The 56,097-nt window shown below is 41.7% G+C and overlaps 2 protein-coding genes across 2 annotated transcripts; both read left to right on the forward strand.

The window, feature by feature from the left end:
• Window positions 1-5,119: 5,119 nt before the first annotated feature.
• Window positions 5,120-36,051, forward strand: DDI2 (DNA damage inducible 1 homolog 2; the record flags this gene model as incomplete). Its single annotated transcript, XM_079719957.1, has 9 exons — window positions 5,120-5,263; window positions 14,517-14,646; window positions 17,277-17,513; window positions 19,617-19,743; window positions 22,912-23,039; window positions 26,779-26,907; window positions 31,932-32,035; window positions 34,606-34,795; window positions 36,023-36,051. The coding sequence occupies exons 1-9, from the start codon at window positions 5,126-5,128 to the stop codon at window positions 36,049-36,051; spliced, it is 1,212 nt and encodes a 403-aa protein (XP_079576083.1). The 5' UTR covers window positions 5,120-5,125.
• Window positions 36,052-39,508: 3,457 nt separating this feature from the next.
• On the forward strand, window positions 39,509-41,371 carry RSC1A1 (regulator of solute carriers 1; the record flags this gene model as incomplete). The annotated part of the gene is made up of 1 exon (XM_079697948.1): window positions 39,509-41,371. The coding sequence occupies one exon, from the start codon at window positions 39,509-39,511 to the stop codon at window positions 41,369-41,371; it is 1,863 nt and encodes a 620-aa protein (XP_079554074.1).
• Between the last annotated feature and the right edge of the window lie 14,726 nt (window positions 41,372-56,097).

Consider the following 56,097-nt stretch of genomic DNA (forward strand, 5'->3'; position numbering starts at 1 on the left):
ATTCCCCAACAAATTCCCTGAAGCTGAGAAATCTGCAGCTGATGATTTATACCCTGTTAAAATGCAAATACCCTAAGAGAGATCATATTGAGTTTCTGCTGTCACTAGTACCTTAGTGTGAATTAGTGCAAATCCTTTCTTGAGAGCAAGTTTTGAAAAGGCAAGTGAAGAAAGTAGGAGCACATGAGAAATAAGAGGAACAGGTGGAGAGAAAGTTCAGAAGCCAAGGAAGGAGCATAAAGTTGAGCTTGCCAAGGACAAACTTCGGCTTATTTTGTAGTTTTGCCCAGGGCTGACTCTAATAATCAAAGTATATATTGATCTCTAGCTCCAAACTTCTGAGTAGGCGAATCATGGCGCTTGAAATTACAGCCATATTTACCTGAAATGTTTTGATAGCCCAATGAGTACAGGGTGCACCTGAAATGAGGAAGAGTTGACCTAGAATGTAGTGGGACTGAAACGCTATCAGATTTTAGGAAAGATAAGCAGGAAAAGAAGGAGGCATTGCATTATACATATGCACATGATCCCAGCCTAAGAAATAGGAAACCGAAAGAGTTTTTGTGTTAAGGTAAAATGAGAGAAATGGAGCATCATCTGCTATCAGTTGACATGCCAGGAAAAATAAGGAGAGATAGGCCTCTTTAAGCAACCAGGAGCTGATGAGGAAGTAAAGTTTTAAAGAGCAATATATATCAATACCTGCTTTAAAAAAAAAAAAAAGGCAACCTCACCAGACACCAAATTTGTCAGCACCTTGATCTTGGACTTCCCAACCTCCAGAGCTATGAGAATTAAATGGTTACTGTTAAGCGCTGCCCCCACCGCCCGCAAAAAAAAAAAGCAGGCACAAATATCAAACAGATACTTACAGTATTTGGGAGATTTAATTCCTATTGTGTGGAATTTTAAAAATCAACTAGGGTAGATATCTTTACTGATTTGCTCTTTTTAATAGAGAAGAATTAGGCAAGAATCTCAAAGTAGACAGCAACTTTGCTGGTGGTGACCAAATGGTGAGGAAAGTCAGGGTTTTGGAGGCCAGCAAGATTTCCCCACATTTAAAGTGCAGGCAGAGCATTTGTGTTCTAGTCAAACTGATGTTTTCACTCTTCAAGTTTCTTCCAGTTTGGAGAATCTGCCACTCACTAGCTGAGCGAACTTGGGTAAGTTAATTAAAATCCCCACACCTGTTTCCTTATCTATGAAATGGGAATGAATACTAATAGTTCCTATCTCTGAGGGCTTTTAGAAGGATAAAATGAGGTCTCACATTCAGCAGTGTAAAATAATGCTTAAGACTGTGGATTTGAGTTTTATTTATTTATTTATTGGCCATGCCCTGCCACTTGCGAGATCTTAGTTCCCCAAACAGGGGTCGAACCCGCCCCCCCGGCAGTAGAAGCATGGAGTCCTAACCACTGGACTGCCAGGGAAATCCCTAGACTCAAGCCAGATTGCCTGACTGGAATTCAAGCTGCCATTTGTGTGTCCTTGGGCAAGTGACTGACCCCTCTCTATGCTTCAGTTTCTTCATCTGTAAAATGGAGATAATACCTCACAGGATTGTTGTGAGGATTAAATGACTCAACACGCATAACATTCATGGAGGAGTGCCTGGCAAGAAGTGAGCATTGCAAACGTTAGCAATCATTTGCAAGGTTCTTGACAAACAGCAATGATCATGGAACTTCTTGGTAGCCCTGCTTGTCTAGGCCTTGTCCAACCCACCCCATCCTGACTTAGAATTAAGGACCAGAGATGTCTGAAGCTATTTGTGGTCACAAGTAATAGAGATGCAAAGTCCATCTCATAGAGTGATGAGAGAGAAGTGAGAGGAGCTACTGTGAGCCAGATCACAGGAGGCAACTGATCAGAGTCCAAAAGGAGTGAGGCCCAAGAGGAAAGGGTCTGATTGGTAAAAAGCTGCGGGCTTAGTTAGGATTCTTTTGGTTGCAAATTTTGAAAACCATAGGTCAAAATGGTTCAAGGAAAAATGTATCCACTCAAATGCCCATCAGCCACAGAATGGATGAATTATGGTGTATTTCCCAAACAAAATACAATGAGAATGTACAAGTTATAATTACATACAATGATATGGACAAAACCCACTTAATGTCGAGTGAAAGAAGGCAGACACAAGACTACATGCTGTGTGAGTCCCCTTATATGTGGTAGAAAAACAATCAAAATGAATCTATGCTGTTAAATGTCAGGATACTGGTTACACTTGGAGGGGTTTGGGGAGGGAGAGTTAGTGATTAGAAGGAAGGCTATGGGACGTCCCTCGTGGTCCAGTGGTTAAGACTTTGCGCTTCCAATGCAGGGGGCCCGGCTTTGATCCCTGGTCAGGGAACTAGATCTTGCATGCTGCAACTAAAAGATCCTGCATGCCGTAACTAAAGATCTCGCACACGGCATCGAAGATCCCACGTGCCACAACTAAGACCCAGCACGGTCAAATAAATATATATTTTTTAAAGATTACTATTAATTATAGAAAGAAGGATAAGGGGGGCTTTTGAGGTACTGATAATGTTCTGAACAGGGGTGTTCAGTTTGTGAAAACTCACCATATACACTCAAAATGCATGCACTTTTTGTGTATTATGCTGCAATAAAAAGTTCTCTCTTTTTTTTTAGGAGTTTATTGGCTGTGCCTATATTCAGTGAAACAATTATTGTTCTTTGTAACAAACCACCCCAAAATTAGTCACGTAAAATAACCATTTCATTACGCTGACAGATTCTGTGGGTCAGGGAATCAAAAAGAATACAGTGGAGGCAGCTCCATGATGTCTGGGGCCTCAGCTGGGAAGACTCAAATGCTGGAGATGATTCAACAGCTAGGGTTGAAATCAACTGGAAGTGTCTTCATTCATGTTCTAGGAGGGTTTTCCTGGTAATTGGCTTTGATCTCAGCTAGGTTGTTGCCTGAACCATCTATACATGTTATCTCCATGTAGTCTCACTGCCTGGGCTAGTTTGGGCTTCCTCACAGCATGGCTGCTGGGTTCCAAGAGCAAGTGTTCCAAGAGAATCAGGCAGAAGCTATATTGACTTTTATGAACTAGCCTCAGAAGTCACACAGTGACACTTATGCCAAAGTCCATCTGCCATAATTCAAATGGAGGGACATATACCCCATCTCTTAATGGGAGGAATGTCATGATTACATTATAGGATGAACATATAAGATGGAAGATATTGCCGTGGCCATCTTTGGAAAATAAAATCTGTCACATCTGGGCACCAATAGAAAAAAATGTAACACAAAAGTCTGTCAGTTCATGATTCCAACTTCAGCTGAATCCTTGATACCATCTGGCAATTCTACATCATTTCTCTACTCAATTGCTTCAGCTTACAATGGTTATTTCAAACCTTCTCTGCTGTAGTAGGCGCTAGGTATGTCTCACCTAAAACCTGTTACAACCCCTCCCCCACCCCACCCCCACAACCACACCCCACTCATACCTTTTAAAGAGGTGAGAAAAGCTAAACATTCACTTTTCCTGGCCTTTTCTTGCATCTGTGTGACACAGTTCTGGCCAGATGTAAGCAGAAACCTACTGAGGGACTCCTGGGCAACCTCTTGCTTGAATAAGAAAATGATGCATGGGGTGGAGGCAACCAGCTATACCATGACCCTCAGGGAAAGGCCAAAAGATTTGCCAAAACACTGTCCCTTGTATCATTGAGTCACTGAACCAATGCTGCTGTCTACCTCCAGGCTTCCTGTCCTGTAAGAAAAATAAACCCTCACTTGCGTGTGTAAGCCATTGATAGGCTTTCTGTACCTGATAACAACCACTCTTCTCCACCCCGCCCCCTCCCTCCACCTTCTGTCTTTATGCTCCACAGAAAACCTTCCCTCTTCCTTTACAGAGATACATCTGCAGCTGGTCTTTCGCTTACTTTCTTGCCACCAAACCTACCTACACTTACCTGCATCCATAGCCAGACTGACCCCTCCTTCCCTCCTGTTATAATAGAAGAGCGTGTCCCTACTCCGTGGATGGGGGAGTGGGGGGTAAATGGGGAGATGCCAATCCTGTATCCATTGTATCTTCCTCTTTCCCTTTTGGTTTTCTGACTCATCCTCATGTTTTGGGCTTCTATTTCTCATCAGCTATGTGGCCTTAAACAGGCCATTACAGTAGCACATATTTTATCGAGTGGATTCTAAGCTGTGCCCAATAAAAAGCACTGCAATAGGTGCTGGGGTTTGCCAGGGCTAGGAAAGAAGCAGTCCAAGTAGAGGGAAAACTATTTACGAGGCAGGGAAATGGAGCTTAGGAGGAACTGAAAGTCACAATGTGGCAGGGAGGGCAGAGTGCAGACAGGGCTCAGGAGGCAGGGCTGAAGAGCAAGGCAGGGGCCAGTGAGCAGGGGTTCGTGATTTTGGTTTTAACCCTAAACCATCAGAACAAGAAGAAAAGTAAGCTGTCTGAGCCTCAATTTCTACTTTGGAAAATATGTCTGAGAACAATCTGCTAGGTTCTCAGTCTCCCGTATCAGCCTGAGAGTTCGTTAAGGGCAAAGACCTGTATTTTTACGCATTTTTGTACCCACGTGGCTATTTGCCAACACACGCTCAATAAATGCCTGTCGAATGAATAAATGAGATTTTGGAGTCCTCCACCGATGTCACTTACTAAATCAAGCAATTAACACTTATTTCTTTCTCTTCGTTCGCTCCCCTTTCCTCGCCCTTCCTCCCTCTCCCGCCCCAAGAGCCCTGCAATCCTCTCTAGCTTCCCGCCTCCCCTTCCCAGCTCCGCCCCTCCGCTGCGCCGCGAAGGCGGAGCGGGTCAGGCGGGCTTTACGGCATCGGCGTTGCGGCGGGGCGGGGCGCCGGGCGGCTGGCGCGCTTGGCGGCAGTGGTGGGAGGCAGGCCGGCAGGCAGGCAGACGAAGTTGCAGGCGGGTGGTGGCGGCTGTACTTGCTGCTGAGGGTGGGAGGGAGTGAGTCACTGAGCGTGTGTGAGGGAGGGAAGGAGCGAACGGGCGGGCGAGCGAGCAGCCCGCGCCGTCCGCCTGCAGCACCAGCCAGGCCCCGCCGCCGCCGCCGCCCCGCGCCGAGGCCGGGCCGAGCCGAGCTGGGTCGGGCCCGGGCCATGCTGCTCACCGTGTACTGTGTGCGGAGGGACCTCTCCGAGGTGACCTTTTCCCTCCAGGTCGACGCCGACTTCGAGCTGCACAACTTCCGCGCGCTGTGTGAGCTCGAGTCCGGCATCCCCGCAGCCGAGAGCCAGGTACGCTGAGCGGCGAGTGGGGCCTCCCTCCGGAGCTAGCCCTCCCGCCTCGGGGCCTCACGCACTCCTTTTGCTGCTCGTGAGGAATTGGGGGGTGGAGGGGAAGCAGGATGGCCATTCCCAGCCCACCCCCGCATCCGGAAGGGAGCTGGAATCGGTGGCTGCCCCCATACGCCCCAAGCGTGGGGTGGGGTGCTGGGGGAGAGAGAGGAGAACCTGACCGCAGACGCACCCACTGCAGCCTGAGGAGCGCGTGGACTGTCGGGCGGCCCGCCCCACCTTGTGGCTCTTTGACCCCTTCTCTAATTTCATATGAGTTTGGGGTGTCGGCGTAGACCTAAGAAGAAGCCGTAGGTTTGCAAGAGTTCATACATTCTGCTTCCCCAGCCAGAAACACCAGTTTGGATCACTGTGGTAGATGGATGTTCATCTGCTTTTTTGGAGAGGGCTCCTGCCTAAGTAAACGTAATTTACCTTTAAGTGTAGAGATTTGCGCTCGAAGTGAAGGGAAAAGTTTGAGACCTTGCACCACCTTGTTTTGAAGCCTTTGGAAATGCTCTTTTCCCTACCACATGCGTTTCTGGTTAAATTATTATTTTTTTAAAGTAATTATTAGTTCAACCGAAACTATTTCTCTGGTTTCTTCCCTGGTAGTAGGCCAAGATCCCTCTTTCTTTCAGGTCACAATTCAGAGTTTGGGTGAGTTCAAAGCTCAGTGCTTGATGAGGATATTTGCTTAAAAATGGCCTCAGTGTGATTTGGTTGTTTCCTTTCCCTTACCCTGCTGGAAAGAAATTAAGCTGCTCTTACATTTTAAGTAAGCAAAGTAATGTATTCTCAAAATGCTCTGATGCTGCCACCAGACAGATTTGGTGGCAATAACTCTGTGGCCTTCACACTGAAACATCTAAATCCTGACTTGATAAGTGGGCCTCGGAGGGCATAGTCTAAACATTAAGAAAATTATAGAAGTCGTCCAAGGCCCCAGAAGGTAAATCTTGATTTCCTACTGCAGTTATGAAATAGTTCCAAAAACTATTGCCTCACTACAGCTTGTTCTGCCCCGTGCTATGGTAAACAAGTGTGTCAATATTTTGTTCAGAAGTGAGTATGATTCCTTTACACTTTGAACTTTAGAACCTTGGCATAAGCTGAATATCAAGAAAGAATTTATTGGGGGGCACAAGGTGTCACTCAAATAGGCATTCTGGCAAAAGGGATTTCTTGGAACTTCTATAAAAAAAAAGAATCCACGAAAGAATCACGTATCCCTCAGGAACCAGTTCCTGTCAATGAATCCCTCAGGTAGAGAGTTAGAAAAGAACAGTTTAAGTAGGGAGGGAACATCAACTCAGATTTTTGAAGGTGGCTTTTTCAATTGTTTCTCTTCCCTCTGGCTGTTCTTTTACCCTGGTTATAATCACCAGCTGGTAGGGGAAATAAAAAATTAAAATGTAAGTTGACTTTGTTGGGCTTGGGAGAAGACAAAGATTGTGATTTCTGTATTCCTGCACTTTTTGAGATGGCTGTAGCCAAAAGAGAGTGTCAGATTGAAAGACGATTAATTGTATGGTAGGGCAGGCACTGTCCCGCAAGTGCGGAAGGTTAGCACTACCTTACTAATTGAACGGTTAGGCTAGCTCCAAATTCTTTCTTATTCATTAGGTCAGTGTTTTGGCATTTACTTCCTTCCCAAGCCAAATTAGCATATGGAAACCTGGGCTCCAACTAGTGTTAAGCCTGTATTACATAGCCGGTAAACAGCTCCTGTTTTTCAAGTTTGTTCTGTTCGCTCCATTGTAACCTAACACAGTGTCTATTTTAGGATGTCTGGTGGTCCGTTGTCTTTCAGTTGCTTGCCCATCAAGCAGGAACAGGATCTACCCTAGACACTTGAGTCATTTCCTTTCACCAAATCATAATAGTAAATACCATTGTAGTTTTTATGCACAAATATATCATTTTCACTTACTTGGGGCCTACCCCCAACCCCTCCTTTACCTCCCAGGGTTCTCCCATATTACTCATCTTCCTCTCCGAGTTCTCCTGGTCTCTTTACCTTTACTCCTCTTACTTCCCTTCTCTGTTGTCATTCCTTCACCTCCATTTCTGACTCCCATTTCTAACGGGAATTTTTTTTTTTCTTGTTTCTGGCTATTCTCTCCTGTTACTGTGTGTCCAGACCACTGGTCTGCAAACTTTTTCGGTCACGTATCCCTCTGGGTAAAATGTTTTGGAGCATGCATCTTTTTGATGTATATAATAAATAATATATATGAACTAATGGCATATGCATAATATAAATGCATGTATATTACATGTATATAATAGCTGTAAACATCAATTATATACATGAAGTAATACCTTAGGTCATTATTAACAGGCACAGGATAGAATTTAAGGAAGGATGAACCAAAAGGGAAATGCAAATTCTAATTATTTTCTGTTTTCTTCCTACATCCTTAAAGAACTGTGTCGCATGTCTGCCCCACATTAAGGATCACTGGTTTATAATTCAGTCTTTCAACATCAGCATCGACTGTGCATAAGGATATGCTTGGAAAGGGTGTTAATTTTTAACAGCTCTAGTCTGATTATAGTAGTTATAATGCAGTGAAAACAAATTTAGAATAGGAACAATCTCCACTTGCACATGTGATTGAAGCTGGGCATGTTCCATCTCTTAACACAAGTGTGGGTTTGGAAGCCAGGCATGGCTCTGTTTGATGCTTTGATGCAGACTTGGCTAGAGGAACTTCAAACAATTATTAAGAACTTAGCTTCACTTGAAATTAATATCTTTGCATTTTTGAAAGATTGTTATAATTTACCCCTGTAGGTGGCACGTGGTTAAAAAAAAAAAAAAGTGTGCAGACTGTATAAGAACTCTCAAACGAAGGCATATTTAAATACCAAATAATAGCAGTAACTGTATGATCCTGGAAATGCAGCTCTGCACACAGCATGATCTGTGGTTTGTAAAACACTATTTTGTTTATTTTTATTTATTTATTTGCATATTTATTTTATTTTTGGCTGCATTGGGTCTTCGTTGCTGCACACAGGCCTTCTCTAGTTGGTGGTGAGCGGGGGCTACTCTTTGTTGCGGTGCGTGGGCTTCTCATTGCAGTCGCTTCTCTTGTTGAGCACAGGCTCTAGGCGCTCGGGCTTCAGTAGGTGTGGCACGGGGGCTCAGTAGTTGTGGCGCACGGGCTTAGTTGCTCTGCAGCATGTGGGATCTTCCTGGACCAGGGTTCAAACCTGTGTCCTCTGCATTGGCAGGCAGATTCTTAACCACTGCGCCACCAGGGAAGTCCCTGTAAAGCACGATTTTATTTATTGTTACTATTTTTAAATACATTTATTTATTTATTTTTGATTGTGTTGGGTCTTCGTTGCAGTGTGTGGGCTTCTCATTGCGGTGGCCTCTCTTGTTGTGGAGCACGGGCTCTAGGCGCGTGGGCTTCAGTAGTTGTGGCACATGGGCTCAGTAGTTGTGGCTCACGGGCTTATTTGCTCCACGTCATGTGAGATCTTCCTAGACCAGGGCTCGAACCTGTGTCCCCTGCATTGGCAGGCGGATTCTCAACCACTGTGCTAACAGAGAAGCCCAAAACACTATTATAAACCAGTAGAAACAGAATTTCTATTGTAGCTGGTCTTGGCATGTTTATTTTCACAAGTAATTTTCATGTATTTCTTTTCTGATAAATACCACATATTCATTATAGAAAACTTGTAACATAGAAAAGGAGAAAAGAACACCATTACTTATTACCTTATAACTCAGAGATAACTGCAGTTTACTTTTTAATGTATTTTTTTCTAAGCTTTTTTCTTCTTATATAGTTAAAATATATCTTTAAAACATATGGCCTGAACTGTAATAAACAATTTCATATCTTTCTTCAGTCAACACTGCATTGTCAGCATTTTCCCATAACATTTCAAATTCTTGCAATTTATCATTTTAATGGCCACATAATATACCATCATACAGATGTACTGCAATTTATTTAACAGCTTTCCTTTTGCTTTTTTTTTTTTTTTTAAGAAGGAAAGGAGGGCTTCCCTGGTGGCGCAGTGGTTAAGAATCCGCCTGCCAATGCAGTGGACACGGGTTCGAGCCCTGGTCCAGAAAGATCCCACATGCCATGGAGCAACTAAGCCCGTGTGCCACAACTACTAAGCCTGCACTCTATAGAGCTCGCGAGCCACAACTCCTGAAGCCCAGGCGCCTAGAGCCCATGCTCTGCAACAAGAGAAGCCACCGCAATGAGAAGCCTGTGCACCACAACGAAGAGTAGCCCCCACTCACTGCAACTAGAGAAAGCCCGCACGCAGCAACAAAGACCCAACACAGCCAAAAATAAATAAATAAATAAATTTTTAAAAAATACCTTTAAAAAAAAGAAGGGAGGGAGGGAGGGAGACAAGAGATTTTGTGATGGTCTACCATTTATTTATTTATTTGTTTATTTAAAATTTGGCTGCGTTGGGTCTTCGTTGCTGCACGTGGGCTTTCTCTAGTTGGGGCGAGCGGGGGCTACTCTTCGTTGGTGTGCGGGCTTCTCGTTGCGGTGGCTTCTCTTGTTGTGGAGCACGGGCTCTAGGCACGTGGGCTTCAGTAGCTGTGGCACGTGGGCTCAGTAGTTGTGGCTTGGAGGCTTTAGAGCGCAGGCTCAGTAGTTGTAGCGCACGGGCTTAGTTGCTCCACGGTATGTGGGATCTTCCCAGACCAGGGCTTGAACCTATGTCCCCTGCATTGGCAGGTGGATTCTTAACCACTTTGCCTCCAGGGAAGTCCCTTGCTGGGCATTTGAATTGAATTGGGGACATTTGGAGGCAGTTATGAGTAACATGTCCATGGATACCTATATACTTAAGGCTTTTTTTTAAAAGAGGAATCTAGGATGTCCCTCAGGTTTCTGTTTTTTTGTTTTTAATTTTTATTTATTTATATTTATTTTTGGCTGTTTTGGGTCTTCGTTTCTGTGCGAGGGCTTTCTCTAGTTGCGGCGAGCGGGGGCCACTCTTCATCACGGTGCGCAGGCCTCTCACTGTCACGGCCTCTCTTGTTGCGGAGCACAAGCTCCAGATAAGCAGGCTCAGTAGTTGTGGCTCATGGGCCTAGTTGCTCCGTGGCATGTGGGATCTTCCCAGACCAGGGCTCGAACCTGTGTCCCCTGCATTGGCAGGCAGATTCTCAACCACTGCGCCACCAGGGAAGCCCTATACTTAAGGCTTTGTCTCCATTTCTGATTACTTCCTCAGGATAAAGTCTTAGATATGGAATTGCCAGGTCTTTTGGGAGGCTTTTAGTGACTATTGTCAAGTTATCTTCCAGAAGGGTTGTAAAAGTCAAGCTGACTATTACATGGGATGGTATGTGTAGATCACTTGGCATATAGTGGGCTTTTAATTAATGGTAGATACTATTATGAAGCCATTCAAATGTGATTCCAAGGGTTTCGTGGCCAGTTTATGATCCTTAATGCTAGAAATGTACTGTTATGATATGTGTTGATTGATTGAAATCTCTCATTCAGAGACCAGGAAGCATTTGACATCATGCCTAAAGGCTTTGGAGTTATATTAATTAGTGTATTGTTAAGTATTGGTTAAGATGAGAATTCAGTCTCTAGGGTGCCTTCTCTGGAGAAGTACTAGCAGTTGTGCCAGTTTTGGAGATTAAGACTTGTAGCAGGGCTTCCCTGGTGGCGCAGTGGTTGAGAGTCCGCCTGCCAATGCAGGGGACACGGGTTCGTGCCCCGGTCCAGGAAGATCCCACATGCCGCGGAGCGGCTGGGCCCGTGAGCCATGGCCGCTGAGCCTGCGCGTCCGGAGCCTGTGCTCCGCAACGGGAGAGGCCACAACAGTGAGAGGCCCGCGTACCTCAAAAAAAAAAAAAAAGACTTGTAGCTGTATAAATTTTCCTGTTGTATGTTCTTATAACTGGCAAAACTTGAATTTTGAGCCTTATAACCTTTGAGCTGGATATTATGAATGGTAGAAAGTATCACCAATGCCATAAACAAAACTCATTTTGTTTTGACTGGTAGAAATTTGAAACCATTGGTCTACTAGATACTCATATTAAGTTGGAAAATCATTCAGATTTATTCTGGAACTTAAGCTGCAGAATAATTGTCTTAGATTCTTAAGCCTATTTTAACAACAACAAAAAAAAAACAGTTCTTTGTGGCATTTATAATTTCAACTAAGCTACTGTTCATCTCATCTATGTCCTTGGACTAGAATGGTATAAACCTGCTGCTTTGTCAGTATGAAGAATGTTTGATCCTTACCCACATTCTCCAGTCTAGTATTTTTAGGAGATTGGGGCAGATAGCAATCTTCCATACTTCATGTTACATGTTGGATGGTACTGACTACCTGGATCTTACATTTTTGTTGTTAGATCAGGCCGCCTTCTTTTTAAAAAATTATGTTGTCTGCTGAGGAAAAACTGTTTAGCTGAACAGTGATGGAATGATGTATGGCATCTGTAAAATGGGAATCCAAAGAGTGAGGGGTTGGTAGTGCTCCTTTCTTCATGTTCAGGGCACGGGATACATTGAGCAGTGGACAGTGTTTGATCCCCCTGGTGAGTAGAGGCCCTTAGTAGTGATAGGTGGCTTAATAGCTCTTGTAAAGGTCACGCAGCTAATTCACCATGCCACTTTGGACTTATATTTGGGAAAGCTGTATGTGGTACTAGGAAAGAGTATGGGCTGTAAAGTCAGGCAGATGTGGTTCCAATCCCAGTTCTCTTCTCAATAGCTATGGAGCCTCAGGTCACCTAATGGTCATTTGTTTCCCTGTATATAAAATGGGACAATTAATATCTACCTCATAAATTGATTATGAGACTTAAACGAGAGGATATGGGGATTAGGTGGAAGACTGTGAGAACCTAGTAAGATGCTGGCTCCCAGTAGGAGCTCACTCAGGAGTAGCCATCTGCCATTTTAATATGGCTTTCTATGTAGCATTTCCAGCCTGAAGAAAATTCAGTGATCTTGTGGATAGGAGCATTCTGATTCTTCTGAGTTTGATTTCTCGTTGTAGACAAGTAAATGTTCTCTTATAAGTACAGTTAGAATACGTTGACTGATCGTGTGTCTCTAAATATACTGATAGTTGAATTTCTGACCCTGGAAAATTAAGGAGTAGGCCTTAGGCCACTGGTACTTTCATTATGGTTGCTTCACAGAGTTGAAGCCCCCTTGTAGGAGCTGCCTCTATGGCATTTCTCTTGCATGCCTCTTTCTTACTGCACACCTCAACCCTTGACACTTGTCACTTCAGATTTGTGGTGGTTTTTAAAGCAATCCCAGAAGTTCTGATATGACTCAGGTTGTATTGCAAACCATCTATGTTGATTCTGGTGTACTTTTACTATGAGATATATGCTTAAATAAGGGAGAGTGAATGGGTCGATAGAATGACAGTTGCAATCTATTGTAACATATTTTAACTTTGCAGGTGAGGGTAAGAACTAACAATACTTTTCCTAGTCCTGTATAGAACTTAAAAAATATAATTCAGCCTATAAATTCTGCAGATCATTTTTTTGTTCAACCCCAGAAGTATTTGATTTTGGAGGGAACTAAATTGAGTTTCCTGTTCTATTTCTCATGTCATTGCAAATTCTGAGAGCAGATATGACAGATCTTTTTTTTTTCCCCCCAGTTTAAATCCTGTATTTTTCAGGTTCTGTGTCAGGCAATTTTACTATGAGAGCTATGAGGACACTTGAGGAAACGTTGTAAAATGGTGGTGTAGCAGAAAGACCTGGAAGGGATAGGTATAATGATTATCTAGCCCCAACTGCTTGCTTGACAAATGGGAACTGTGAAGCCTGGACCAGCTGAGTGACGGGGGCCCTGTCAGAGCCAGGACAGACCTCAAGTTCCTCAGTTTGCCAGTGGCCTCGTGGAAAGTGAACTGTTAGGAAGAAAACCTTTCAAAGCCAGAGTTTATTCTGAATGCCCCTCTACAGAGTAGGTCATAATGCAGGTTCGGTTTTGTGTTCCTTCATGGTGAAATCATAGTATGCCCTTTGTCCCTTTTCTTTCCACAGCCCGTTGTTTCATCTATTTTTATGCTCTCAGGCTTTCTTCAGTGTTCGATGGCACATCATAAAAATATTTTCCTTAGTAATACATCCCTGATCCTTTTTTCCATCTGTTTAATTGCTCTCTTTTAAACTTCTTCCACTGTTATCTTCCACTCATAAACATAAGAGTAATAAAAGTTTGGGGAAGGTCACAGAGAAGGAAGAACTCAGGAAGCTTGGTATTTGGGAACCTTTCAGACTTGCCAGCGTGCGAGATCATTTAAAAGTGGACACGGTACAGTCGTGTACTGCAGGGTGACTGGAGTTAACACTGTATCATATATTTGAAAGTTGCTAAGAGTAGATCTTAAGTTCTCATCACAAGAAGAAAAATTTATAACTGTATGGGGTGATGGATGTTAACAAAACATATCATGGTAATCACTTTACAATATATACATATATCAGATCATTATGTTGTACAACTAAAACTAATAGTGTTGTATGTCAGTTATATCTCACTAAAACTTGTGGGTGGGGAGTGAACATATTATTTAATAGTATTGCAGTTATCATCCCCAGAATAAATCATTCCCATTTCCCTCCCTGCTCAATATTAAATCTAAAATTGTCTGCTTCCCATAGATTTATTTGTCCTTTAATTCAGCAAATACTTGGGTATTATTTATCTACCAGGCACCTGTTCTAGGCATTTGGGATATGGTGAAAAAAGTAAAGTCCTTGTCCTCAGAGTAGCTTACATTTTAGTGGGACAGAGAGACCATAAAGAAAAAATATATAATATGGGAGGTGAGGGTGCATTTTAAATATTAGGGAAGGACTCTGAAGAGGTAGTGTTTGATCAGAGACCTTAAAAAAATGAGGGAAAGAACATTCCTCAGGTAGAGAGAACAACAAGTGGAACAGCCTTGAGGGGGAAGTTGCTGGTATTGTTTGAGGAATAGCAATCATGGTATGAGATGAGGTCATGGGGGAGCCAGGGAGCCAAATTGTTTGGGTCTAGTAGTTGACGAGAAGGATTTTTGCTCTTATTCTAGGTATGATGGGAAATCACTGGAGGGTTTTGAGCAGGGAGTGACATTCTCTAATGAAGAGGAAAACTGTAGTCTTTCTGTTTTGTGCCATGTTACTTCTCGGTGCTTTATGCTATTAAATCTTTTCTGGTTGCAGATTGTCTACGCTGAAAGACCTCTCACAGACAACCACAGATCACTGGCTTCTTACGGCTTAAAAGATGGCGACGTTGTGATTTTACGACAGAAGGAGAATGCAGACCCTCGCCCTTCGGTGCAGTTCCCAAGTAAGGCATCTCATAATGGTTTCACAGCCCTGGCAAGCATTAGTAGATAGCATAGTTCAGAGTTTTGGATTTGCCTTGGATTCAGACTGCCAGGGTACAGATCCTGACTCTGCCACTTGCTTGCTGGGTAACTTCGGACAAGTTAGCACTCTAAGTCCATTTCCTCATCTGTAAGATGTGTGCTATAATTAACCACAACTCCTAGGGTTGATGGGAGAATAATGCATGTAAAACCTTCAGCATGTAGCAAGCCGTTAGTAAATATTAGCTTCTGTTGTTATCAGTGATCATTTTATCCTTGAGAAGGACTTGAGAGCCTGCGTATGCCTGTGCCTTCTGGCTGACTTTTGCTGCTTTGTGTCTGGCACTCAGTGATAGGCCTTTGCTGAACATTTTACGGTCAGCCAGGCACTTGCACCCACATTTCAAGTCATCTCATAACTGAAGTAGGAAAGAGATACCTCTTGACAATTTTTAAATAATATCTTCACAGCTAGTAAGTGAAGGCACAGGATTTAAACCTTGCTGCTTTTCCCGTTACACTGAGCCTTATGAACCTTAAGCAGCTGACCACCAAATTCTGGTTCTTTCCCACCATCTTTATTAATCATGTAAAAAGAAACTGTTATTTATCTTAGATGCTACATCTAGAATCTGTGCCTTGGGAGTTAGGAAGTTTCTGTGTCCTTGAAATAGTGTGCAGAATTGTGTGGGCGTCTGTGCATTTGATGGAGAGAGGGTCCCTAGCTTGCTTCTGATACTCAGAGGAGTTTAGGTGTCTGGGTGATGACCGACTCCAGTTTAGAACACAGTGCTTCCATTCAGCCTGAAACTGGAGCTATAAGAGACCATCAAGCCCTGTTACTTTCAGATCCAGATTACATTATTCCCTTGGGGCTACTGTTCAACTTTAGAAAGGGAAGGGGTTCAGATAAGCCAATCAGGAAAGCCTAAATCTTCCTGTGGTTAATTTGGTGAAATTGTTAGTTCTGAGATTCACTGTTTCTTGTTTTTCCTGTGCTGTGCCACAGGGACAAGAGAGTGCACAGGGACAAAAACTTGTAAACAAACAAGTTTTTCAAAATTATTCCGAAGTGAGTGGACTCTCAAGATAAGTATAACAGGGTTGAGATAAAAATTTCTCAACCCGTAAGGAAGACCCACCCATATATGTTTTGCTGGTTGACCTAGATTAACTACCTCACAAAGATCATCTTATTCACTTCACTTTTTCATTGGTTCGAAGTTCATGTCCATGTACAGGTACACACACACACACACACACACACACACACACACACACACACTGCCAGCTGACGTCTGTATGAAGAAAAGTGCCTAGTTGAACCCATGCTAAGAGGCACAAACCTTACTCCTGAGTTTAAGCATTTTCTTTTTCTCTTTGAAGACCAAAAGGCTTCAGGACAGCCCCAGACTTGGAGCAGGTGCAATCATCAGATACATTTTGGGGTTGAAGAAATGTGGATTCACTCAGTCTTAGCCCGTCATTCTGGTTATACCTAGGGTTTTATGTTTTTTCTTTTCTTTTTCCTATTTAAAAATACAACTCTTTTTTTTCAATAACAGCTTTATTGAGATATCATTCACTACCATACAATTCACTCATTTAAAGGGTACAATTCAGTGATTTTTAGTATATTCAGAATTGCCTAACCATCACTATGATCAATTTTAGCACATTTTCATCATCTTTACAAGAAACTCTGTACTCATTAGCAGTCATTCCCCATCTGCCCTTATGCCTCCTAGCCCTAGGCAACCATTAGTCTACTTTCAGTCTCTGTATTTTCCTTTTCTGGACATTTCATAAATGGAATCATACAATATGTGGGTCCTTTGGGTAAGGTTCGCTTATAAATAAGGTTCCCTTTTATTCCCTTATAAATAAATTCCTTTCATTTTAATAAGGTCAGCTCACCCTGGAGTATGGAACCTGGGAGTGTAGCCTGTGAACCTGTTAAATCTTTTGGTGTACTCAGCACTGAGAACCTGTGCACGTTTCTTTTCTTTTTTTGTCTCCTGTGAAATGATTACACCTACTAGCTTCCCAGGGTATGAGAAGAGTTAGCAGTGATGCACAGATGAAAGTGTAAATTCAAAGAACTAATAAGTGTGGCACATACTTGTAGAAGTTAACATCTAACATTTATGCTGTTCACTTGATATGTATGGTATTCTTTACCCAAGGTGTCAGGGCTCTTCGGAGCATATGTGAAAGCAGACTAGGATTTTTCTTAAGAGCCACATCCAGCTTTACGTGGTTATGTTTGAGATTGGCTTTGCTTTTTTAAAGACATAAGTAAGTAAAAACTTATTATCCTGGGATATTTTATAAGCCAAGAATTTGGGATTATTACCATTGTCTTCCTATCCCTCTCTCTAATCCCCAACCCCCTGTTTTTCTATTCTTTCCTACCTGTTCACTCTTGGACTGCAGTCTTTGTATTCAAGGTCAGCGTGAGAAAGAACCAGGGAAAGGGCATTCAGAATGTCTGTGATTACCATCTACTACTATTGCATACCACATATGTGCAAATCTGCTGTTTCCTTCAAATACTTGTTTTTATGGAGTCATTTGAAGTAAACTTCGAATCGATTTTCCCCAACAGACTTACCCCGAATAGACTTCCGTAGCATAGCTGTGCCTGGCACGTCAAACACCCGGCAGCGCCAGCCAACAGGAGCACAGCAGTCCCACTCATCTCCTGGAGAGGTAGCTTCATCTCCTCAGGGCCTGGACAATCCAGCCTTGCTCCGAGACATGTTGCTGGCCAACCCCCATGAGCTGTCCTTGTTGAAGGAACGCAATCCACCCTTGGCAGATGCTCTGCTCAGTGGAGATCTTGGTAAGCTTATGAAATTGGAAGGCTGTCAAGCTGACCTGAGGTGAATAGTTGTATCACAGCAAATGTGGAGAAACTCAAGCAACTGGTGTGTTCAGCCCACTGTGTCACATGTTGTATTGAACATATCAGTTGGTCTGTGAGAGGTAAATTACTGCTGATGTCAAAGGCTGAGTTAGTTGGCAATAGTGACAGAGTTTTAGGACTATGTAGAGTTCTGAAGCAGCTCAACCAGCACCTTCGTTTTCCTTTCCTTCCTTTTTTTTCCCCTAATTACTTTAGCAGTGTATAACCCAGGTACAGATTTTTTTAAATTGAAGTATAATTGATTTACAATGTTGCGTTAGTTTCAGGTGTACAGCATAGTGTGTGTGTGGTTTTTTTTTTTTTTGCAGATAATATCTTGTAATGACCAGGTACTGATATTTTAACCTGTTTAGTTAGAACCTCAGTTTAAGAGAGTACCAGTTAACCAGCTGATGCCAGTTAAAATGATTTAGTTCCAGGAAAACAGGTCCAGTGCCGTCAGCCTGTTTGGCAAAGTGCAACCCCTTTATTCTCATTCATGCTAAATTTAACAGTAGTGCAGTTGTCACCAACAGTTTATTTGGGGCTATATTTTAGCCATTCTTGTATTTAACAGAACATTTGTTTTTAGGCATCTTTATGAATAAAGTTTTCTCTGTACATTTCTCCAGTTTCACTCCTGGGTTTATGAAACCCTACTGATTAAATTTTAAAATATAACAGACACTTAATAACTTATTCCTCAACCATTTTTAAAATGTAGGTAATATTTACCTACAGAGAAATACTTAGATTTTAGGTATACAGTTCATTGAGTTTTGACAAACTAATGTAACCAGCACCCCAATCACAATAGAGAACATTTCTTTCACTCCAGAAAGCTCCATTTTGTTCTCTTCTAGTCAGTTTCCTCCCCTTATAGGCTCCAGTATTCTGATACTTAGAGGTTAGTTTTGCCTAATTTTCATCTTCATGTAAATGGAATCACATAGTATGTCCTCCCTTGTGTCAGGCGTCTTTCAGTGTTTTTTAGATTCATCCATGTTGTGTGTATTAGTTCATATGACCATTATTTTGGTTTCTTTAATGTCTTATGCAGCGTATCTAATTGCCAAAGACCATGATGATGGCACTTTTACATTTATACATTTGAATGTACTCACATTTACGAAATAGCAAATAAAGGTGGTTCTTGTAACATACATCCATCTTATAGCAAGCAATGTTTTCTCTTTGCTAATTTTCCTGCTTAGTATCCATCGGGTAATATAGACAAACAGTAGTTTGCTTATAATTTATCTGCTTTAAGGCAGAGTGTGTTGTAAAGGAAACAAAAGTAGAAGAGGAAAAGAGGGATAGTAGTGCTCTATTTTATTTCTAGGTAATAGGATAATAAAGGCAGTGGGGAGGGGAGGGGTAGCATCATTTATCTGCCACACTGATTTAAATTGAAAAGTCATTCATCTCTGAGATGATGTCTGCAAATACATTATTTCTTTTTTTAATATAAATTTATTTATTTATTTGTTTGTTTCTATTTTTGACTATGTTGGGCCTTTGTTGCTGTGCGCGGGCTTTCTCTAGTTTTGGTGAACGGGGTCTGCTTTTCGTTGTGGTGCACGGGCTTCTTATTGCGGTGGCTTCTCTTGTTGCAGAGAACGGGCTCTAGGCGCGCGGGTGTCATTAGTTGTGGCACATGGACTCAGTAGTTGTGGCCCGTGGGCTCTAGATTACAGGCTCAGTAGTTGTGGTGCACAGGCTTAGCTGCTCCATGGCATGTGGGATCTTCCTGGACCAGGGCTCGAACCCGTGTCCCTTGAATTTGCAGGCAGACTCTTAACCACTGCACCACCAGGGAAGCCCCAGCAAATACATTATTTCTTTACACTAAATTTAGGTGAAGAAGTAATCTTGTCTTCAGAGAATAGAAAGTAAACGTAATTGCTCATTTTAAATGATTTTTAGCCATCCTTTCTGCATCTCTTACAGTTGTATTTTGAGAAATTGTTCAGTGTGGAAAAATACTAATAAAGAACGAAAATACAATGGTTTTTAAGATTTTTCCCACTGTTCTTGCAGAGAAATTTTCTAGGGTCCTGGTGGAGCAGCAGCAGGACCGAGCCCGGAGAGAGCAAGAAAGGATTCGTCTCTTTTCTGCGGACCCTTTTGATCTTGAAGCTCAGGCAAAGATAGAAGAAGATATAAGGTAATGACTCCTTTGCCCAAAGAGCAAGATTTAGAGAATCTAGAGTTCCCAAACTCCAGGTGATCTTGTATTTGTTGGGCATCTGCTTTGAGGTAGATTCCTTATTTTGCATCTGAGGTAGTAGCTTCAGTCTTCTAGTTTATTCTCTCCTCTTCCATTTTCCTTGCATTTTGATTCAACATTACAAAAATACAGCTACCTAACTTAATGACTTTCTAAAATTTTGATAAAGACTCCCTGACTAGCCCACAGCACATTATTAAGGCAACTGCAGGCAGATGACCCCAGGAGTGAGCAGAAGCCCCCAGTTTGGTGAGACTACTAGGCTGGCTACTCAAACTGATTGGACTCTCTTTCCGTAGACATAATGCATGAGCCCTGATTAAATCCAGGGCTTGGACATGACTGAATTAGAGAGAGCTGTACAAAGAGGAACCTTATAGTCCTAAGTCCGTTTTCCTTCCACAGTTCTTGTACTGGCCTCAGCAGATAAACTCACTGCAGGACTGGTTTCCAGCTCCAGATTCTCTAATGCTGTGGTTCTCACCTGGGGCAGCATTAAAGTCATATGAGAAGCTTTTAAAAATGCAGGTGCTCAGGCTTTACTCCCAAATCTGATGAATCAGAATCTTAAGGGGTGGGACTTCCCTGGTGGCACAGTGGTTAAGAATCCGCCTGCCAGTGCAGGGGACGTGGGTTCAAGCCCTGGTCCGGAAAGATCCCGCATGCCGCGGAGCAAATAAGCCCACGCGCCACAACTACTGAAACCCGCACACCTAGAACCTGTGCTCCACAACAAGGGAAGCCACCGCAATGAGAAGCCCTCGCACCGCATTGAAAAGTATCCGCCTCTCGCTGCAACTAGAGAAAGCCCACACACAGCAACGAAGACCCAACACAGCCATAAATAGATAGATAGATAGATAGATAGATAGATAGATAGATAGATAGAAAGAATCTTAAGGGGTGGGGCCTAAGCAGGTACAAGGATGCTAGTGCCAACCTTGGTCCCCTTACTAGTCACAAGCAAGAAGCTGTTCAGTCAGTCCCTTTGAATAAAAGAACAGTTGCTTTCCCCCATCCCAGATTCGGTTTATTGCTAATTGTGAAGGCCTTAGTATAACTAAGAACAATAACTGTAAGGCTACTCCTTTTAGGGGCTGATCATCATCTTTGGTTACTTAAGTGAAGCCTAACTTGGTCATTATATTACACTGTTAACTTGGAAGTCAAATAAAGGGTTTCTTATTTCTCCGAGTACATTTGAAATCAGAGAAATGTAAACACACCAGAATCAGTTGGTAGCCCTAAGCCGTTCACTTGTGTTTTTGTCTGTATATGTTCCTATTATTGTATTGGATACTAATAACTATCTTTGAGAAACATCTCGCTAGTTAAATCTACACAGAGAAATGGGAAGATATTTGTGTTTTCTGAACTAGACCGCATTGCAGCTATAAGTGAGCCTGACATAACTCTCAAGAACAGTTGCATTCAAGCCAGGAAGCGGGAGGGGTGGGCGGGGCAGTGGGGAGGCATCATAGCCAAACCAGGACACCAAGCTATTGGAAGAGAGGTGAAATGAGGCACATCCATAGGGCTCATGTTTCTTCCCAGGGGTGAGGTAGGGGAACTGGGACAATGCATGTGTTCTTTTAAAGGAGAAAACCTTGTGTCTGTAAAGTGACATAGAGCCCAGGATAGCCAAAGTAACTGGTATTATTTCAGATGATTTTTTGCTGAAATGTATCTTGGTTGGAGTCAATGTAAGGTCAGGAGTGCACAACTAATTTTAGGTTATTTTTAAATTTAATAATGTGACCTAGGAGAAAAGCTGTGGAATTGTATAGAATGCCTATAGCAGTTTTATTTGATACGCTACACCAGTGATTACACATGGTACATGTACACTGAGGTATATAGTAGCTTGCATATTTTCCAGGCTAAATTAAACAAGTTTACCTTTGACTTTCTGAAAAATTTAATATTTTATTATAGACTGGCTGATAAAGCCATCAATACAATTGATGGCTAGAATATTATTACAGAAGGGACCGGCGCTACAGTTTAGAATAGAGGTCAGCAAACTTTTTCCATAAGGAGCCAGGTAGTGAATATTTTAGGCTTTGCCGGCCATGCAGTCTCTGTCGGTAGCACTCAGTTCTGCCAGTGCAGTGTGAAAGCAGCTATGTGAACGGTGTGGATGTGTTCCCATAAACAGTGGGCTATGTGAACGGTGTGGATGTGTTCCCATAAACAGTGGGCTGTAGTTTGCCAGCCTCTGGCTTACAGCTGTAATTGACCTCACCTTGGACCCTGTTCTGTAATTGTCTCAGTCTTCAGCAAAGTTGCCTGGTCCCAGCCCTAGTTTAAATTAATGTTTGTAGTGTTTGATAATGTTTTTAGAAGAGTTGGGGAGGAAGACATAAGATGCTGGAGTAAGCTGGAACTCCGTTTTATGTGCTTTTCTCATGTAAGAATTAGAATACATTCAATTTTGAAGAAATGTTTTGATGGACCAGGTGAACTATGATACATATGTGTGTATAGTTTTCTAAGTGACAGCCAGGTAGTTAGATATTTTTGAGCATCTGCTCTTACCTTAGCATTGTGTACTAGATGCTTTATACCTCTCAGCGATCCTATGATAGAAATTATTGTTCTCGTTTTACAGATTAGAAACTAATCTAATTTTTTACAGATTTGGAAATTAAGCAGCAGATGTAACACAAGCAGTTGAAACATCTGTGTATTATATTTGCAAACTATTTTTAATGCAGTGGACATAGGAAATGTACCCAGATACCCAGTAAATCCTCAGTTTAAATTGGAGCATTGATGAAATTCTAATATTCTACAGGATAAAAAGGGTTGTGACCCTTACTCTCCAGAAGTTTGTTTTCCTGTTTCTGAGCTTGTAAAGGGAACATAATTGTTTTTACATGAAGGTGATTTGTATGCCTTTAGATTTTCTGCCAATTATGTATCTCACTTCCTCCTACTAAATCACATATTTCAGGATAGAACACCAATTTCCATTTCCATGACTCAGCTGCTATAGTTGGAGCAAAAGATATGTACAGGTCTGTTTTTAATATTGTGACTTTGAAACAGATCGCTCTTCATGGAAATAATGCTTTTAGTGTGCCTGGTTTTGGTTTGTTACAGGCAACAGAACATTGAGGAAAACATGACAATAGCTATGGAAGAGGCTCCGGAAAGTTTTGGCCAAGTAGTGATGCTTTATATTAACTGCAAAGTGAATGGACATCCTGTGAAAGCCTTTGTTGACTCAGGTGACGTCTCCATCTTTTGTGTCTTTGTCTCTACATCCAACGTTCTGACCTGACACAGGGAGAAGGGAAGACTGTTGTCCGTTAAAGATGGCAGTAGTCCTTTGGACAGCTGACTAACAAGCCCAGGGGTTATTGTTTCACTTGCCAATCTTTTCTTTGTAATAGGTTTTTCTTTAATTATTTCTTAATCAGTTTTGTATTTTGCAGTGTATTCCTTTATCTTCCTACCTCCCCTTATTTGGCATCCTAATTTCTAGGATACCTCTGTAAGAAACAGGAGTAAATGGGTTTAGAATAAGGAGCTATAAGAAGGAGGTGTGTAGGGCTTCCCTGGTGGCGCAGTAGTTGAGAGTCCGCCTGCCGATGCAGGGGACACAGGTTCGTACCCCGGTCCGGGAAGATCCCACATGCCGCAGAGCGGCTGGGCCCGTGAGCCATGGCCCCTGAGCCTGCGTGTCCGGAGCCTGTGCTCCGCAACGGGAGAGGCCACAGCAGTGAGAGGCCCGCGCACTGCAAAAAAAAAAAAATAGAAGGAGGTGTGTAGAGTAGAGGTCAAACAGATATTTCAGCTTGGTCTGTGTGCCAGCACTTTACCAGGAGCTGTGAGGAGTATAAGGGTGTATGGGGCATGGTTCTTGCCCTTAAAGAATTTAACAGCCAGGTCAGGAGACCAGAGTTCCCCACTTGAGCATTCAGATAATGCCTGTACTAACTGGCACCTTTTCTCTCTGTAACAACACTTTGCTGTTTAGTGAGACCACACAGAGCAGCACCATGTGAGTGTAATCGAGTGGTCTTGTGCCTTCATTCTAGGTATCTCTCTTGAGGCCGTGAGATAACGAGTGTGTTCCTAGAGAAGTAAAAACCCCTGCTCAAGTAGGTTTCTTCCACTCGTTCATCCACAAATACCTGAGCACATGCTAGGTTTCAACTGTTAAGAGTTTGTGTCCTGAGATGCATATATTCCTGGGAGGAGTAAATCTGCTGATTATTTACTGTTGAGTGCTATGTGCAGGACCTTGTGCTGAGTGCTTGGGGGTAAGACTGGAGCTTCATAGGGCTCCTGTGAGTGAGAGGTAAATTCATAAGAGACCCTGATACAACACTCAGCATTTATTGAGCCCTTACTATGTGCCAAGCACCATGCTAGGTACTTAGTATATCATCTTCAATTTTTTTTAATCCTCAGACTGTCCCTATGAGCTATGTTCTGTTATCCCTGTTTTACAGATGAGGAAACTTAGATATAAAGGGGGGAAGTCACTCTTCCAGGTATCCAAAGTTCATGATCAGTAGACTTTGGATTCAACCTGAAGCCAGAACTCTTAACCACTGTGCAAAAATCAGATGCGTGTTGGATGAACATAAAGACCACATTCTCACTCTGACTGGGTTGCTCAGGCGTGGCTTATCCAAAGAGAGGGCATTTGAACTGAGCTGTCTCCATGGGTAGAGGATTGGGGCTTTGACCTGAGTCTTAAGAAAAGGCAGGAGAGCAGTGAAAGGGACCCTTCTCATCCTGGGTTTGCAGACTTTACACCAATAACTAGCTTATGAGGAGTAGAGTGAGGAAGGGGGGAAAAAAGAATTGCCTTCCCCAATTCCCTTTTCGTTCATTATTTCTGGGCCTTCTTGACTCTGACCTTCCTCAAATGCCAAGAGGTTTAAGTGCCCATAAAGTGTAAGTTATCTGTGGGTAATATGAACAGGAAGTGTTGGAATTGAATGAGAGGAGAGATCACTGGGAGAGGACAGTCAGCTGGGGAGGAGGTGGGTCTTGAGCTGGGCCTTAAAGCATAAGTAGAATTCAAAGAAAGTGAAAGTCGAGGAAGGGGCACTCTACAGGAGGTTCGCAGTGAGTAAGAGACAAAGGAGACACATTCCTCTGGGTAAAGTGGAAGGTTTAAAGCAGTCAGGCTGTAAGGCTGGTATCTAAGGCTGTTCGGGCTGCCATATCAACACCGTAAACCGGGTGGCTTATAAACAACACAGATTTATTTCCCGGTTCTGGAGGCTGAGAAGTCCAAGATCAAGATGCTGGCAGAGGGACTTCCCTGGCGGTCCAGTGGTTAAGACTCGTGCTTCCAGTGCAGGTGCGGGTTTGATCCCTGGTGGGGGAGCTAAGATCCCACATGCTGTGCAGCGCGGCCCAAAAAAAAAGATGCTGGCAGATTGGGTACCTGATTCCTAGTTCATAGATAAACATCTTCTCCCTGTGTCCTCACATGGTGGAAGGGGAGAGGAAGCTCTCTGGAGTCTCCTTTCTACAGGCACTAAATCCCATTCGTGAGGGTTCCACACTCATGACCTAATTAATCACCTTCCAAAGGCCCCACTTCCTAATATCATCACATTGGGAGTTAGGTTTCAACCTGGATTTTGGAGGGACACAAGCATTCAGTCTGTAGCAGCTGGAAGTAGTTGGACCAGGGTGACGTGGGACCTGAGGCTGTGGTGATGTGGGTTGGAAGATCTTATAAAGAGTAGGAACCTTTGAGGACCTTGGAGCAGATGAATAAGGGATCTGAAGAAGGTGGTATTTTAAGAAGATTGAAGGCAGTGGCAGTTCTGGAGTATTCTGTACCCCTAAAGATCAGAACTATTTGCTTGCTTTAAACTGTATATCCACAGAAAGGATTGGAAACCAGAGAAGTTGTCCACTAGCTAGAGGGATAGAGTGTGAGCCAGGTTGATCGCTATGGTTAGAAGAAGAAAGGTCAGAAATTGCCCAGAATTTATTAACAGGATTGGAACTGAGTTTGAGAGTTGGGAGAAGGCTATAAGAAGAGGGGTCGAAAGTGAACAGTTGCCTATGTTTTATGGTTGTAAGAAAAAGAATTCCATTGGCAAAGAGAGAAATCCGAAGTGAGAATTATTTGGGGAGAAAGAGTATTTATACCTATGGGCTTTGAGATAGACATGTCCAAACACACAGGAATGTGGAATTAGATTCTGTGGGAGAGATTAGGACCCTAGATACAGATTAGAGAAGTGTCTGTCTTCTGCACAGGCTGACTCCAGCTCTGTGGGTGAGTGTATGTAACCAGGAGAGAAAAGACCTTAGTGCCCTCTTCCTGATAGGAAAGAGGGTCTAATTGTTGGAGCAGAGAATGGAGAGTTCAGTTCTAGTTTTTTGAGAGACTGCACGATGTATTTTTTAACTGGTAAATTAGAGTGTCCCAGAGTTTGAAATAAAAATAACTTGGTAAGATGTTTAGTGATACTCGGTGAAAACTGATCTGAGGGTGCAGTAGTGCTTAATTGAGTGTTTCCATCTCTAGACATAGTTTGACTTTTTGGAGATCCTTTCCACGTAGTTTTGCTTTCTGTTTTTAAAGTTTTAAAATATCATTTAATTATTACATTTAAACAATGTTATTTCCCTCAGTGTGAAGTTTTTACACTGTGTTTCAGGTTGCAGTGTAAAACTGAAAGTTGAACTAAGTGTAGCAGGAAGCCTTTGCTTTCTGTTTTTAAAGTTTTAAAATATCATTTAATTCTTACATTTAAACAATGTTATTTCCCTCAATGTGAAGTTTCTACACTGTGTTTCAGATTGCAGTGTAAAACTGAAAGTTGAACTAAGTGTAGCAAGAAGCCCGCTAGGTGGGAATAATTGTACACAGACAGAAGCTTGGGAGTATACTTGCTTTCTGCCCTGTTTTTAGTGCTGCATTTTTTTATCTTCCCACACATGTGGATTTTGTCTTTGTTATCTGATGTTTCCCTCCACCTCCAGGTGCCCAGATGACCATTATGAGCCAAGCTTGTGCAGAAAGGTGTAATATAATGAGGCTGGTGGACCGTCGGTGGGCAGGGATCGCCAAAGGAGTGGGCACCCAGAAGATTATTGGAAGGGTACATCTAGGTGAGTGCAGGGCACTGGGAGCCTTTGTAGGGTAGTGGACTTTAAAAATTCCTTTTGGGGGGCTTCCCTGGTGGCACAGTGGTTGAGAGTCCGCCTGCCGATGCAGGGGACACGGGTTCATGCCCCGGTGTGGGAGGATCCCACATGCCACGGAGCGGCTGGGCCCGTGAGCCATGGCCGCTGAGCCTGCACGTCCGGAGCCTGTGCTCCGCAGCAGGGAGAGGCCACAACGGTGAGAGGCCTGTGCACTGCAAAAAAAAAAAAAAAATTCCTTTTGGATAGGGGCATCTGATCCAGCACTCCCAGTCCCTAGCAATTTTAAATCCTATAGTCTGTCAGAGTTATAATGTAACATTGTTTAGCTGGTTAAAAAAAACACACCAGTCCCCTGTGTACTTCTGTCTCCTGCTCTTTAGAGATAATCCCTTTCCACTATTATAGCTGATTTCTTTTGGTGCTTACCTCCATATTTCTAAGTAACACGTTTATAGTGCTATTTACTGACAGGACTATGTAAATACTGTTGAGAGCTGAGCCATCTAATTGAAAAAGATTGTTTTTCCTTTCATGTCTAGTATTTTTTCTCGAAATTTTTGTCTTTTGTATGTGTGTGTCACTCGGTTTTTTGGTTGTTACTCATCCCTAAACACGTACCTAGTGTGTAAATCTCCCTTATACATGTCATCCTGTTGAAGATGCTTCTTCCAGCCTGGACTGGTGGTTCAAGCCTGCTTCATAGCTGCTGTTTTGGAATCTGGGTCCTGAAGGGTGCCTTTCACTTCCGTCTTACGTTGGATGATATGCATCCCATACTTTTTTCTTTTTTTTGCACTCCTTGGTTTATTAGAGTACATCTTCCAGTAACTTTCTGAGAAGAAGTGCACAGGAGTAAATTGAGGCCTTAAATATCAGAACACATCTTTTCTTCCAACATTCTACCCGTCTGAGTATGTTGGAAATCACTTTCCATCATGATTTTTGTCAGTGTGGCTTTGGAGAAGCTGGCCGCTATTCTGACTCTTGATCTTCTATGTGTCAGATTTCTTTTCCCTTTCTGAAGCTTATAGATCTTCTCTTTGACCTCAGTGTTTTAAAATTTCACAATGATGTACATGGGTGTAGTCGATCTCTTTTCATCTACTATGCTAGATACCTTTCAGTCTGGAAAAATGGTTCCGATATGATTTCCTCCCCTCTGCGATGTCTGTTATTCAGATAGGATAATCTACTGTCATGGACTTGTCCTCTAGTTTATTTTCTTTCTCTTTCTTTCATTGTGTTTTGGGAGGTTTTTAACGAGATTTCCTCAACTTTGTCTTCTAACCTTTCTTTTCTGTTTGGTACAGTTTTCTTTCATATTAGATGGTTTTTCTCAAGTGTCTGGTGATCCTTGGCGTCTGCTCATATTTGAAGAGTGGGACACCAAAAGGCTATTTGGAAGGTTAGTTGGGTGGGTAGCCATGCTGACTGTGGGTGATCTGGAAGCTGGGACGGAGAAAAAGGCTAGAGTCTCAGTAAGCTTCCACTTAACCCCTCTAGTTTTCAGTTTGGTGCTTGTTGTTGTATCTCTATCTTCCTTCATGCCCACCTCTCTTACTAGAGCCTCTGTTTCACCCTCCTGAGAAAATAAACCTCTAGTCTACTGTTGGGGTGAGGCAGTAGTCACCTGGCTGAGCAGAGTGCAGGAGAAGGAGCCCTGAGGTCCAGTTGTGCCTCCATAGACCTTCAACCAGTGCTCCTGCTTTGGGCTCACTCCACCCCTGTTTGCAGAGGTACTTGTTTCAACCAGCTCACCAGCCTCTTGGGATAAAAAGGGTTGCTGCTTAGTTTTCCTTATTGTCATCTGCTTTCTATTTCCAAAATTGTGTTTCAGTTGTCTCTTCCATTATTTTTGGCCTTAGTAATCTGTACATTTTAAAAGAAAAACAACTTTTTATTGTGGTTTTTTTTAGGAGTAAGTTAAGTTAAATACATGTGTTCAGTCCTTCGTCTTTAATCAGAATTGTTCTTTTCTTTGTTTTTTTCTTTCATTATCCACTTAATTAGTTGCTCATTGTAGAGAATTTTGAAAGTATAGAAATGTGAAAAGAAGCAAAAATAATTCTTTTAGGTGAGAATCAATCAGTAGTAGCATTTGGACATATCTCTTTCTGGCATTGTTTTCTTGTAAAAGGTGATCATATAATACTCTATAGAATTTTTATACTTTGCTTTAAGAAAAAGTAAGAGCATTTTCCAAATGCCATTATAAATTTCATAAGCATCACTTAAATAAATGCATAGCATTCTGTTGTATGGGTTTAATGGTCAACCTTTGGGATATATTTTTCCCCCAATATTTTGTCATTGTAATATGGAAGTGCATTTTTGTGTAGTGTTGTGCAAACTGATTTTTTTTTCCTTAGTTAAAATTCCCATAAGTGAACCTACTAAATCCAAGATTATGAATACCCTTTAAGGCTCTTGATATTGTTAACTGGTACCAGTCTAGTTTCTCCAGCATTGATTGAACATTCACCTTAATTTCCTTATACAATCAAGTATTTTTAGTTTTATCCCTTTAATTTGCAGATAAAAAAGTGGTTTTTTACTGTAAATTACTTTTCTTTCATTGCAAGTGGTAGTTTTTCTACCTGTTTTCCTCTTCATATCTGTTTCATTTTTCCTGTTTTAATACATTTGTCTATTATTAGAAGTCTCTGTGTTTTCTATTATTGATTTCTATAGAATAAGGATAGTTTAAATACCTTACCTCTTATGTACTTTCTTACACACAATAGGACTGAAATTGGGTAAGAATACCACAAACCAGTTGCTTCAGAGTCTGAGTTCTTAGATTTCTCATGGTTTTTAGTGAGAAGATAATAGGAGGCAAAAAATACCAGTCCCTTGTGTCCTTCTTTTGGTTACACAAGTTGTACCATTTTGCAACTTTGGCTATGATAGGTATCAAGAAAACCTTATAACATAAGGGTAGTCTAAGTAAAGGAGAGCTACACCATGGATAGGAAGTTTCAATATGTTGGCGGTGGTAGTTCTCCCACATTCGTCAACAGAGTTGTTGTAATACATTTTAAACCCCAATAAATTGTTTTGTTTTGTTTTGTTTTGTTTGTGAGACTTGATGTGTTAATTTTAAATTTTATGTAGGCCCTTTATGGCAGGAGTAGTCAAGATACTCTGGAATAACTTCCCTTTCTAGATAATATCAAAACCAAAGGACTAGAACAGAAACAGACCCATGCTTAACATGAACCTTGGTAAATGAGAGGGGAGATCTTATGGAGCAGTGGGAAAGTTTTAGGAAATGTGCTAGGACAATTGAGTATCTATGTGGAAAAAATGAATTGGAAATTGGACCCTGTCTCACATCACACACAAAAGTCAATCAGGGTTGATTAAAGGCCTGGATGTGCAAGGCAAAGTCAGGCTTTTAGGAGAAAATATAGGAGAATGTCTTGTGTGGGGAAAGGGTTCTTTAAAAGATACGAAGGAAATTATTTGATAAATACAGCCGATTAAGATTAAGAACTTTTCATCAAACACATCTTAAAGAAAGTGAACAAACACAAACTAGGAAAGAACTTAGTAACATGTATAACAAATAAAGGATTCATATTTAAAATATATATGTATTCTGTGTGTTTGTGTATCCTCCGACTCAGTAAGAAAAACTAGTATATAAAAAATTGCAGAAACATTTGAACAAGCACTTTAAGTGGAAACTCAAATGGTTAATAAGTGTGTGAAAAATTGCTTTATCTCATTAATCAGGGAAATAGAGAATTACTTGCCAGATTTTAAATCTAATAATATTGAGTGTTGGGAGAATGTGGAACAATGGGAACTTTCCAAAAACCCCTGGAAACATTTTAGAAAATAATTCAGCATCAAGTAGAGCTGAGCTAATATCCCCTGGAACCCTGTATGTTTTCAGAGTATACCTTAGAGAAACTCAAGGCACACCAGGAGACAAGTGCAAGAATGCTCACGTTAGCATTGCTTACAACGGCAGAAACTGGAAGCAACCCAGAAGTCCCATAGCAGCAGAATGGATAAATAAATCAGTGGCGGTGTCTTAGACATTACAGTACTTACTCTTAGGGGTTGTATAAATGAAAGAAATATAGTCACGTGCACCCACAGGAATAAAATATCTCAAAGAATCTTTTGGGTAAAAGAAGCAAGTCATAGTTCAAAACCATAAAACTAACCAAAATGTTGCTTAGAAATCATAGAAAAATGGTAAGAACTGTAAGAAAAGATGGGAATGATTAACATAAAAACCAAGATAGTTGGGAGGGTTGGAGGAGGCAAAGAATAATCTATGATCTGTAGGACATACAGGAAGCTTCTTAGTTTTCTGTTTCTTAACCTGGGAAATAGATGCATGGGTATGTGTTTTATTATGCTTTATATTATATATATATATATAGTATATATATATATATTTCATATACTTTTCTGCTCATAAGACATAGCTAATGACAAAGTCATTTTTTTAAAAAAAAAATCTTGCATATGAAATAAGAGGAGTAATTGAGGAAAGAGGCAAGGCAGGAGACTTCAAGCAAAGAAACTTGGTTATAACAGGCAGTAATAAACAGTTTACTTCTTGGAGCTTAATTTAAAAGGTTTAAAGTGTACCGATTTTATTTTCCTTTTAGAAAGCCTTTTGTAAGTGTACAGGAAGCAGGTGGTTAATATTGGAGGAATTGGTCTTGGTCTTTTTTTTTTTTTTTTTTTTAATTCTTAATGCCAGCTTTCTTCACCAGCTGAGCGTGTATCATATATCAAGCCAGGTCTGTGGGCAGTAATTCTACCCAATCCACTTTATGAGCTGGTGCCTTCATTGGCTTTTAACCTGATTATTGGTCTTACTGGATTTTCATACTTAACTCACTTGTTTGCATGCTTTGGCTTGACTTTGACCGATTGCAGGAAGAAAGACACAGAATGATAGATACATTTCCAGACCTTCCCTGGAAAAATCAGTAACCTCTTCCTTTCTTCATGTGCTTTAGCTCAGGTTCAAATTGAAGGAGATTTCCTGGCGTGTTCCTTCTCTATACTTGAGGAACAGCCCATGGACATGCTTTTGGGACTGGACATGCTGAAACGGCATCAGGTAATTAAGAGCTTCACTTTCTTTTTGCGTTGGCTTTTTGTGTGTTAAATGGTTATTCCATCATTGTTGTATATACTGGAAAACTAAGAAGCATGACTTCAAACCTGGAAAGGTCCTTAATTGGTGATGTTGTCATACAAGGTTTGAAATTCTGTATCAGTAGAAATAGAACCTTTTTGTGAAATCTTTCTGAATCTGTTGAATCTTGCCATCTGTTTTGAGACTATAATGGACAATTTGGTTCCCTTGTGTAATTTTTAGTTTCTGATTAGAACTCAAGTAATTTTTTTAAAACAATTTTTAAAAAATATTTATTTATTTGGCTGCTCTGGGTCTTATCTGTGGCATGCGGGATCTTCGCTGCCAAGTGCGGGATCTTTTGATTGTGGCATGCGGGCTCTTAGTTGCGGCATGCGGGATCTGGTTCCCAGATCAGGGATTGAACCCAGGGCCCCTGCATTGGGAGTGCAGAGTCTTAACCACCGGACCACCAGGGAAATGCCTCCAGTAATTTTTTGATGGGTTTGTAGGGAGATGTACATAATAATACACAATGATGATTTTACTGCGAGCCTAAGTTTAGTAAATCCTTAGTGGCTGGTCAAACAGTACTTGGGGAGAAGAGCTTCGAGATTAAGGGAAAAGGTATACATAAGATGTTGGGAATGGAAATGTTTATTTAGTACAGGGAGAATGATTTATAAATATTTTCATTTGCAGTGATTTTTATATTTCCATTCCGAAGCCTAATAATTTGTTTAAAGATAAACTTCACTCATTGAAGAAGCAATTATTGTGCTCTTGGGGAGTAAAAATTTTCCCGACAAGGTTTCATATCTAGTCAACATTTTTATGTCACTATTCTTCTTTTTTTTTTTTTTAATTGGAGTATAGTTGATTTACAGTGTTGTGTTAGTTTCAGCTGTCTACTCTTTTTTAGATTCTCTTCCCATATAGGTCATTACAGAGTATTGAATAGAATTCCCTGTGCTATACAGTAGGTTCTTATTAGTTGTCTATCTTATCGATACATGTATAGTAGTGTGTATATGTCAGTCCCAATCTCCCAGTTTATCCCTCCCACCCTTTTCCCCTTGGAAACCATGAGTTTGTTTTCTACATCTGTGACTCAATTTCTGTTTTATAAATAGGTTCATTTGTACCACTTTTTTTAGATTCCACATATATGCAATATCATATATTTGTTTTTCTGTCTGACTTACTTCACTCAGTATGACAATCCCTAGGTCCATCCACATCACTGAAAATGGCAGTATTTCGTTCTTTTTTATGGCTGAGTAATACAAAAATATGGAACACTTCACGAATTTGCGTTTCATCCTTGCGCAGGGGCCATGCTAATCTCTGCATCGTTCCAGTTTTCGTATATGTGCTGCCTAAGCAAGCACACTAATACTCTTTTTTAAATGTTTAATGTTAAATTCCCATTGAAATATATTGCATTGATATTCAAATCAAGGTGCATAGTTTTAAGTAGAAGGAATGAGCGAATGCACATATAAATAAAACCCGATTTATTACCTTGTTGCTGATCTTTCCCTATTTATTTATTTATTTATCGCTATTTTTAAGTCATGGTATAGACTAGCAGTCTCCAGCTTTACGGATTCAAAATATATGTGTGTAACTGTCCTATATTAAGTAATTATAAAAATATACTGAAAAAGAGGATAGCATAAGTATGAAATACAGAATACTTTTGTAGAGCTCATCTTGTCCATATATCACTTTTGAGACCATTGGCATAGACTTTAAATATCAGCTATACTTTATACACTAAGCAAAAAGCAAAAATGTAGACCTATATAAATGGTATGTCTCAGTTTTCATTTTTTAAAAGTCACTGATATGTTTCTAAAAGATGTGGCTGCTGATTATGGCGTGCAGTTTTCCAAATTCTGTACAATTAATATGTATTACAGTTGAATTCAGACATGAACAATTACTGTGTTTGACAAAGAAGTGTAAACTGTATCCCATAAAGATCATTCTGCTGTACAATTTAAATATTAAAAAAGATTCTAGGGCTTCCCTGGTGGCGCGGTGGTTAAGAATCAGCCTGCCAATTCAGGGGACACGGGTTCGAGCCCTGGTCTGAGAAGATCCCACATGCCGTGCAGTAACTAAGCCCGTGCGCCACAGCTACTGAGCCTGCGCTCTAGAGCCCTCGCGCCACAACTACTGAGCCCGTGTGCGACAGCTACTGGAGCCCGTGCTCCGCAACAAGAGAAGCCACTGCAATGAGAAGCCCGTGCACCGCAGCGAAGAGTAGCCCCTGCTTGCCGCAACTAGAGAAAGTCAGTGCGCAGCAACGAAGACCCAGTGCAGCCAAAAACACATAAATAAATTAGATATTTTAAATATATATATAGATATAGATTCTAAACTAACAGTGTCACATAGCTTAAAGTTTAAATACTTTTAGATAAAATTTTTTGAGCCATCTCTGTCAGTGTTGCTCTTTGTGAATGGAGTTTTAAATTCAAGATCATAATTTTCCTGCGTTGTGTTCTATCTGCTATCATCAGTGTTTGGTTTCTTTTTCTAAGTGTTCCATTGACCTCAAGAAAAATGTACTCGTGATCGGCACCACAGGCTCAAAGACCACCTTCCTTCCTGAGGGGGAGTTACCAGAGTGTGCCCGGTTGGCATATGGGGCCGGGCGAGAGGAAGTACGGCCAGAGGAGATTGCAGACCAAGAATTAGCAGAAGCCCTTCAAAAATCTGTAGAGGATGCAGGTATTTGGAGTGGCCAGGCTCTTAAATAATACTCGTTATTGGTGGGTGAGCCAGGGAAGTTGGAGCTTCAGAGGGGAATAGGGACCTTTCCAGTCGTAATCAGCCTCATCGTCCTGTTGTAGGTATGTTCCTTGTCTTCTTACTGCCTCCTCCCATCTCTAAATACAGTACAGAAAAACTCCCGTGTTTCAGTAGATCCAGAAATAGCAATCCATTGCTGTGTGCAAGATAGAGTGGGGAGTTCTTTGCTTAGGCACATTTTGGTGGGATTCCTAAAGAATCTTGTCTTTTTTTTTCTTGAAGAAAATTATAACAGTAAGCAGAAACTTCCTTTTGAGTTTAACATTTCCTGGAAATTTTCTTGTTCTTTTCTTAGGCCCATTTATTTGGAGGATGACATTGTGTCTGTGACTAAGCAGCACTAAGCTCGTTAATATCTACTGAAAGTGCTGCCACCAAAATGAAGCTACCGAATACTTTTTTTTCCTAAGTCTCAGTTGTTGTAGCTTCTTTAATTCTAAAGATCAAACCAAGTTTTCTGGGTAAAATGGAGGGACACAGTTATGCTGAAATCCCACTTCTGTGGATAAACTTTCCCCATCTGTTACAGAACAGTGACTCTGGAATATATTTTCTAGAAGCTAAAGAGAATTAACTTTTAAGTTTGAGTTATTTTAAAGTCTTGAGCTGTAATTCTTCATTAGAGACTAATATCACACATTGCATTTGCTGATATAGTAAAGTGTATTAGAGCTACAAGTTCAGGGAATAGCTTTCTCCTAAGGACAAAAAAGATAAGAGCTTTAACAATAAGCAGCCAGATTTTGCCAGTGTATATCACCAGAGAACATCCGGTGGTCTAGCTTTGAGACTCTTTAGAATGAGCGTGAGTAGCAGATGGAGTTTCCAAGCTGGCTTTGTTCCGAATCTGCTCCTCCACCACCTTTTGGCTCAGTTTTACATGTGAAGTACAGTTTGGGTTGTGATTTAAGTATTTGGTAGGAAGGGGAGAATTTTGAACAACCAGACAGAGAAAGACTAAATTAATCGTTTTAACCTTACCCACAAGGCAAGCTTGAATGAGTTTGACATATCTACTTAGAAGGCTTTACTTTTTGTTTTGTTTTGTTTTGTTTAGTAACTTGTCAGCTTAGTCATAATACTATACATTAATAAAATGAGGATATGTTATCATTTTGTGAAACCTCTATTGCCCCCCCCCCACAGTTTTGGTGCTTTTACTTGAGAAACACTAGCTGACGGTAGCAGTGCTTTATAACCTACTAACAGTTACCCTCTTTGAGTAATTACTTTTAATAAAAAGTTGAAGAGATTAAAATAGAAACCACAGATGTTTTCAGCCATAGTGAAGGAGGTGTACCCGTTGTAAAGGATTAAAAGGAAGTGGCTCTTTACCCTTGTGACCTTTTGTTACTGACAATGTATGGCTTGCGCTAACTTTTGTAATGTTTAAATAGTGAGATAATTCTTCAACATCAGGTTCTATTTGTTTGGAACATCAGCTTCCCACTATTATCAAAATCACCTACCCCTAGACATAGTAGGTGAACGTATTTTCGCTAAAAACTGTCTCTTTGGTGGATACTCTGTAGCAGAATGTCTTTATCTTTTCTATTGATTAAAAAGTAATTCAAAAAAGTAATAATTCAGAGTATTTTAAAAAATAAAGACGGTAAGCCAGGATAAGTAATCAGGTTTGGTTTGTTTTTCTTCTAAAAATAAATCTCAACTGAAAAAGAAATTTTGAAAGTTGCTATAATATGTGTTCGCTCACCTTTACTCCATAAGATTTCCATATCATGTAATTCTGTCTATGGATCTACTTTTTTTCACCTATTTCACATGTTTGCCCATGAATTCTCTGTGTAGGTGTGTAAAATTAATTTCTTTCCAAGTTCTGTTGAAAATCTGTTGAAGTTGACACATTGCTTTATGTATTGTGAGAGAATTAAAGCAACCAGAAAATCTTTTTGATGTCCAAACTACAGGAACGTTCCCCCACTTTGACTCTACCAGTTCCTGACCCTAAAGGTGGCAAAGGAGTGGAGACTATAACCCTGCATGCTGTGTGGTTTGCATTGTTAACCCAAGGTTTGCTTGTCTGTTTCCTAATTCAAACAGAGCGTCAGAAGCCATGATGCATGTAGTGTGTGTGTACTGCAGCTGGAGTGGGCCCCAGACCAGGTATTTATAGACACCACGTTAAGCCTTCCACCCAGTCATCGTCTGTGGTCTGAAAGACTTCGTATCTGCAGCAATTCTAAAATTTAGCTTCTGCCATTCACCACTTCACCTTGTTTAATCTGGTTACAACTAGCCTGTATGTGTATTTGTATGTTGGCATACATACAGATCTAAGCATGGTTTCCTATTTAAAATTTTATCAGTCATTAGAACAGTTTGAGGGGGAAAAAATCGCAGCGAAAACAAATGACCATTGTGAATATCAAATCAAGAATATTAGCATCACAGCACTTTGTTGTTGGAGATGGCTGTGTTATTAGGGGTTTTGTAAGTCCCTTTCTTCTGAAAAACTGAAAGTGTATTTTTCACATTACTGCACACAGCTTACCAGCATTATAGAGGGGCTGAAATTTTCATTCTGTTGAAGAAATGGAAACAGGCCAGGTGATTTGGCCAGGGTCACAGAGTCAGTAACATAGGCAGGACTGAAGTTTAGTCTTCCAACAAGAGCTGAAACTTTGCTTTTCCCTCTCTCCCTAGCCTGACAGTTTTCCACAGGAGGCTCTCTGCTTCCATCTCCCTGTAGTGCAGATACGATAAATGTCAGCCTGAGTGCACTGACTGATCTATTAAAAGAAGGAAAAGTGGTCTTTTTAGACTACCAACCTAAGACTTTATAGGGGTTTGCAGGCTGGTTGTAATTAGATATATAGCATTTAATTGCTTCTTTCTTTCATTTTCCTTGTAAGGATGGGTTAAAAGCAGCCATCTTTAATTATTAATGTCCGTTGTCCTCATCCTCTTCTCCTGTGCTATAGTACTGACCCAGTCCTCCCCTACATTTAGGACTTAGGCCAGTGAAACTGACCATCTCAGCTACAGGAGGACTATATGCTGCTTTCATAGTGAGTACGGAGTACATTGAGGTCATGTTCACCTTCACCTCCCCCAGCTGTTACAACTGACATACCGTTGCCAGAAGGCCATTACCTTTGCCCACCTCTGTGCTGCTAATAACATGGATATTTCACTACAGTGCATTTTTGTGTTCTCATTAACTCAAAATTGAACCTCTTTCAGAGTCAGCCTTAGAGATTGATAAATAAAACTAATAACTGTGTTTCTAGACTCTAATGAATATAGTTTACACTGAGATATATGCTGTTTTCCTGATTATCCCTAAACTATAAGGTTATTTCACAAGAAGTCAGTAACTTCCTCACATAGTGCTTCATCTTTTCAAGCTGTTAACCTGTGTTGGATTAGAATGATTTAGAGCCTTTTGAATCATAACTGCATTGCTTCATGACTTCTTAAGGTACGGTCAGCATGAAGCATTTGAGTTGCATCTATCCTAATAGTTTGTATTGTGATGTCATTTTTCTTACCAGCCTTTGACTTTTAATTAAAGATCTTGTAATAATTGCATAGAGGTCAATTTTCAATTGCATTAGTGGCAAAAGAAGAGCTGGAACTGATGTTTAATGACATCATGATGTTTACATTGAGGTGTGGTATTTAATCCTTCCATTTTTTATGAGTGGTCAGTAAGTTGCAGTGGATCTGAACTGTTACTTCTTATTGGAGAATTTATGAACTATATCCCTCCACTGCCCTCCCCTGCCCACATTTCCCTGCCCTTAAGGTACTTAAATATTCTTACTTAGTTGTTAATATGATAAAGTAACTGATAATCCTTTTTAAAGTTGCATTATTTGGTAAGATAATAATTGGGGTTTAATCTGTTTGATCTTTAGCGCTTTTTTTTGTTCTGAGTCAAGCTCCCATCGTTTTTGGAATGTTTGGATAGAAATAAATAGAATGTTTGCTTCTCTGTCTTCTGAAGGTCCCTGAGCAGTATCACATTCTTATTTCTCTTTATAATTCCTGCTCTGTCCCAGCTATACCTGGTTTAGACTTCTCAGTGTTCACATTTGACACTCTGAAAGTGAATTGGCACGAGAATCATTCTCGTACTGAAATCCTCAAGATTGTATTGTGCTTTTAAGAATCACCTGAGGAACTTACTGAAGATACAAACTCCTGGGTTTATCCCAAGGATGGTATCCAGAATCTGCATGCTTAGGAAACATGCCAGGTGATTTAGGGCAAGTGATAGAGAGAACACACTTGGAGAAACTATTCTAGAGTTCTGAACCCACTGAGAATAAAGATACATAAATGTTCTTCAGTCTTGAGCACTAACTCAGCCCTTATGTGGTACTTAAATAAAAATATTGAATTACAGTACACATATTTTGTTAAGAACATGCCTACCTCTTGTCCTGATGCTATGATGTTAAATTGTCCACCACGATGAGAATGGTTCGTGTATAAAGTCTATAAACATAAGACAAACCCAAGTTTAAGGACCTGATTTTGTTCTGTCCTGTTTAGATTTGTGTTTCTCTGATACTTTAGTGGACTTTGTAACCTGCTAATGAATCTTTTTTCCTTTCACTGTTCTTCTATATAGAGAAAAGCGGTAAAGAAACTACCTCACTGGGAATGTCATCATTACCACCTTCAGATGGATTTCACCATCAAGCCCATCCTTCAGGACAGGGTCCTGAGATCGGTAATCCTTCACGTCTTGCTCACTCTGTCTCTGCTTCAGTCTGCCCTATTGAGCCCAGCGACCCAGCCAGCATTGAACCTAAAGCTCTGAAGGCTTTGAAGGCTTCAGCTGAATTCCAGGTAACCTCTGAAAAGAAAGAACATCTTCCTCTACAGGATCTTTCTGATGGTGCTTCTTCAGCAGACAGTGCTCCAGCAGACCAGAGTCCAGCTATGCCTTTGCAGAATTCACTCGAAGAAGCCATTGTTGCGGATAATCTAGAGAAATCTGCTGAAAGAAGCACCCAGGGCCTCACATCTCATCTCCACACAAGACAGGAAGTTAGTTTATCTGTCACTAGGATGCAAGAACCACAGAGGCTTGAAGGTGAGAAGGGTTGGCGTCCAGAATATCAGGACCTGAGTCAAGCGAGTGGCCTTCAGCAGCACGAAGAACCAAGGAATGAACAGCATGAGGTTATACGACAGAACGCTCCACATGGCCGAGCACATCTTTGGAACACAGGGGGCCTCGAACTTCTTGGAGAAAGGCAACAGGATCAACAAAGAAGTACGGAAGCTTCGGAAGCTACAATGAAAGGAGACAGGCTAGAGCAGACTGTGGACCTTTCGGGTACAGAGAAAAATATTCTACCTTCAGGATGCTTTGGCTGCTCAAGTTCAGAAACACTTATGGAAGTAGATGTAGTTGAACAGCCCCTAGTTGCTGTGCTTAATTCAGCAGGTGGGCAGAATACCAATGTCAGGAACATCGGTGCATCTGATCTCACCTTAGATAATCCCTTGATGGAAGTAGAAACATCAAAATGTAACCCTTCCTCTGAAATTTTGAGTAATTCCATTTCGACTCAGGATTTACAGCTTCCAGAAAGTAATGTTGAAATGTCTGGAACAAGTAAAGAATACGGGAATTGCCCCTCCTCTTTAACAAGTCTCTGTGGCAGTTGTCAGCCATCTGTAGAGTCCACAGAGGAATCTTGCTCATCTGTAACGGCAGCCTTGAAGGAACTTCATGAACTTTTGGTCATTCGTAGTAAACCAGCTTCAGAAAACACATCAGGAGAAGTTATCTGTCAATCAGAGACAGTAACTGAGGGCCAAACAGGTATTAAGGACCTTTCTGAGAGATGGACCCAAAATGAGCATCTTACAGCTACCCAGAGTGAACAGTGTTCACAGGTCTCCTTTCATCAGGCCACATCTGTAACAGTGAAGACAGAAGAATTAACGTACACTTCAGCTGACGCTGGAGTAGAAGACGTAGACAATACTAACTTCAGGGGTCCAGGTGATGGCATATTAACTGATAGGGAAGGTGTCCCCAAGTCTAAGGAGTCAGTAAATGAGAGCAGTTCTGTCACTGTAGCCTCAGCTGAAACGTCCGATCAACTACATTGCACCTTTGGTGTAGAAATTTCACCCAGACTTTTAGCAGGTGAGGAGGATGCACTCAATCAGACTTCTGAGCAAACTGAGTCCTTGTCATCCAGTTTCATATTGGTTAAAGATTTGGGTCAGGGCACACAGAATCCAGTGACAGACAGGCCTGAGACTAGAGAAAATGTCTGTTCTGAAGCTGCAGGGCCACTTCTAGAATTTGTACCACCTACCAGCCATCCATCATCAAGTCCCTCCTTTCTTGCACCATTAATTTTTCCTGCTGCGGACATTGACCGGATTCTCCGTGCCGGCTTTACTTTGCAGGAAGCTCTTGGGGCTTTGCATCGAGTTGGTGGAAATGCAGACCTTGCACTTCTTGTTTTGCTAGCAAAGAACATTGTAGTTCCTACATAACCATGGAAAAGTGGGCTAGACCATACTCCATTCCCTTAAAAAAAGCTATATATCTACACATACACATACACACTCACCACATATACAGTATATGTAGAAACCTGCAAGCAGAATGTTGAGCCAGATTTTTTTTAAAGATTTTTTTCGGCCAAAGTAATTTATGATCTCTTGTCTGATGAATTTGTCTATTCTATTTGTTAAAATTTGGGCCTTTTTAAATGTATTGGCAGTATGTGCATACAGAAGCTTTTTATTAACATTAAGATATGTATTCTGGAATAAAATTGGTGGTTTTGTGTATAGCATACCATTTTAGAATGAGAGTGAATGCTTTAAAAAGCAGAAGCCATGAGAAATCCCACCACCCATGCAGCTAAAAACAGATCAACTTCATAATTTGGCTGTGTCTGTGCTGTAGGCAAGGTGTGGCTTGTTGACTCAATTTTTGGTTTACAAACTTGATTACATGTTTGGTGTTTGGAATCATACTTAGTGCTTTATGTATTATGATTCATCAGTTGTAACAGGAAATTGAAAAATATCTCCTAGAGTGGTATGTTTTTATTCGTGTGGTTAGGATTTGACATTTTAATGGGATGAGTTGGGAGGGTTTAAAACTTGGGCTGCTTTGTACATCACAGGCTGCTGCATGGATTACCAGATACCTTGGGTGGGATACTGTGAGGGAATTAACATTAGAGCGAACCATGGTGCTACCCAGACTAAAAAAAAGAAAGAAAAAACTGTAATTCCATTTGCAAATGTCATGGTGATGTTTCAAGAACTGTGAGTGAAAAATAATGGCCTAAACACTGGAATTAACTAGTGACTGGGTTTGGTAGCATCTCACTGATCACAGCTCAACCCTTAATGACTAGTGATGAACTAATGTTCAGCTAGTGGGTTGATTGCCAGCAGTTTATTTCCTTTCCAAACTCATCTTCTTCTAGGAAGTTCTTCTAAAGCTCAGTTTGAGCTGTGATCTGAGTGAAATATTCAAGTGTGATAAATAACCTTGTCACTGGTTTGTCTTGGTGCTTGGAATGGTCAGTGTATTTGGTGAGTGTCTTTCATGGCAGTGGAAATAGTAATTGGAGTTTCTGACTCAAGTGGCCTTGGTAGAGTTTTCCATCCCTTTCTTTCCTCAGGAGTTTCTTTTTTTAAGCAAGATTCGTCATAGTTGTGTTTACACATGTCAAGTTAGAGTGGGGCATAGTATATAGATGTATTTATTGTGGCCTTTTTTTATATGAGGACTAGCCCTTGGAAATCATTGTCCTGTGGGCCCCACTGTGCAATAATTCTACTGGGTAGATTTTAGATACTTTTTTTCGTGGAAAATAAACCCTCTTATGTACCTAGCAGGAATCTGAAATCTTGGTTTTATTGAAGAGAATTTTGAGAATGATAATTCCCTATTCCAGGTTATAATTTGCAATGTGTTTGAAACAGAAGCTTCAAAAGGGTGATTTGTGAACTTTTAACTTTAAGTGATTTTTGTCTAAAGTCTTACTCTCTTTAAAAGCTTATTCTTTCTGTCAAAATTCACGTCATTGAGCACAATCAAAATGGAGGCTCATATCTCAGGAGTTTTAAAATTTTTGATTTGGGGGCACTTAGACATTTCTTTTACCCTATTCCACGTTCTTTCTTTTAGCTGTGAGGTTTGTATGTGTGTTAGGAGCCTGAGTGATATGATGGAAAGTTGCATAGATTCCTCGTGACCCTCTGAAGGGAATGGTTGACAGAAGGAGTTGTAGTTTACTGTGTTCAGAAGGGCGCTCAGAACGAGTTAGCCAGATTGTCTTTAAAGTGTTCTTTTAGACAATCATGTGCTGTAGGTCCTTTTGCCTGCCCTACACCAAAGATGTAAGATGCACTAGGAACCTGCTTATAGGATTTCTGTCAACTGACTCTTAGAGCTGTGACTGTAATTAAGTAGTGGTGCTATGATTGAAGCAAAATTTAGTAGCAATGCAATGGGCCCCTGATTTGCATTGTGGGTATGCTTGAGAATTTATTCTAAGCTTATAAATCTTTAGGGTCACAAAGTGGGGTGAGTGTAGGGTTACAAAGTGGGGTGAGTCTATGACAGTAGACTCCTCCAAAAAGGCCTTCTGTATGAAGATGGGCCTCAGAGTTTTCTGTACTAGCAGTTCCTCTGACTACTGTTCAGAGGCTTGGCCACTGAATTTTCACCGTGTGGAGATTTGGGAGTCAATCCCAGGTGGGATATAGAATATCAATCTGGAAAAGGTTTCATTACGATAGCTTTTATTGTATGTATATGTATATTTATTTCTAGGAGAAAATTGGGTAGGCCTATCGTTGTACATGTATTCTTATTAGGAATACTTTGAGCTTAACCCACTTGCCAAATATGCTTGTCCTTTTTCATCATTTATCTTTCAACTTATAATTGCTTTTGATTTTTTAAATCTTCCTGTCCATCGTTTGTATGAAAGTAAAGTTGTTGACGTTGTCAAGATTTTGAATCATTTTTAAATTTAGCAGTTGTAAAACACAAAAGGAATTCAGGAACGTGACACTAGTGAACCTTCATTTTCCATTTCTATTCAAAGTGCAGAAATTAGAGATTAACTTCTCCAAGAATAGGATAAAATCATTGTGAACTCCTCGGTTGCCAACAGAACTGATAATGGCCAGCCATAACCAGTAATGGGCTGCTTTACTGGATAGCTCCTTTGCCATAACCGGTAATGGACAGCCTTGTGGTCAGCACGTACCTCCAAGGGTGGTATCTGTTTATTCACCAAAGAGAGGAGAAGATTTACCTATATGACTTCTGCAGTTTCCCTTTAGTTGGTTCCTGTGTATAAGAATGTGCTTGGTAACCAGACAGCTATACCTAGGCTATAGGTTTTGCCGTTGCAGCTGGTAAGAATTATTTCCACTTGTACCTCTTCAGGCATCCAGACATCAGCCACTGGCCTTCATCCCACAGTTTGGGCTTTAGCCATTAACATATAAAGATTACCAGTTACAAAGGGAACTACATAGATGGTGAGTGTGTATGAAAACTGTTCTGCCTTGCAGCCTACAGAACTTTCCAGAGCTCCTTGTCTCCATGTATACTGAAGGGAGACACACACCTTGTATTTTTTCCCAGAGCATTTCTCCAGTAAGAGAGTTACATGGAAAGATATATGAGACTTTGTGTCACTGATTCTATGATAACCAGCTAAGGTGGAATCTGCCTGTTTTTCCCTTAGCACAGCTTACTATCCCTAGTAAAAGCCATAAAAATTTAGTTGGTTTAACCATCCGTTCATGTGTATATAATACATGTGTGATAGACAGATATCCTACAGTTAATTTTACATAGATTAAAAAGCAAACAATTTTTATATCTACAGATGTAGTCTTCAGTTATGGTGGTTTTTATGTGTATAAAAAACAGCCTTGCAAGTAACTGGCCAGGAGAGTTGCAGTACATTCTGATTTCCTTTTCCTATCTCTTTGCCACCTGCAGAGAGTATAAGCAGGATAATTGAACTGCTGCACATTTCAAACTAGTTATCAGTGGTAACATATCATAAGAGAAGCTAACTGGATTATGCATTCTCTAGCACAGATACCAAAAAGCCAAATATCTCCTTTGAATTTGGTGACTTAGTGTAGTCCACGGCTGAACTAGAAAGAGAGTTCTCAAGAGTTCCCTTCCGAGAAGATGAATGTTAACTTAGTTCTGTAAAATAAAAATAGCTTTCTTTCTGAAAGATTTTAAAATGCCAATTCCTGTTAACAACAAAGTAAATTCAAAGCATGTCCTTGAGAACCAGAAATGTAAAATCATGGCTCAAATTCTCTACCTTTGTGGTCCCTCGGTAGATGTTACTAGGAGTTCATTGAGTAAATCAAAGAACTTAGAGGAGGAACCTTTGATATGCTTGATTTTCTCTCGTGCCTTAGTTTCTCCAAATAGCAGAGGCATCAAATTTGGGTGGGGAATAAAAGTGGAAGGAGGCGGGTAGCAGGGAAGTCTGAGAACGGCTCTCCTGGAGATAGGCATGCATGGAGTGGTCCTAAGGCTCGCCTTTGTTGTTGGTTGAGAATTATCCTGCACCAAATCATTAGATTTCCCCAGGTAGAAGGATTATGGTATGACATGGCTTTTTTGTGTCAGGTATACCCCCAAAAAATGGTTTCTAAGTGTTTATTATGTTCTTTGTTGCACTGTCAGTATTGTGGTGAAGGCAGAGCAAAAGTTCAAGAAAATCTTATATTACAGGAAACGTTTACTCTCTTGAAGGCTATGCAGTTTGAATCTTTGAATAAGAGTTCATTATTCATTCAAACATTAAGTGCCTGTGTGCCAGGTACTGGTGAGCACTGGGGATACAGGAGTGACTAAAACAGACTGGAAGCTGCTCTTGTGAAGCTTTCAGTCTAGTAGAGACATGAAACAAATTTTAGCTTCAAGTGCAAGATCTGTTTTTGCCTATTAGCATCATTTATTTTAAAAGTCATATTAGGATGATTTGGTTCAAATTCAGAGAAACCTGGGAAAATCAGGCTCAAAATGGAATTAGATGCTGTGAACCTAAAACTGCTCTAAAAAAAATATTTTTAAAAAAATGGAAGCGGAGAAACCAACAAAAAATGTTCTCACATTTGGTAGAAACACTTGAAGACATCAAGGATTCAGAAATAAATGTATACTGTTGGTGGAGGGGGAGTTGGGCAGGATAGAAGTGCAAGTGCAAGTAAATGGAAGATGACCTAATATGCACAAGTGACAGTCAACTTTTCCTTCCATCAGGACCTCCTTCCATGCAGGGTAGAAATACGGAGTGTGCTGCGGCATCTTTCCCACTCCCCCTCTGAGCACTGGAATACTAACCATCTGGGCCAACAGGACTTAGCAGAGGATTCTGAAGGATTTGCTGTTTTAAAGCAGCTGAGTGCAAGATGTGAAAATAGGAATCGAGCAGAAAATGTAGCAAGCAGTGGTTCGGGGACTGGATGGTGGGCAGAATTTATTTACAAGAAGATTCAAGGCTCTACCAAATGTTTCTACAGGACAGCGCCATCAAAAGGACATTCTTTAACCCATTATTTGAAACATCACCGTGTATGTAGTAATCCTGAAGGAGACAGGTAGAATTTCTGGACCTTAACTGCTAGTGACTTCTGAGGTTTACAGTTAGAAAACTCTCACAGGTTGATCTGTTATGTACTGGTGATTGGTAATCTAGACCCTCTGGGGGCTGTGAAAGGTGAGAGGATATAGCAGATAAGTTTCAGAGCACAATCTTAGGGAATGAAAGCTACAGAGAAAAATGGTGCAAGGGCATAGGAGTTAGAGGATATTTCTTTAACCTAAGAAAAGTTAAGCAAACTACAGAAGACTTGGGGTGGGGGTGTGGAATGCAAAACTGGAATAATTTTTACAGAATTATATTTCTTTGAATATGTACCATAGGAAGGTTTTGATTAGCTGACTTGGGGAAGGGGCATGCTGGTATATTTTTTTCCTGGGAAGATGCATGACTAAAAAATTATTTTATTTACCATGAGTTTGTTTTACATACAACTTTGAATGATGCATCAGTGACTTAAAGAAAGGTAGACCTCTGTAATTTCCTATCAGAGGCAGTCACATCAGTTTGTTTCTAGATTCCTTTGGTCTGAGATTACCTGATGCTAACCAGACTTCTTTTTCTTTCCCTGAAGGCCCCACAGCTTTGAGTGTATGCTTCCCATCTGAGACCTTTCCCTCTGAATGATAGTATTTCCATTCTCTATTCTCCTGATCATCCTTTTGAAATAGTTCTGGTGACATACTCAGATCAACGTATTTGCTTTTTTTTTTACTATGCGCTTACAATGAACGTTGACTTGCCCATTTTTATTCAAAATTTTATTTCCATGGCAAGTTGGGCTAATGGGCTTTGCACTCAAGTAAGGTTTGTTTACCAGTTTTGTAGCCATATTTGGCCAATTTTAGCAAAAAGAAAAAATCCCTCTTTTCCCCTTTGTTCTTGCAGTTGTACTTTTATTGCTTTCCTGATTTTTCTTTAAGCTTTGAGACTACTGCATCTTACAAGAACAACTAGGATGATTGGCAAAATAGGCTTGCCAATCCGTAGCTCTTTTACTCCCATAATGCTTTGGTTTTGAGAGTTGGGAAAACTCTGAGAACTTAAGGGAACCAAACTCAGGAATCCCACAGTTGGTTGCATTGTGCCATTGGTTTAGGGGCTAGACATAGGACCTGTCTGCAGCTGAGTGAACCAGATGCATTTGGGTTTGAGTTTTTGTCGGATACTGAAATGTAAGTCAGCCCTAAGTAATCAAAACACTTTATTTTATTTTTCTTTTTTTTTAATAGGAACTTTCTGAAGAAAAAGTGATGTGTAAATCATTTGATATTTAAGACAATAAAGTTTTTATCATAAACTCTTGTTTGATCAGTTTCTTTTAAATTGAGATGGTTGGTTACTTTTGTCCTTGTCTCTGTCTCCCTGCCCTTTAAATAACTTATACCCAGGCACTGTGACTTGTGGCCATGAACCTAAACGCCAGAAGAAGTGGGCATCTCCAAGCCATTAGTCACCTCCAGATAAACACTGCAGGAGGACATGGCCATCTGCTGATGTGAAATGTCTGCATTTGGTGACTGCACAAGCAGTGGATGCACAGCAATAGAAACAACACTGGTGACAGGGTACTGTGGTTCAGACTAGTCTCTAGAGCTAGGCTGCTTGGGTTTGAATTCCAGCTTTGCCACTTGCTAGCTGTGTGACTTTGGGTAACTTCCCTAAACTTTCTGTACCTCAGTTTCCCTGTCTATAAAATGGGGGACTTTTGGGGTGGCCATAGGGGGTTGTGAGTAGGTTGGAAACATCCTGGGATGTTAACTAGTGTGGAGTTACTGCCTTGTGCGTGAGTTTGTGCTGTGGGGCCTTTATTTGAAAGGATTTCCAATGTACATGGATCAGCTTGTATATACAGGGAGTAGTTTGAACAAATCCCCCCGTGTTCTGTTATCTTTCCTTGCCTATATAAAAAGAATGCTGAGGGCTTCCCTGGTGGCGCAGTGGTTGAGAGTCCGCCTGCCGATGCAGGGGACATGGGTTCGTGCCCCGGTCCGGGAAGATCCCACATGCCGCGGAGCGGCTGGGCCCCTGAGCCATGGCCGCTGAGCCTGCGTGTCCGGAGCCTGTGCTCCTCAGTGGGAGAGGCCCGCGTACCGCAAAAAAAAAAAAAAAAATGCTGAGAGCAAAGCCTACTTCTAGTTGGAGGTAAGAAGTACTAATTATTTTGCCATTGTTCAGATCTCAATCTTTTGATAATAAGTTCACTTGAAATGAGATTTCTAGTACTTGATAGAGTGGTAGGAAATTGTGAGACATTAGTTATCGGTGGAAAGAATTCCGGGTCCTTGGCACAGAGAAAGGGGAATTCACTGCATCTTTATTTAAAAAAAAAAAAAAAGTTTAAAAAGTATCAGGGAAATAAATGCATTGGGGGGTTTATGGCAGGAATCTATGTATCTACAGCTTGGAGGAGGAAAATTTAAGAAAAGGGTAGGATATACATTTAAAAATAGAAATACAGAGAAATGGGAAAAAAGAGTTCAAAAAAGAACATAGTTCTAAATTTCAGAATGTGAATTAAGCAGAACATATTGCCATCTTACATAAAAGCGCTAAACTGTCACCAGATACTGCTTCCCTGTTCAGAACTGTTAGTGTTCTAATGGGATTAACCAACTAACTATACCAGTCCTTATCTATGGATTTTTGTCCTAAAAAAAAAAAAATTAGAGCTAGGGTGGCTTGGTTCCTCCTAGAAAGTTACTAAAAGCCAACATTTTCCCTGTTCGACTCCAGATACCTGAAGTTGAAGTTCCCTGAGCCAGAAATACTTCCCTGCCCCAACTGCTCTTCTGTGTCTTTCCCTGAGAAGTAAATGGCAACTTCACCCTTCCAGTTGTTCACTCAAATCTTGACTCCTTTCTTTCACGACTACGTCAACCCATCCTAAATCCTGTTGGCTCCACTTCAAAATATATTTGAAATCTGATCCTTTCTAGAACCGTGGTCAAGGCACCATCACCTCTTACCTGGCTTATCGCATTAAGTCTCCCTGCTGCTGCCCTTGTCTACATAATGTTCTAAGCACAACAGCCAGCATGATTCTGTTAAATCCGATCACACCTCTCCTTAAAACCCCTCAGTGGGCCCCCATCTCACTCAGGGTGAAAGCCAAAGCCCTTATAATGCCTCCAAGGTCCCTGTGTACCTCTGCCTTCACCTCCTGCCTGCCTCCCCCTCTCGCTAAGCCACCCTGAACTCCATGTTCCTTGAGTTTGGCACGCTCTCTCTCTTCAGGGCCTTTGTATTTGCTATTTCCTTGGTCTGGAATGTTCTTTTCCCCAAACAGCGTCGGGTTTTTCTTTCACTTCCTTTAGGTCTTTACTCAAATACCACCTCAGTAAGGCCTTCTCTGTCTACTTTATTTTTGTCACTTCCCTTCATTTTTCTGCTTAACACCTACACTACCTACCATACTCTGCATTTCACTTCTGTCTCTTATTTATTATCTTTCTCCCCCATTAAAAGGTAAGCTCCATGAGAGTAGGGATTTATGTCTCCTTTTCACTGCTATCTCCCAGTGCTTAGAACTTTGCCTTGTGCATAGCAGGCCCTCAGATATGTATTGAAGTAATAAATCTGTGAACAGCATTATGCTTCCACAGTTTATCATCTCAAAGACCCATAAGTAGAGTGACAAACTGCCTGAAACCCAGCCAGGTCACTGAGGTCAGTTTTCAGGTTTAGGGATTCTAGCCCAGGATGACTGTTGACCTTGAGTTTAATGTGGATTTTAAAAGATGACAGGGCTTCCCTGGTGGCGCAGTGGTTGAGAGTCCGCCTGCCGATGCAGGGGACATGGGTTCGTGCCCCGGTCCGGGAAGATCCCACATGCAGCGGAGAGGCTAGGTCCGTGAGCCATGGCCGCTGAGCCTGCGCGTCTGGAGCCTGTGCTCCGCAACGGGAGAGGCCAGGACAGTGAGAGGCCCACGTACCGCAAAAAAAAAATAAAATAAAAAAAAAAAAATACAATTCCCTGGCTCTCCAGTGGTTAAGACTCGGCACTCTCACCACCGTGGGCCTGAGTTCAATCGCTGGTCGGAGAATTAAGATCCCGCAAGCTGTGTGGTGGGGCCAAAAAATAATTTTTTTTAATAAAAAATTTTTAAAAGGCAGATGACGTTCTGAGGTTAGTAAGTTTGCAGGCTTCCATGTGAGCTAGTACTGTTTATCAGACCCACATCTAAGACTAATCTGGACATTGGCAAACAGCACCTCTCTGCTAATGGTTATACAGACTTGGGCCATAATTCCTCATCCATTGTCTTCCTAGAATAGAAAAGGCCCAAATCAGATGTAAAGAGAAGCAGCCTTATATTTGGCTCTAGTTCTCTTTCTGTGCTTTTACTTCTAAGGCCAGCTAAAAATTTTTCTGCATCCCTATTGAATTAAAAATTAATCAGGGACTTCCCTGGTGGCGCAGTGGTTAAGAATCCGCCTGCCAATGCAGGGGACACGGGTTCGAGCCCTGGTCCAGGAAGATCCTACATGCGGTGGAGCAACTAAGCCCGTGTGCCACAACTACTAAGCCTGTGCTCTGGAGCCCGTGAGCCACAACTACTGAGCCCGTGCGCCTAGAGCCCGTACTTCGCAACAAGAGAAGCCACCGCAATGAGAATCCCATGCACGGCCAAGTAGCCCCTGCTCGCCGCAACTAGAGAAAGCCCACCGCAGCAACGAAGACCCGACACAGCCAATAAATAAATAAGTTAATTAATTAATTAATTAATTAATTAAAATAAAATAATAATCAGAAGATACTACTCAATAAACATTGAGTATCATGTGCCAGACACTGAGTTGGTGCTGTGAATGCAGCATTGCATGAACTAAGCAAAGGTGCATATTCCCATGAAGCCTATGTTCTAGCAGTCTCTCTGAAGACTGACAACAGACAAGAAAATGCAGATAGTAATACATTCTACAATGAAAATTTAGTAGGTCGGCGTGCTGTAAGGGATTAGAGGCTACTTAAATGTGGAGTAATGAAGGAGAAAGGTCTTCTGAGAAGCTAACATTTAAACTGAGACCTGGCTGGCTAGGCTCCTGCCAGGTAAGGATTTGGGGTGCACTGTGTTAGGCTAGGCTGAGGGAACAAAGAGGCCAAAAATTTCAATAATTTATTACAAAGTTTTTATCTTGCCTATGCTATATAGTCCAAGACAAGTGTTCCTGCTTGATAGATCTCCTCCAGGCAGTATTCAGGGAACCAGGCTCTTCTCATTTTGTAAGTCTGACATCCCCTTTGCTTCATCCTGCCTGGTGGAAGAAGAGCCAGCATGAAGGAGGAATACCCACTGGCTTAACAGTCCAGCCTGGAAGTGGATCACTTTATGTCTGTTCACATGCCGTTGGCGAGAATGTGATAAGGTAGCCAGGCCTGCTGCAAAGAAGGCTGGGAAATACAGTCTAGCACTGCCTGGCTACAGTGCTGTCACTGTGGAGCGAACAGATTTTGGTGAATGGCTAGAGGCTTCTGCCGCCCTGGGGAAGAGCTTTCCCAGGAGAGGCCCTCAGATGTGAACACACAAGCTTGTTTAAGAAACAGAAGGTTGGTGGGAGCTGGCACACACCAGCGGACAGATGAGGAGATGAGTCAGGTGGAGAGGCTGAACCAGATCAGCTCTGGCCTCGGAGGCCAGAGAAGAGTTTGGATGTCATTCCAAATGCTCTGACAGGAAAGCTGTTGGAGCCTTTGAAGCAGGGAGGTTGAATGATATCCCAATTTTCACCAACCCATCTTGCTGGCTGCACAATAAGGAGGAAGGAACTGGATGTTCCACATTTTTTTTTTTTTTTTTGGCCGTGCCTCACGTCTTGAGGGATCTTTGTTCCCCGACCAGGGATAAAAGCCAGGCCCATGGCAGTGAAAGCACTGAGTCCTAACCCCTGGCCCACCAGGGAATTCCCAGATGTTCAACATTTTAAAATAAAATCCCCTAGATTAAAGCTGCCTTGTTTTGGTTTCCGCAGTCCTGGAGTTACAGATTGTCAGCACTTGCAGGTGCCGGAGGTAAGGTGTGGGAACCTGGACCACTGCTGTTTTATACAGTCAGCCCCTCCTCCCTCCCCTTCTCAGATGGAGAGCAGCTTCACAAGGCTGATGGCCAAGGAAATATTTACTCCCTGCTCTGGAACTATATATGTATTTGCCTTGAGTTGGAGGGAGGGGAGGAATTGGTCTCTTAAACCATCCTCCACTTCCAATTATCTTTTTCTTTTTTTCTTTTTTTTTGGCTGCGTTGGGTCTTAGTTGCTGCGCGTGGGCCTTTTCTAGTTGTGGCTAGCGGGAGCTAGTCTTCATTGCAGTGCACGGGCTTCTCATTGTGGTGGCTTGTCTTTGTTCCAGAGCACAGGCTCTAGGCACGTGGGCTTCAGTAGTGGCAGCACTAGGTCTCAATAGTTGTGGCTCACAGGCTCTAGAGCACAAGCTCAGTAGTTAGGGTGCACGGGCCTAGTGTTACTCCGTGGCATGTGGGATCTTCCCGGACCATGGATCGAACCTGTGTCCCCTGCATGGGCAGGTGGATTCTTTTTTTTTTTTTTTTTTTTGCATTTCGCGGGCCTCTCACTGCTGTGGTCTCTCCCGTTGCGGAGCACAGGCTCCAGACGCACAGGCTCAGCGGCCATGGCTCACGGGCCTAGCCACTCCGCAGCATGTGGGATCTTCCCAGACCGGGGCACAAACCCCTGTCCCCTGCATCGGCAGGCGGACTCTCAACCACTGCGCCACCAGGGAAGCCCCGGCAGGTGGATTCTTAACCACCGTGCCACCAGGGAAGTCCTCCAATTATCTTTTAAGATGAAGTTGCCGGAATTTGTTCTTACTTTTTTCCTCTCTGTGGCAGTACACGCCTTTGGAAAGTAGAGTGGAGGCGACCTGCTGGGCCAGGTCTGTGGTAGTTTTACGACCTTACCTGCCTTCCCTACTTCTTCCTTCATCTGATGGTGTTCAGCTGTAGGAGACTTAGGTGCGGACAATACTTTTAAAACAAAAGAAAGATCATTTTTCCTGTGTCACTGGTTTGGAAACTAGGACAGATTTGTCCGAGGCCCTAGAGTGACTCAGTCGAGTCTCTTGATGCCTCAGAGTCTCATGCACTTTCCACATGATCAGCAAAGTCTTGTGCAATAAATGAATAGGTTTCAATTTTGAACTTAATGACTCCCAACACCCAGATTGATGGGCACTCTGTTTTCTTCGCTTTCTTTTTCTTGTTTATTTATTTATTAATTTAGTTTTTGTCTGTGTTGGTTCTTTGGTGCTGCGCGCAGGCTTTCTCTAGTTGCGGTGAGCGGGGGCTACTCTTTGTTGTGGTGCACGGGCTTCTCACTGGGGTGGCTTCTCTTGTTTCAGAGCACAGGCTCTAGGCTCGTGGGCTTCAGTAGTTGCAGCACGCAGGCTCAGTAGTTGTGGCTCGCGGGCTCTAGAGCACAGGCTCAGTAGTTGCGGCACACGGGCTTCGTTGCTCCACGGCATGTGGGATCTTCCCGGACCAGGGCTCGAACCTCTGTCCCCTGCATTGGCAGGCGGATTCTTAACCACTGCACCACCAGGGAAGTCCCGTCTTTGTTTTTGATAGGCGGGGATGGATTCCATATTAGAGTTCTGGGCCTGGGGCAATTATTTGCACATGAACACACACACTGGGCCCCCTCCCCTTCCCTTCAAGAAGTCTTGTGAGACTAAAATATACCTCACTTCTCCCACCCACTCACATACCTATGCAAACCTTAGGAATTTGCAAGGTAGTGAGACCATAAGTTCCTCCTGAATGTTGTAAAAAGTTGAATCTGACCATCCCCCAATGCGTGAAGATAGAAACAACATGGCAGAAATGCCACCATCTTGCATCACACCTGTTAATCACAAGTGATAATAACACCTGTTGAAGCTGTCTTGTGCCCAAGCCATTTATAGGAAGGTGGTGACCAGCAGAAGATGCTGCCCAGAAGATGGCTTGCAATTAACAGCAGGGAGGAATCGCGAAGCTAGTTTGTTCCACTTTGGGTTGAATGGATCCTCAGAAGCTGGAGTTGCATCAGATAAGTTGGGGCCTGTAGGCACCCCGTCTGGGTGCAGTGGGAAGGGAGTGCATCAAAGCTGTTAGACCAACCGGTCGTTCAAGCTGGCTTTCCTCCTGCTTGCCACAAACACCTTTGGACACCAGGCTATTTTTTTCCGAATTCAAAGTAATGTGTCCTTTGCCTTCAGCCTTTTCTCTACCTGTCCAGTGACTGCAGCCTCAATCCCCACCTGTCCTGACCTCTGCCTGGCTCCACAGAAATCTCCTATTTTCCTGAACTCAGTAATATTATTATTTTTTAAATTATTTATTTTGGCTGTGCCGGGTCTTAGTTGCGGCATGTGGGCTTCCTAGTCGTGACATGCAGGCTTCTTAGTTGTGGCATGCGGACTCTTAGTTGCGGCATGCATGTGGGATCTAGTTCCCTGACCAGGGATTGAACCCGGGTCCCCTGCATTGGGAGCATGGAGTCTTACCCACTGGACCACTAGGGAAGTCCCCTGAACTCAGTATTATTAAGAAAATACCCTGGGGACCTCCCTGGTGGCAAAATGGATAAGACTCTGCACTCCCAATGCAGGGGGCCCAGGTTCGATCCCTCATCAGGGAACTAGATCCCACATGCATCCAGCAACTAAGGAGCCCGCCTGCCACAACAAAGACCTGGTGCAACCAAATAAATAAATAATTAATTAATTTTTTAAAAAAGAAAAGAAAACACCCTGGGTTTAGGGATTTTACTTCTTTCCCTAAAGAGTTAGACCAAGTCCCTATAGGGTTACCTCTTAGAATAGTACGAAGAAATGTAAAGGGATCCGTGGCTCAGAAAAGGGTACAAATTGTTTCTGGGCTCCACAATTTGCTGTATGATTTTAGGCAAATTACCCTCACCCCTCAGTTTATCCATGGCTACAAGAATTGTTATTTGAGTGTTTCCTTTTTTAAATATTTATTTATCTATTTATATATTTGACTGAGCCGGCTCTTTAGTTATGGCATGTGGGCTCTTAGTTGCAGCATGCGGGATCTAGTTCCCTGATCAGGGATTGAACCCAGGGCCCCTGCATTGGGAGCATGGAGTCTTAACCAATGGACCAGCAGGGAAGTCCCAAGAATTGTTATTTGAGGATACATGAGACAAATGTATGGAAAGCACTTAGTCAGTTCATGGCACATAGTCAATACTCAACACATCATTATCATCATCGTTGGTACTAAGAACTCTTGCCCTTGACCCTGATCCTGGGTGGTAACAGAATGCAGCAATCTGTTTCTCCTTCCTTTTCCTGACACATACTTTTGTCCCCTTATCCAGTCACATAAAAACAAAAAATATCTACTACCATCTTGGGTCTTTCCTGGGAAACTGAGGGATGGGGAGGTATCTTTCTGGTGTGTATAGGGTGGGGTCCATCTAGGATAAGCTGTACAATCGGTGTTTCAGATCATTGCTGGGGTGACTGGGTCTGGGAGGCTGAGGGAAGGGTAGCCTGAGCAGAGAAGAGGAGAAACTGGGGAGCTATAGCTGAGAATTGGGGTATCTTTTTTAAAAAATAAAATTTATTTATTTACTTAT

Source organism: Hyperoodon ampullatus, assembly GCF_949752795.1.
Source record: "Hyperoodon ampullatus genome assembly, chromosome: 2".
NCBI lineage: Eukaryota > Metazoa > Chordata > Mammalia > Artiodactyla > Ziphiidae > Hyperoodon > Hyperoodon ampullatus.